This window comes from Lissotriton vulgaris, chromosome 2_1 (assembly GCF_964263255.1).
Source record: "Lissotriton vulgaris chromosome 2_1, aLisVul1.2, whole genome shotgun sequence".
Classification (NCBI taxonomy): Eukaryota; Metazoa; Chordata; class Amphibia; order Caudata; family Salamandridae; genus Lissotriton; species Lissotriton vulgaris.
In genome coordinates, this window is record NC_141687.1 from 200,372,576 (window position 1) to 200,444,664 (window position 72,089).

Below are 72,089 nucleotides of genomic sequence, written 5' to 3' on the forward strand. Positions count from 1 at the left end.
CAGCCTACCACCATGAAGGAACATTATCTGATTTCTCTTTCACCCCAACTCAGAGAAAGGCGAAAGGAGTTTTGGAACAACTCCTTAGTGCAACTGCTGCACCAACACAATCTTGCCACCAATGCCACCAACTGCTGGATCTGTGGGTTGCTACCCCACGCCACTGGACATTCGATACCCTTCATCCCTTCACCCTTCTCAATTCACGGCTCCTGCCTTGCTTGGCTGATCCTCTTGCAAGAAAGCTATAGGGATAATGCCACCTCCAGCAAAACTATTATTTTTTTTTTTTATATCTTTATTTGGTTTTTTACAACAAACATGCATTTTGTCTCCCCCCTCCCCCCTCCGGGACAGGCAATATTGATATGAATTTAGAAGATGATAAGAAAAACAATATTTTTGTAAAAGGAGGAAATAAATGGAAGCTAGTAATTCATAAGAGAAACAAAGAGGAAAAAAAAACATTGAGAGATTGTGCTCTTCAATTAAAGTATAGCACGTTATTTAAACATGATTTAGATATACAGATACTTCGATTTTCTGATATATAAGCTGTAGTGTAGCTAAGTGCTATTTTGGCGTTGAGACCATTCCCTTAGAGGAAGCCAAATTTGGAACCCTTTTATCCGTCGCTTCCTGCCTTTTGTCTTGTAAATGGCCATCTCTAAATTATATATGGCTAGCAGTCTTGAAAACCATTGTTGGAATGATGGGGCGATGGGGTCAAGCCAGGCAGAGGCTATGCAGATTCTTAAAACAGCCATTGCTATAAAAATTAATTTGTGCCCAATTATTGGATTAGTCAGATTCGTTATACCCAACATAACTGTTTCATCGGGGAGGGTGATTGCTGCATTTAAAACCGATGATAAAAAGCGTTCAATACTTAATTTCAAAGATGTTAAGCAGTCACACGCAGAGAATATATGTAAACAATCAGCACTTGGTAAATTGCATCTAAAACAACATGTACCTCTCCCACTCCCCCATTTGGCTATTTTGTCCGGGGTATAGTACATAAAAAAGCATATTTTGTAAAATTGAGTCTGTAATTTTGTTGACATTAGAACAGATTGTGAGTGATCATATGCAAGTTTAAATTCTTCTGATGTGATATTAAGTTTGTTCTGCCATTTTTGTGTAATTTTCTGTAAATCATCCGGAAAGTGAGACAGTAAAAGAGCATACATCCCCCCAATCCTGATTTTTTTCCTGGGGGTACTTAATATATTAGCAATATCAATCTCACAAGATAGTTTATTTTCTCTATTATGTTGCAATATAAAGTCTCTTATTTGGAGATACTTGAAAAAGTCTCTCCATTCCAGGTGATATTTTTCTCGTAAATCCGCAAAGGAGTATAACCCTCCTGAGGAGATCATACATCCTATGTGGGTAATTCCCGCAGCCTTCCATCTGTTCATGCATACCCCGCTAAATATTTCAGGTAGAACAGCGTTATTTTGAAGAGGGGAGTAGAAAGATATACGTCCTATACCAAGTAGTTTTCTCACAGCTTTCCATACTTTGAAAGATCCTAGGAGTGTTTTTAACCTGACTTTTTTGTGGTAGCTGTCAAAAAGGTGTCTCCATAGATAGCCCGTACTTTTGTGACCCAGGATTAGTTGATAAATAGTCGGGCAGCTGTTGCCCAGTGGTGTTTCTATCCCATCGAGATGAAAAAGCTCATGGCTATATAACAAGACTGTTGCCCAATAGTATACCTTTAAGTTCGTGAGGGCGAGTCCTCCTTTTTCTTTTGGGAGCGTCAAAGATTTATAAGCACGTCGAGGTCGGGTGTAAGACCAAAGAAAGCTTGAGAAAGCACGCTCCATTGTTTTAAACAAGTGATCTGAAATTTCCAGATTTATAGCTCTAAACATGTACAGGATTTTTGGGAAGTAGACCATTTTGAGTGCGTTTACCCGACCGATCAGCGATAGATGTAAATTATTAATACGGCGGAGGTCTTTTTGCATTGTATTTACTAAAGGCTTTAGATTTAAGTCCACTAGGTTTTCCAGTTTGGATGTGATAGTTATCCCTAGATAAGTAGCTTTATCTGTTACTCGGGAGTCTCTCAGGTCACACTTGTTATTTAATATGATTTGTGTCTTTCCTTGGATCAAGGCATAGCCTGGGAGTTTCCCAAAAGTTTTTGCCTCTGTTTCAATTATAGACATGGCCGAATTTGGATCAGCAGTCACTATGGCGATGTCATCGGCATAAGCTAATGTTTTTGTTAAATAACCTTGTGTTGAGATGGGAGCTATGCCCCCGTTGCATTCCAATCGTCGGATAAAAGGATCTATGTAGATTGCGAATAGCAACGGGGAACAGGGGCATCCCTGCCTAGTGCCTCTTGTAATTGTCAGTTCTTTGGTGAGGTTGCCATTAACCATGACCGAGGCACGGGGGTTGATATACAATTTCTGGACAGCCCCTATAAATCCTTTTTTAAATCCCACCCGGGACATTGCCTGCCACAGGAATGGCCAGGAGACCCTATCAAATGCTTTCTCGGCATCGAGAAGTATTAGTGCCATTGGGTCTCCTGCCACCTCAGTTTTGTCTAACAAGCTGATCACTCGTCGAGTGTGATTTGTGGTTTCCCTCCCGGGGACAAAGCCGTGCTGGGATTCAGATATGATTTTATGGATAATAGGTGAGATACGGTTAGCTAATATTTTAGAGTAAATCTTTGAATCAACATTTATTAGGGTGATAGGACGATATGATCCCATTAAGTCAGTGGGTTTTTGTTTTTTGGGAAAGATGTTAATTTTTGCACTGGACCACAAAATGGGAGGTTGCCCTCCTCTAAATATGTGTGTACATAGATCTAATAATATATTTTTAAGTTGGTCCATGAATACGGTATAGAATTCCAGAGGGATAGCGTCTAACCTGGCTGCTTTCCCCCGGGGAAGATCCTTCACAGTTTTTATGACTTCTTCTAAGTTAGGGGCTACCTCCAAGTTTCCTTGATCAGCTGCATTAAGTTTGTTAAAATTATCAATTTCAAGGTATTCATTAATCTTTCCAAGTTCTACTTCAAGCTCTTCCTTATATAAAGTGCTATAAAAGCGCCAAAATGCTTCTCTGATCTTTTCAGGGTCGGATATCCTGCCCTCTACTGTTCCTGTATCTCCCTTCTGATGTTCTGAGATGTCTGCTGTCTCATCCGTATAGCCAACTGATGGCCGACTAGCTCATTAATCTCATATACTTTTTCACGGTGGGCAGTAGCTTTTTGCACCGCTTTGGTAGTATAAATGCTTGTAATTGCCGCTTTGGCGATTGCCACCTGGTTTTGAACATTAGTTATTTCTTCTATAGTAGAAGGATCTCTTGTTATAATTATCAGGTTTTCCTCAGCCCCCCTTAGTGCTTCTTGTAGTGCATTTAGTGATTCTCTTGCTTTCTTATTAGATCTTAGAGAATATTGGATTGTTTCTCCCCTAATTCCTGCTTTCAAGGCATCCCACACATAGTCTACTGTTGTGCTCCCTTTGTTATCTTTCAAAAAATTGGTAATCCAGATTCTCATGTGTTTACAATATTCAGTTTCAAGTAGCAAGGATATCTCGAAGGTCCAAATTCTTTGTTCCTGGTGTGTAAGGGCTAAATCTACTGAATATAACAGAGGATTATGGTCTGAGAGTACCCGGGGTAATTTTTTTAAAACTGACGTGGATCTTAATGAATTGGAGATTAAAAAGTAATCTAGCCTTGCGTGTGTATGGTGAGGGTTTGAGAAAAATGTGTACCCTGGATCATTGGGGTTGTATGATTGCCACCCCTCCACGAGTCCGTGTGTCAGACATAGCTGCTTAAAACCCCTAAATACTTTTGGTTTTCGACCACGGTACTGCCAGTCATTCCCAGTTGACCAATCGTGAGAAAGATTTATGTTGAAATCCCCACAGATTATTAGTGGTAGGGGCCAGTGAGTAAGTTCGTTTGATGCACCAAAACCGACTTCCATTCATGACGTCCCGGACGTCCTAATGTCTGATTACTTGTATAAATTGACTGAAACTCTGTCTGTCATTCACCAACAGGTGCTGCATGCCATCCCTGACGCTTCCAGGGGTCCCGGACATAACCTGCAACCCGGGGACCACGTCTTGATAAGAAACTTCCAGCGTGCCAAGAGTCTGGAACCCCGGTGGATGGGCCCCTGGCAAATCCTCCTCACCACCCGAACAGCTCTTCGAGTGGAAGGAAAACGGACCTGGGTACATGCGCACCACTGCAAACGGATCCCCCCGACTCTGACGACGACGGAAGACGTGACCACCCAGGAAGAGCTCCTGAACAAAGACCGACCATCACTGAACTGCTATCCAGACACGGAGACACTCGAACTAGCAAAGATTCCTGACCCCACAGTGCCATCCAGAGAGGGGTATAACCTGCGACGAAAGGAGGGAGTTTCGGCTAAGTAGACCATTGACTAAGTCATAATTCTCAGATCGGTGGCCTAACACTACAAAGGCTGTCAGGAGAGAAAGCCAGACGAGGTTTTTGGTTCTGCCCACTACCGAAGTCCCTTGAAGATGATGGAAGCGCCCGATAAGAAGATGATGGAAGCAACCGGACACCCGAAGATTCACTACAGAAACCCGAAGACTGACAAAATCCACAGTTCAAAGACAATTGCACTCTTTATTACGATCCTCTTTTGCCTCCTCCTCATGACCACCCTCTGGATTGTGGAAGAAAGCGCACCCGCTCATGAGACATTCCTGACCACTGCACAGCCTACCACCATGAAGGAACATTATCTGATTTCTCTTTCACCCCAACTCAGAGAAAGGCGAAAGGAGTTTTGGAACAACTCCTTCGTGCAACTGCTGCACCAACACAATCTTGCCACCAATGCCACCAACTGCTGGATCTGTGGGTTGCTACCCCACGCCACTGGACATTCGATACCCTTCATCCCTTCACCCTTCTCAATTCACGGCTCCTGCCTTGCTTGGCTGATCCTCTTGCAAGAAAGCTATAGGGATAATGCCACCTCCAGCAAAACTATGACGCATTTCTTTCATGAGGTCTGGCGAAACAAAACAAAGACACACTTCTGCCCGCAGACCTCCAATGACTCCATCCACATGGACATCCCTGTCAAAGAACGAATCGAAATGCAGGTGACAATTCGACCAGACCCACCTTCTCCTACCTCCGGAAACGAACAGCCGCCACACTGACTGTGGCCCTATCCGTTATCAACATCACAGGCCTTATGTGCATGGAAGGGCTTGGGACACAGCTGGTGGGCCGCAGTGCCTGCCGCATCACCAGAAATTTGGACTCCACCGATCCACCTTCCTTTGTATCCTCTACAAACATGTACTTTGTTTGCAGCACAAAAGCCCACACCTGGCTCCCCAAAGGCTGGGGGTGCACCTGTTATATCTCCTTCATCCTTCCTCCGACCTATGTGGCTCCAGCGAATCACCATAGACAAAAACGAGCCAAGGACATTGAACAAGCCGACTCCACAGGAGCACAGTTCCTCGATGCAATAAAGGGACTTGTTCCACTCTGGGGCCCGATGGCGAACAGCCGTGCCATCCGACATTTGACTCAGGCAGTCGAGACAACAATGAACATCACAGCTGGCATCCTTGCAAACAATACAGCCAAGCTTCAAGCGGTCCGCCTAGTGGCTCTCAATAAACCGCCTTGTTCTAGATGTGGTTCTAGCGGATCGTGGGGGAGCATGCCGCATTATTGGGTCCAGCTGCTGTACATATATACCGGACAATTCACCCTCGGTGTACAAAGCTATCAAACATCTCCACAGACTCTCCTCAGAAGTTCACCAGGAGCAAGAAGAATGGTCGCTTGGTGGATGGTTTTGGAGTACTGTTAAGAACTGGGGCTGGAGACTGTTTACTATTATCCTGATTCCTGTGGTTGTAATATGTGGGATCTGCTTAGGAATTCAATGCCTGCCGCCTCTGTGTTCACTATGTGCGAATTGTATCTGCCCTAAGACTGTGGACTTTGAAAAAGAACGCATGAGAGCACTGTATTATGTCGAGGTTAGGAATCTGATGCAGATAGACATCGATTAGACAAGCTGGCTAGATATGTTGAAAAGGGAGGACTGTTAAAATCTAGTCTGCAGTGTCAACATTATCGGCGCCATCTCCCCCCCCCCTTTTTGAGTCCATTCGTGCGTGCAAGCGGCAGCCATTTTAAATACCATGGCCTCTCTGCCCATCGCCAACAGCCAGCGCGTCTCTCTCTCTCTCTCTTCTGACCTCGCAGGCATCCCCCGCGCGCTGACAGCCCCCGCTCTCACATGCTTGGGCCATAAACCCATCTTCAGCGCAACCCTGCCTCGGAACCCCATCCTTTTCCCAGCTCAACACCTCCCTCCATTCCTTTCATGATCCCGGGTCCTTTGATAGAACCCCCTTTCCTCTGTGCCCGATTGTCCTGCTCGTTCCCAGGCGCCACCTGGCCCTGCGGATGCTGTTTATTGCCCCCCCCCATACAGTAGGAAGCTTCTCCCATCAAAGAATCCACGAGTTGATCAAAGCCCCCACCCCATGAGATCCGATCGACCACATACATTCCGGGAATCGGCGGAATGTCCAGCTGCGCGACAATCGTCACCTGCTGTGACCAGGGTGGGGACTCCTACTGTAAATGTTTGTGGGAACGGGCTTGAAGCGGGGATTCCGAGGATGCCTTTCCGTACTTCAAAGTATTTACAACAATGTGCCACATACAATAAACCGTAATAAAGATCATAAACCTGTGTATAAGAGGCCAGGCCTCAGAGATGCGGGGAGAGCACCTCGTGAAGATACCCTGTTGTCTGAATTGATGTGTTCTGCTCCGTCGGAATAAAAACTTCTGTTTCCTGCCTTCCAGTCTCCAGCGCCTGCCTCTTTGTTTGGTAACTTGAGTTGTATTAGAGGCGGTTAACGCCGGGCAACCCTGAAAAAGGTCATCGGCCTGTACCTTTTTTCCACAACACCCTCCTCGCCTAGAGTGAAAATTACAAAACAAAGATGCTGGATAGAATGCTGAACAGTGTCAAACATTCATCCCAGTCCAGTCTGGGACAAAATCCATAGTTTTTTGCTCACCACATCATTCCAGTTTGGGGTGGCATGGTGAGCAAAAAAACAATGAATTGGGATGCTGCCCTGAGTGACTCCCAGTGGCTGAGATTAATTCAAGCATTCCATCGATCACCTTGTTGTTTTTGCATTTGCTGCCCTGAATACACCGGGTATGCCCAGATGTGGGTCCCAGGCTCACAGTGTCACTAGATTCAAGCTAGCCCGGCTGATGAGGGGTGGTACCCTGAAACCAGTCCCAGGATGCTTGTTTTCATTCCAAGAAAGACCTGGCATTGCAGTTTGGGCAGGACTGTTCCCATGGGGAGAAGGGTCAATACTTATTTGCACATGGGTAAATCCAAACTGAAGTGGCCTGATAGGCAAAAAAACAATGGATTGGGAAGCGGCCCGAGCAATTGCCAGTCGCTGAGATGAATTCAAGCATTTCATCCATTACCTTGTTGTTTTTGCATTTTCAGCCCTAAGTGCACCAAGTATGCCAAGATGTGGGTCCCGGACTCACTGTGCCACTGGATTTAAGCTAGTCTGCCTGATGAGGGGTGATACCACAAAGCCAGTCCCAGGATGCTTGTTTCCGGTCCACGGAGGACCTTGCCTGGCAGTTCGGGCTGGACTGATCCCATGGGGAGCAGGGTCAAGGCTGATCTGCATATGGCTGGATCCAAACTGGGATGGCATGGTAGGCAAATAAATGATGGAATGGAATCTGGCCCTGAGCGATTGTCAGTGGATTAGGTTAATTCAAGAATTCCATCTATCGCCTTATTATTTTTTTTAATGGTTTATTTTGCCAGGTTGACATGGCATAACAAAAAAGCCCATACAGGCAGCTGTGGGGGACCTGACACATGTTTAATGGGCAACTTACGTGGGTGGCGCAATCAGTGCTGCAGACCCACTAGTAGCATTTAATTTACAGACCCTGGGCACATGGAGTATCACTTTACTAGGAATTTACAAATAAATTAAATATGCCAATTGGGTGTGAACCCATTTAACCATGTTTAGAGAGAGCACAAGCACTTTAGCACTGGTTAGCAGGGGTAAAGTACAGAGTCCTAAGGCCACAAAAACAAAGTCAGCAAAACAAGAGGGTTGAAGGCTAAATGATAGGGAGACCACACCAAGGATGCTGGGCCTAACAACACCTTTCATATCTAGCATCTAAGATGGGGGCATACACATCTGAAGTTGGGTTACACAAGATACACGGCCACCTGCAGACATTACCAGACCGGCAATATAGGGCATCAGGCGTTTCCATGGGAGGTTGTGAGGCCGGGGGCCAGTTTCATTACTTGGAGCTGATTTTTTTACTGGGGGCCGGTTTTGCAACATTGTTGCAAAATCTGCCCCTGAACCAAAATCAGCAGGCAAGTCACATTCCAGCCAATGAAAAGGGCGCTGGTTTGCGTGACGTCGTCAGGGAACTGCAGGCTTTACGGCAGTGAGTTTGAGACAGACCGACTGAAGTCTCTTTGACATCCATGTTGTTAATCATTATGGAAATAAAAGATGGAAAACGGCCTCTATGCTCACATGGTGGCAGATGGTGATAAGGGCAGCTGTTGAGAATGGAATGCCATTGACTTCGAAGAGTTGAGCATGTTGCAACCTGGCAATGTGAAGGTGAAACATTTCCTTTGTGTATTTTATAATGGGGAAAGAGATAGGACACTGGTCGATAAGTGAAGGATTACGGACAACACATTTTACATTTCGTAATTGCAGGTCTTATTGCCTCTCTTCGAATGCCTATCAGAAAATGTTCCTCTTGGCAGCAAGTTTGAAATTAGTGATGCATGTCACCACAGTCATTTGCCAACTGTTCTTTTACTTTCTCCCGACTCATTAAATTGTCACTGACCAATTGCTAGATGAAGCCAATCCATAGTGTCACTTGAGAAAAATTCTAGTTGCTCCTTCGTATGGTAGCAGTTATAGGTGGGTGCTAGCAAATTAGCAGGCTGTGCCGAGCCAAGAGTCTGACTTGGTCCTAAGAGCTCGGGCACAAGTCAAGCCCTGGCAAATGTTTCCATGTAAATAATGCAACAAACCTCACTTAAAATATTATAAAGTCTCTTCAGAATTTGAAAAAAGTGTATTTCTTTTACATCTTTAACATTATTGCATTACATTATATCACTGCACTGAGAAGGTACTTATTAAAAGTGATATTTTGAAAACATGAGTTTAGAACCATTCCTTCCCCGACTCTTTCGACAATGCCATTAGGGAACTAAAAGGCAAGTCAGCTATGTGCACACTGTATGTCGAACCAGATTTTTATAGCTAGTGCACATTTGTTGCCTATTACATTAAACACATTCTTTTTGTACAGTTGGTATTCTTTAGTCATGTGTTTGAAGAGATGTTCATATGTGGTAATGAAGAAAAAGAAGGATCAGGGAAATTAAATATTTGCCTAAGTTCACACAATGTGATTAAGTGGGGCAGCTGGGATTTAGCCCATGTTTTCTGGTTTCACTTCTTACAAATCAGCCAATAAATTAGTGTTTGTTTCTCCCTTTTACCTAAAAAAATATGCTTTGTTATCAATTACTTGTGTAAAAGGGTAGAGCAAAAGTTGAAATGGTTGTGCTGCGCTGAGTTTTAGGGTTGAACCTGCTAGAGTATGCACTAGCAAATGCGTCTTGCGTGCAAGACACAGTTGTATGCTTAAAAGGGCTTGAAGCCTGCCCATTGCTTCCCAATTGTTGGCTTGCATGGCACTCTCCTTTACAGCCATTGTCATATGGCTTGTACTTTCTCAGTAAAAACCTTGCGTTTGTTGGACAACATAAACGTCAGGATTGTGCGAGACTGATTCCATGCGCACCTTCAGGATATGTCGGCCTGTAGTTTGGCTAGCTCACAGTGCACCATCTGTACTCTAAAGATGCCCATGTAACAGATGGAATGTGCAACCTCAGAACATGACAACCCTGACTCCACAAGAAAATCATGGTAATAAATCTAGAACCCTTTTGTTTGGTTACTCATGCATACCCAAAGAGATACACAAGAAATACTCAGCAAGGTGTTTTAATATTTTTTGAAGCATTGTGATTCTGGTATAGAACACATGCGCTGCAGTATTCAATAGAAGGAAACACAATAATGTGATCAGCAATACGAGAATGGTGAAGAAAATAAACAGTTCAACATTATTCCAATTCATGTATTTCTGTTGGAGTAAATTTGTAATGTAATGAATTGTGATTAATTTTATACACTGTACATTGACACATTTATTCTTTCAATAAAACTATTTCTGAACTTTAAAGCATTGTGCTGTAACAGAGAAAACTTGCTTGCATATAAGTATTGTAGTATATTGCACTCCTACTTAGCGCTCCATAACCTAGTGTCTATGGTGGGTGAATCTGCCAAATCCCTGTAGGGTGATCTGACTCCTCATTGCCTGTGGATAAGTGTCATCAGGATGCCCGTCTTGGTGAAGGGCAGGGCAACATTCCTTGCAGACATAAGGAGGAATCAGCTGGGCTGAAATTCTGGCATGGGCGAGACCTCTGAGTCCCAGAAAAAATGCTCCTCTAATTAAACAAGCATTTGCAATGCAATCGGTCTCGCCTTTGGGACCTTATAAGTATAGGTATAGTATAGTAAGATAATATTTATGTGACTTAAGGGTTTACAGGGGTGTGATGATTCAATGGCCTTGCCAGCTGATTGAGTTGACCAGTCAGGTAGTTTGAGTTTCTAATTCATATTTTGGATATCAACAGAACACAGAGTCTCGAATTGACAATATGCAAACCAGAGCGGGTTCATGTTAGAACTGGCTATTTCTGGTAGGCTAAGGCTGACGCCAAAGCCAGGCAGAAACCACCATTCTAGTCAGGGCAAGGAAGTCACACGCCAAGATAACCTCTGCTCACCCCCTTGGTAGCTTGGCTCAAGCAGTAAGGCTAAACTCGGAGGCAATGTGTAAAGCATTTGCGCCAGCGCACAACAGCAACAACATACTAGGCACACCACAGAAGAGACTCCACACAAGGTTATTATAAAAATAACTTTTGTATTGTAAAAACACATCAGATAAAATCACACATATACATGGTGCCAACTGGCACGGGCAATATTCACAGGGATTATGTACACAAGACAGGGCCACAAGGGCCACTGTCATATTCAGATATAGCACTTCTAGATAAAATGTAGAATATAAAATCACTTTTAGAATAAAGAATAAATGTAACATAAAATAATAATCAAAGATAACAACCAGTAACCACTGGTAACAGGAACCAGGACCTTACTAGGACCACCTGTACTAAGAAAGAAGAACCACCTAAGTATCACACAGCATTAGGGGTCTAAGAAAGAATACATTACTCATGATGCAATAAACCTACATTCAGAGGAGTAGAAAAGACAACCACCTAAGAATAACCACATTTAGGGGCATAAACCAGAACACCTTACCCATGATGCATGAACACATTCAGAGGAGTAATAAGGAGAAACACATGATGACTAAACATTCAGAGGTGTTAAGAATAGAGCACATGATGCAATAAAATCACATTCAGGGGTGCAGCGCAAGAAGACACATGATGACTAAACATTCAGAGGTGCAGCGCATGGAAAGGAAGACACATAATGCATAAACATTCAGAGGTGCCATAACATAAGTCAATAGCGCAAAAACACACAGTAGGCAATTACTATTTAAAAGCATAGAAATCACATTGCGCCTACACTACATAAGCCACTACCTGTGGCAGTCCCTAGGCCAACTGGCCTTGTTGGGGCAAGGATGCCCTGGGTCCAAAGTCAGGGCGCGCTGCCATGCAGCGCCAGTCCAAAGTACAAAAGCCTAAACGTGGCAGTTGCCCACAAAGTGCTGGGCAACTGTGTACATCACAGAAAGACCTAAACGTGGCAGGTGCCCACAAAGTGCTGGGCACCTGAAGAATCAACAAAACGGCGCCAGCTAAGCCACACAGGCTCTGAAGCCAACACTGCGCACGTTGGAGCCACACAGGCTCTGGCCAACACTGGTCAAACGTTGGAGCCACACAGGCTCTTAAAAACATATATGGCCCCTCTGAGCCACACAGGCTCTCTCAGCGTTGGGGCGACCCACTGCCAAACGGGGCCGCCCTGACTCTCCATTTACTTCACCAAATGTCCCCCAGAGCCTCTCAGGGCTCTAAATACGATAAAATGGGGCGAGGGAGCCTCTCCGGGCTCTGTGCACGTTGGGGCGACCCACTGCCAACCGGGGCCGCCCATGAAGCCTTCATGGCTTCCTTCTCGCACTCTGTGTAACGTTGGGGCGGCCCACTGCCATCTGGGGCCGCCCTTGAAGCCTTCGTGGCTTCTCTCTCTTGAGCGCGAGCTCGCGCTACTGCGGGGGAGGGGCGGACACCGACAACGTGTCCCGGCGCCCCTCCCCTGCTCTGCCCCACTCCAGCCCGGCCCCAGCCCAGACTCACCGGGCCTCGGGGCGGCTCCTCCGGACTGCGGCTCTTCTTCTGGCCAGCGCGGGGCTCCTCTTCCACCACGGAGCCCCGCCGGCCCGCTCCGCCGTTCTCGGCCGCTTCTCCTCTCGCCGGCCTCCTCTTCAGATGCCGCCGGGCTCCCTCAGCTCACGGGAGCCCGGCCGACCCGCCGCAGTACGTCCTCTTCTCTCCCCCGGGCAGCTTCTCTCCTCTCGGGCTGCGGGGGCGGGACTTCCGGCCGGCCGCGCTGGGATTGGCCGGCCGGCCATCCACTTCCGGGTCGCTGCGGGCAGCGCAGCGGCCCTTCTCCTTTAGGCAGGCAGGCGGGGAGGCATTTTAAAATATCGGCAATACCGGCGTGGGCAGCCGAAGTTGGATAAAAAGTCAAGAATAAGCGAGGTGGGCACTCGCCAAGGCGGGCAAAGCGCTCCTCAGCGCCATAATCAAAATAAAGCGCTCTAAAGCGCTATGGGGCAATAAAGCGCTCCCAAAGCGCTAGACACAAAGTACCAAGGTCCTTCCAGGAGTGCAGCTCCACCATGCTGCACAAAGGTCCCAGAGAGTCTCAGGGGCAAAGCAAAGTCCCCCCCATCAGCCCAGCAAGGCAGAGGGGTCCCCCAGGAGTCCAGGAAAGTCCATCAGGTGCCCAGGGGCTGGGCAGAGCCAGGGATTCCCCTTAGCTCAAGCAGCAGCAGCCCCTGGCAGATTCAAGTTGAAAACAAGAACCTTTTGGAAGGGGATACAACCCCTTTTTATACAGTGCAAAACCTTTGAAGTTCTTTGAAGTCCTTTGAAGCAGGCAGTGTGAGAACCAGCTGGACTGGTTTAGAGGGAAGTCCCCTTCAGTATCAGGGACAGAGGTGTCAGTCGCCCAGCGGGAGGTGGAGCCAGCTTTGTAGTTACACAGGAACAGCCCTTCACTATCAGGTGCCATCTCCTCCCACTTCCCTGGCAGCAGATGCTGCCTTTCATCCATGGGCTGACTCAGACAACCTCCTGGGCTCTCCAGCCCCTGTCATCCTCAAACCAGACAGTCAATCCACAAGCAGGCCCATGCACTCTGGGCCAGGCTCACCAGCCAATCACACGCTAGCACCAACTTACACAAATATGCCAACTTCCAAAAGTAGGACTTCTAGACTAGACACAGCCATGCTGCATACATCATTTTGCAGCATTCATTCTCACGAGTTGATACATACCAAACTCGCCCCTGCACTCCCCACGCATCATGAACTACCATGGGCATACATACTCCCCATTCATTCCTATGGGAGGGCAGGTCACTCACCACACATACAGAGAGCTCATGCACTTTACACTGTACCACAGTGAGAAAGTGCGCAGAGGCCTAAAATCACCAACACCAGGTTCCATAAATAGGCTAGGAAAACGCAAAAAGTCTAGGGGTGAACCTGCCTAATGGGCCGGGTCCAACACAACCCCCTTCCAGCCAAAACGCAGGGTAGACCAATCACACCACTGATGGGCTTCACTGCTTTGGGTGACAAAACCACGGACACGGCCTCGCACAGCAGGGACACCGTCCAGTTTTGCGCCACTCTGAACCTACATGGTTTCCTCCAAATAATAACTCTCTGACTCAACTAGGGTACCCCACTGGTACACACTAGTCATCCACAGCCAAGACCAGGCCATAGGCCATCCAAATCACAGGTCCTAACTAATCCACAGAGTGGGGGGTAGTAACCCCTGGCACACAATAGCCATTCTCCACTCTCTCTCTCAGTGTAGCTACAACTACCACTGATCCACCAACCTAGGGACCATACCCTCAAGCTGACCAGAGGTCACCGGCAAGAATGCCCCACCCTACCTCTACTTCTGGGTTTCCGCACCCTCACAGAAAAGCACTTCACCAGAACACAATTCTCCTACCAGATCAGGACCTCACTCCATCACTGGTCTACCACCTGGAAACTATTTCACTTCTGAGGTACAAAGCACACAGCACAGTCCCTCTTCAAGCAGGTGGGGGGACACAGCACACAGCAAAGTCCCCTTTCCTCTACCTTAGTGAAAACAACAAACTGCAGGTGAGCCCCAGAACACACAGCAAGGGCAGCCCCCTCAGTCTCTTCAGCTGATCCACTTTGGTAGAGATTCCTCTTGACCTAGAAGTTTCCTAATCTCCCAACCTAAGATCTAAACCCTCAGGTTACACCGGGGTCAGAAGTAAGGACACCGTCCCTCTGCACCCCCTTCCAGTTCCAGTATGTCTCAGGCTAGACAGAGCACACGCCAGCGGCGTATCAGCGACACACTCTCCTCCAGTACTCCTCACAGGTTAGGCCACACCCCAACCTGGCTTTCCCCCCTCCTCGGGGAACGACCTCCAGAGGCCCCACAAATGGTCAAGCACTCTAGACGGTCAAATGCTCAGCGAGCCAGGACTTCTGCACCCTCCACTTAGGAGCGGTACTGCCCAACACTAGGACCGCCGGAGTTCTGGTTACAGACACTCCCCGTCCTCTAGACACAGGAAGATCCTCCTCAAATGACCTATGTACAGCTTAGGCCCCTGACCTGGCGCTCCCTTAAGGAACCCTCCAGGCCCTGAGATAGGGTTTCAGGCCAACGTGGGACACACCGTCCCACACTCACTCCGCCTCCACTGAGACAGGGCGTGAGCCCCTACACCCCTACCATACTACTGGGACCTAACTGGGTTACACAGTAACCTCTTCCCCTTCACAGGATCATCAGATACACAAACCACTCCTTTTGGAACCACTCCCTAATGCCTCTGCAAGACATCTAGCACACCGCCAGACATCCACCTTCTTGTCCAGTGCCTCTGCAGGACCTCCTGCACACCACCAGAGGTACACCTCTCATGCAAGCTCTTTAACAAAAAGAAAACTCACACCAACTCCTCCAGTTCAGCACATCACTCATTCGCACACTCCCCCCCCTCGGACTGGTAAGGCAGTTACTACCACCCCTGATCACTCAACCTGACCACACGTGACACAGGTACCAAACTCTGGGAGCGGGGAATGGGAATTAACACACTGGACACATTAAAGCTGCCACCACTGGATCCTACCACACTGGGGAATCCAGACACACACACTACACTCAGGGAACAACCACCCTCCTGAGCTAGTCATTTCTCCTCCCACTCCCTCTCTTCCATCTACCCACACAGGGACAGGATTTGGGATTGGACACGGGACCCAGCAAGGGATTCCTAATCTATGGGAACCTCCCCCCTCTAATGGCGTCCCGCCCTGTCACTTTCTCTCATCTGCCACTAAACATAAAGTGCAGAAACACATTTGAAAATGACACTCTTGAGGAAAAAAAATCAAAAACAATAATCCCAAACATGTGACTATCTGAAAAAACAATTGTAGAGTTTTGTAATGTAGCCAGTTGTTGCTATGACACTGCGCAAACACAAGTCCAAAATCCGCACCGCTGACCAACAATGTTAGAACTGGCTATTTCTGGTAGGCTAAGGCTGACGCCAAAGCCAGGCAGAAACCACCATTCTAGTCAGGGCAAGGAAGTCACACGCCAAGATAACCTCTGCTCACCCCCTTGGTAGCTTGGCTCAAGCAGTAAGGCTAAACTCGGAGGCAATGTGTAAAGCATTTGCGCCAGCGCACAACAGCAACAACATACTAGGCACACCACAGAAGAGACTCCACACAAGGTTATTATAAAAATAACTTTTGTATTGTAAAAACACATCAGATAAAATCACACATATACATGGTGCCAACTGGCACGGGCAATATTCACAGGGATTATGTACACAAGACAGGGCCACAAGGGCCACTGTCATATTCAGATATAGCACTTCTAGATAAAATGTAGAATATAAAATCACTTTTAGAATAAAGAATAAATGTAACATAAAATAATAATCAAAGATAACAACCAGTAACCACTGGTAACAGGAACCAGGACCTTACTAGGACCACCTGTACTAAGAAAGAAGAACCACCTAAGTATCACACAGCATTAGGGGTCTAAGAAAGAATACATTACTCATGATGCAATAAACCTACATTCAGAGGAGTAGAAAAGACAACCACCTAAGAATAACCACATTTAGGGGCATAAACCAGAACACCTTACCCATGATGCATGAACACATTCAGAGGAGTAATAAGGAGAAACACATGATGACTAAACATTCAGAGGTGTTAAGAATAGAGCACATGATGCAATAAAATCACATTCAGGGGTGCAGCGCAAGAAGACACATGATGACTAAACATTCAGAGGTGCAGCGCATGGAAAGGAAGACACATAATGCATAAACATTCAGAGGTGCCATAACATAAGTCAATAGCGCAAAAACACACAGTAGGCAATTACTATTTAAAAGCATAGAAATCACATTGCGCCTACACTACATAAGCCACTACCTGTGGCAGTCCCTAGGCCAACTGGCCTTGTTGGGGCAAGGATGCCCTGGGTCCAAAGTCAGGGCGCGCTGCCATGCAGCGCCAGTCCAAAGTACAAAAGCCTAAACGTGGCAGTTGCCCACAAAGTGCTGGGCAACTGTGTACATCACAGAAAGACCTAAACGTGGCAGGTGCCCACAAAGTGCTGGGCACCTGAAGAATCAACAAAACGGCGCCAGCTAAGCCACACAGCCTCTGAAGCCAACACTGCGCACGTTGGAGCCACACAGGCTCTGGCCAACACTGGTCAAACGTTGGAGCCACACAGGCTCTTAAAAACATATATGGCCCCTCTGAGCCACACAGGCTCTCTCAGCGTTGGGGCGACCCACTGCCAAACGGGGCCGCCCTGACTCTCCATTTACTTCACCAAATGTCCCCCAGAGCCTCTCAGGGCTCTAAATACGATAAAATGGGGCGAGGGAGCCTCTCCGGGCTCTGTGCACGTTGGGGCGACCCACTGCCAACCGGGGCCGCCCATGAAGCCTTCATGGCTTCCTTCTCGCACTCTGTGTAACGTTGGGGCGGCCCACTGCCATCTGGGGCCGCCCTTGAAGCCTTCGTGGCTTCTCTCTCTTGAGCGCGAGCTCGCGCTACTGCGGGGGAGGGGCGGACACCGACAACGTGTCCCGGCGCCCCTCCCCTGCTCTGCCCCACTCCAGCCCGGCCCCAGCCCAGACTCACCGGGCCTCGGGGCGGCTCCTCCGGACTGCGGCTCTTCTTCTGGCCAGCGCGGGGCTCCTCTTCCACCACGGAGCCCCGCCGGCACGCTCCAACGTTCTGGGCCGCTTCTCCTCTCGCCGGCCTCCTCTTCAGATGCCGCCGGGCTCCCTCAGCTCACGAGAGCCCGGCCGACCCGCCGCAGTACGTCCTCTTCTCTCCCCCGGGCAGCTTCTCTCCTCTCGGGCTGCGGGGGCGGGACTTCCGGCCGGCCGCGCTGGGATTGGCCGGCCGGCCATCCACTTCCGGGTCGCTGCGGGCAGCGCAGCGGCCCTTCTCCTTTAGGCAGGCAGGCGGGGAGGCATTTTAAAATATCGGCAATACCGGCGTGGGCAGCCGAAGTTGGATAAAAAGTCAAGAATAAGCGAGGTGGGCACTCGCCAAGGCGGGCAAAGCGCTCCTCAGCGCCATAATCAAAATAAAGCGCTCTAAAGCGCTATGGGGCAATAAAGCGCTCCCAAAGCGCTAGACACAAAGTACCAAGGTCCTTCCAGGAGTGCAGCTCCACCATGCTGCACAAAGGTCCCAGAGAGTCTCAGGGGCAAAGCAAAGTCCCCCCCATCAGCCCAGCAAGGCAGAGGGGTCCCCCAGGAGTCCAGGAAAGTCCATCAGGTGCCCAGGGGCTGGGCAGAGCCAGGGATTCCCCTTAGCTCAAGCAGCAGCAGCCCCTGGCAGATTCAAGTTGAAAACAAGAACCTTTTGGAAGGGGATACAACCCCTTTTTATACAGTGCAAAACCTTTGAAGTTCTTTGAAGTCCTTTGAAGCAGGCAGTGTGAGAACCAGCTGGACTGGTTTAGAGGGAAGTCCCCTTCAGTATCAGGGACAGAGGTGTCAGTCGCCCAGCGGGAGGTGGAGCCAGCTTTGTAGTTACACAGGAACAGCCCTTCACTATCAGGTGCCATCTCCTCCCACTTCCCTGGCAGCAGATGCTGCCTTTCATCCATGGGCTGACTCAGACAACCTCCTGGGCTCTCCAGCCCCTGTCATCCTCAAACCAGACAGTCAATCCACAAGCAGGCCCATGCACTCTGGGCCAGGCTCACCAGCCAATCACACGCTAGCACCAACTTACACAAATATGCCAACTTCCAAAAGTAGGACTTCTAGACTAGACACAGCCATGCTGCATACATCATTTTGCAGCATTCATTCTCACGAGTTGATACATACCAAACTCGCCCCTGCACTCCCCACGCATCATGAACTACCATGGGCATACATACTCCCCATTCATTCCTATGGGAGGGCAGGTCACTCACCACACATACAGAGAGCTCATGCACTTTACACTGTACCACAGTGAGAAAGTGCGCAGAGGCCTAAAATCACCAACACCAGGTTCCATAAATAGGCTAGGAAAACGCAAAAAGTCTAGGGGTGAACCTGCCTAATGGGCCGGGTCCAACAGTTCATATTTTGTACATAGGACTTCTGTCACAAGGAGGCAATTTAGAGATAGTGTACATAAGGAGATGGTTGGGGTCACACTGAGCTTCTGTAGGGAAGGATACTCCCAAGAGTCAGGAGCGGGTGTAGTAGCTGCCCCAACATTACTAAAGGGGTGTTCCTAAGTCCATTGGAGTTTTCCGGATGAATTGAGGACAGCGGGCACCCTGTGCAGAAAAGTGGGAAAAACAACTTGAAGGTCATCTGAGCAGGTGCTGCTGCCGTCCTTCTCGCCCCAGAAGTCCAAAAGAGACTTCTGCCAGATGGTCACTCTCTGATTAGAACGTCTGCTAAGACAGGCTACTGAACAGTAACCATGCAGGCAGGTTGTAGGGACAGGCTGCCAGGTGCTCCCTCTGTTCAGTGACAGAGTGCAAAGACGTGGTACAGAACAGTGATCACAGAGCAGGCTGTAGAGACAGACTGCTAGATGGTTACTCTCTGAAGAGACAGACTGCTGAGATTGGGCTGTAGAGGAAACTGCTGAAGTCGGTTCCAGAAGAGGGGCCACTGGGAAAAGCCATAGAGACAGACTGTACGGTACAGACCAGAGACAGAGACTGAAGAGAACAAACCAGGGAGACAGGCGAGAGAGCCAGACTGTAGAGAACAGATTGAAGAGAGAAAACCAGATAGACTGAAGGAAGAGATCACAGCGACAGACTGAAGAGAACAGACCAGAGAGACAACCTGAAGAGGATAGACCACAGAGACAGGTTTCACACAATTGGCTGTAGAAACAGGCCACAAAACGTTCTTGAGTGACAAGCTGAAAAAGAGACTGCAGAGGGCAGGCACTAGGGTTAGGCTTCAGAGACAGGCACAGTTAGAGAGAAATTGCAGAGGACAAATTAGAGACAGGTGTAAAAGATCAATCATAGTTTCAAACAAAATACACAGACTGCAGAGGACAGACCAGAGAGACACGTTTCATAGGACATGCTGCAGAGATTTTTGGAGTAAGGCACACAGCAGCCGCAGTCGGCAGTAGGAGTTCCTGCAGGGTGGTGACGTAGGGAGGGGGAGGGGCATGATGGGGGTAGTAATGTATGGATTACGGAGTTTAACAGGTAAGTAAACATATAAATATATAAAACGAATTTTGTTGCACACACAGCATCGCATTTGGTGATGCAGTACACGCAATAAAAATCGTTTTTTAAATTTATATGTTTGCTTACCTGTTAAACTCTGTAATCCATACATTACTACCCCCCACCTTGCCCCTCCCCACATCATCGCCCTACAGGAACTACTACTGCCGATCACGGCTGGCACACAGTCTTCTTTTTGTGGTTATGCGCAACAACTGTTTTTGTCAAACAATTTGAATATGTAAACTAGCCATACCCAGGCAAAAGGGTTCTGTTTTTGTATTATTTTTTGTTTCTTGGCAATAATGTATATTATCACAAAACACGATTCTGCAGGCTTGCAGTCAAGACCCTAGTTTACCAATGCGCCGTACTGCGTTACACAGGTCACTGCACATGTGCGAAAGAAAACCATAAGGTTAGGTTTTTCTTTTATCATAACGATTTCTGTTTTATAAAAAAAATAATTTGGATTATAACGTTAAAATATAAAAGGAGTTTATGGAGCGCGTCAAATTATTTAACAACTCTAACTACAAGCCAGTACATTATGACAATGTAACATCGCTTCTCTGCTGCATTCACCACCCCACCTATCATGCAGTTGATTCTCCATGGAATTTCCATTCTCCCATCCACCTGGTTTAATCTCACAGGGAGTCCCAGCAGATGGTTGGGTCGCATCCGCCTGCAGCATCACTGCTTCCCCGTGGGATGCCGTGGTGAGCCCTGGGTCTGTCCAGCCCTATGCCCTGGGTCTGTAGCACCCCACAATGAAGCCAGCCCTGGGTCTGTCACGCCCAGCGCCGGGGGTCTGTTACACCCCATGTGAGACCAGCCCTGGTCTGTCCCGCCCTGCGCCGTGGCGAGCTCTGTGTCTGTCCCACCCTGGCCACCCAAGCCATTGTGAGCCCGGAGTCTCTTCCACCCCACGCTGTGGTGGGCACATCGCCCTAGAGGCTTGTTCGGAGCCCTGTAACCCTGAGTTTCCAAACACTGTTCTGTATTCTGTGTTGCATTTAAGAGGCTGTTAAACTGCCTTAAATGTTGTAGCGCTTAGAATCAAGTTGTTTCGCAGCTGGCGCTTTTCAAGGCTCCTAACGGAAACAGTTCTTTTTTTAGTGTAATTAGTATGAATGATGGTATGCCCAATAACATCACTGCAATAATTAAAATAATTATGTAAATATTAAAAAACTTACAGCGCTGCATAGCTGAATATTTCAGCCCGTACTGTAAAACCGCATGTTTCAAGGAGCAGAGGTTTAAGAAAAGAAGCTGCGAGGGGGGAGAGGAGTTGTGGAAGGCACGGGTAGAAAATAGTGCTAGTGCTCACAATTTAAACAAGCATTTGCAATGCAATACAGCTCACATTTACACGAGACAAATCACATTACAAATGGGAGTGTGGGCATTTAAGACGGCAAGAACGGGAGTGGAGGGGTAATTGGAGTGAGAAGTGACGAACTGCGGGAGGGGAGTGTTGAGTAAAGGGGCCAATAGTGTCAGATGTGTACAAATTACACTATGGACGTTAGGAGGCAGGACTAACAATGGAAAAACCAATCAGAAGGCATCATTTTGGATGGAAGCCTAACAAAAAGATGGGTGGAGAGTGGGTGGAGCTTACACGAAGCTTCCCTGCTAAAGTATATACCATATGCCTCGCTAAGCGAGCCGCCCATGCGCTGCAACGCCAGGCGAGACCTAAAAAGGAAGTGATGCGGTTTATATAATAATAAAAAAATATATATAAACATCACCATTGCTGCCCCGGTCAGGCTGCTATTGTTTATTCTGTTGTGATATTGCTGTCGTCGGGCAGACAAAACAAGTGACAACAGTTTGTGTAGTGAACCTAGCCTTTGTAGAGACTGTTCAAAGTAGTGTGATAATATGCCTTTGAAGTGGTGATGTAAGCAAAGCCATTTCAGAGAATATTATCAAGTACAGGCATGAAATGAAATGTGTCAAATGTCAATGTACAGTTGGTGATGCTCTGTGATCACATGACACTTAGTAATTCATCAAGGCAGACCTACTATCATTTCCATTCCTCTCTGTGGAGCAGGGACGAAGCACTGAATGATTCAACCTAACCAGTCCACGTCCACTGCTCCCAATGTGATAGAGGTAATATTTTGTTCTGATTAACTTTGAGGGGTATATTTACAAGCACCTTTCGCCACGGGAAAGTCACTTTTAAAGACGTTCTTGTGGCGATACAGGTTTTGTCTTATTTACAAGGCATTATTCATCATCATCACTAAGCTGTATTACGATCGTTCAAGTCATAAAAGCTGCACAGAACTTACATGGTAAAAGACAGTTAAAAAAATAAAAGAAGAAGAATTCAAACAAGGCAGCCCACAATAGCCTTACAAAGACTTAAGTCCGAAAATTGTGAATTGACAGCAAAGTGCCTGCATGGCTAAAACATGTTAGACTTCATAAAATCTTTCATACATTTAAAAAAAATCAATCATTAAACACAAAGATAAAATATAAAACTAGTGAAAGGTGGTGAAAGCATCTAGCAGAGGATGTCATGGGGTTGACAAGGCATTATTTTCCAAATTTATGTTTCTTTCTTTTGCCAAGACTTCTTTTCTTACTTTGCATTCACTTTTTTTTTGTTTTTGCTCGTGGGCGCTGTTCTCAAAAGATTGGGATTATCTTATTGCAAAGCAACATTGTTTCTTTCTTGTATGTAATAACACATATTCGTGCAGTACACCCAAATGCACCACACTCCAAGCTGCACCAATCCAGGCCAATCCACCCCACCTCACCCCACACCAATCCGTCCCACTCAATCCGGTCCACCCCAGATCAATCCATTCCACCCCACTCATGTTCAAACCAGTCACCCCAATCCAGTCCACTCTAATCCACCAAACTCCAATCCTCCCAAACCACCCCACTTCAATCTGGCCCACTCCAATGTGAGTAAGTAACGAGTTTGTAAAGCGCTTGAATGACGAGGCGTCTTGGAGCTGGGAAGTGCATAGGAATGCAGCGAAACCAGGAGGATGTTCGATCACTCCAGTGGAGGGAAGAGACAAGTCTTCACCGAGCTCCTAAATTGTGATCTATTGACTGATGCCTAATATTAAGTAGTAGCCTATTTCAGAGCTTGGATGCTAGATAAGAGAGACATCTGGCTCCCCATCTTGCCTTGTTAATTTTAGGAACATGGACCAGTGCTTTCCTAGCCAATCATGGCATGCGTTGGCGGGTGTACTATTGGAATAGTTTGTGATAGTCTGTTGGCCCTCCTCCATATAGGGCTTTGTGAACCAGACATAATGCCTTAAAACTCAGTCTGTCTCACTTCAATTTGCTCCACTCCAGTCCAAAACAATCTATCTCCATTCGAAAACAATCTGCCCCACTCCCACCCAAAACAATCTGCCCCACTCCAATCCAAAACAGTCTGCTCCACTCCAATCCAAAACAATCTGCCCACTCCAATCCAAAACAATCTTCCCCTCTCAATCCAAAACTATCTGTCCCACTCCAATCTGTCTCACTCCAATCTGCCCCACTCCAATTAGCCCCACTCCAATCAGCCCCACTCCAATTCGCCCCACTCCACTCCAATCCACCATAGTCAGGATAGGCCTGGGAAGAGACACCACCATTTACATATTCACTTTGCTTAGGTTGCCTTCTTTTTTACACACAATGACTTTTGACATACATTTGTAATGGCGACAATGCAGGATAACATTCTCTGAATCGGCATTGATTACATTTTCACTTTGTAGGCACACTATCACAACACCCCAACATATAGTACAAAGGATAAAGTTTACTGTACGAATGTCATTGACGTCTTGTCCGGGAGGCGACGATGCTATCAAACTAGAATAAACAAATGCAGATGACTGGGGTTTTGACATGACCACATGGGTGCTGTATATACAGAACCACATCCTTGTTTAGATCAGAGCAGCAACAAGCTGACAGTGTGAGGTCCCTGCATGCTGGAATTCCAGCTCAGCTGATTACGATTTACCGATACAAGGGATGTCCAGCTCTACACTAAGACGGGGAGCTTGATGACACTTGCCGCAGGTAATGGGGAGGTTAGACCACGCAGAAGGATTTTGGCAGATCAGCCATCTTAGACAAAAGTAGGTTAGGGAGCGCTAGGTAGGAATACACTATACAGAGTATTTATATAACAGCATATATTCACTACTTTAGCACAATGGTGGAATAGTTCATCTTTTTGACTTTTTTCGTAATGCTAATTATACTACTTTTTTTCATTCTATTGATCACCGCAGAACATATATTTTATACAAGAATCACAATGCTTCAATAAATATAGAATTGCCTTGCTAAGTACTTCTTGTGTATTTCCTTGCATGAGAGTTCAAATGAAAGGGTTCTATATCTGTTACCATGATTTCCTTGAGGGATCAGAGTTGTCATGTTCTGAGGTTGCACACATATATGTTATCCTGCAAGGTTAGGGGTGCAGGTGGTTCACTGTGGGCTAGCAAGAAAACAGGCCAACATATCCCGAGGGTGTGCATGGAATCAGCCTGTCACAATCCTGGTGTTTATGTTGTCCAACAAATGCACAGTTTTACCAGAGAGATACAAGCCATACAACACACACACTCCATCCCAATTCACTCTATACCAATCTGTCACAATCCACCCCACTCCAATCCAATTCTCTCTAGACCAATCCAATCCACCCCAATCCAGTCCAGTCCAATCCAATCCAATCTATGCCACTCAAATCCAATCCACCTCACCCCAATCCAATCTACCCACCACATTCCCCAATCCACATCTTCCTATACAATCTACCCCACTCCTTAACCAATCCATCACACTCCCATCCAATCCAATCCAAAACAATCTGCCCCACTCTGTTCTGCCTCACTCCAATCCACCACACTTTGATCTTCCCAACCCACCCCACTCCAATTCGCCCCACTCCAATCCAAAACAATCTACTCCACTCCAGTCTTCTGCACTCCAATCTGCCCCTTTCCAATCTAAAACAATCAGCCCCATTGCAATCTAAAACAAACTGTTCCATTCCAATCTGCCCCACTCAATCCAAAACAATCTGCCCCAATCCTGTCTGCCTACTCCAATCCAAAACAATTTTCCATGGTCCAATCTGTCACACTCCATCCCATACCAATCTGTCCCACTAAATCCAAAACAATCTGTCCCACTTCAATCTTCCCCACTCCAATCAAAATCAATCTGCCCACTCCAATCCGCCGCCCCAATTAGTGCCACTCCAATCAGTGCCACTCCATTCCACTTCACACCAATCTGCCACTATCCACCCCATCCCACCACACTCCAATCCAATACACCCACATCTATCCAATCCACCCTAATCCAGCCCAATCAAATCTACCCCACTCCAATACAATGCCCCTCACTCCAATCCAAAACAATCTGCCCACAACCATATGGCCCACTCCAATCCAAAACAATCTGCCCCACAACATTCCGCCCCACTCCAATCCAAAACAATCTCTCATTCCAATGCAGAACAATCTACCTCACTCTAATCCAAAACAATATGCCCACTCCAATCTGCAACACTCCAATCCAAAACCAATCTGCCACACTCCAATCCAAACCACCTCACCCAGTCCAATACACCTCACCCCAAACCAATCCTCCCCACTTCAATTCAATCCACCCGCCCCATCCAAACCACCCAATCCGGCCATCTCCTATCTACCTCACTCCAATTCAACCAGCCCCAGTCCAATACACTCACCCAGTCCAATCTGCCTCAATACAATCCACCTCACTCCAATGCAATCCACCTCAATCAAATCCACTCCACCGCAAGTCAATCCATGCCACTCAATCCAATCCACCACTCTCAAATCCAATCCACCCCACTTCAATCCAATCTAGTCTACTCCAATCCACCCCACACCTATCCAATTCAGCCCCCTCCATTCCATCCCATTCAATTCCACCCTACTCCATCCTATCCACCCCACTCCATTCCACCACACTCCAATCAACCCCACTCTGGTCTACCCCACTTCACTCAAATCCATCTCACTCCACCCATACCAATCCATTCCACCACACCCCATTTCAATCCACCTCACTCTAATCAAATCAACTCCAATCCACCCCACTCTACTCCAATCCACCCACTACACCCCAATCCATCCCACCCCAGCTCAGTCCACCACACTCAATCAAATCCATCCAGCCTATCCACTCCAATGCACCCCACTCTAGTCCAATCCACCACCTCCAGTCTAACCCGCCCCTCAACTCCACTCTAATTCACCCCACTCAACCCACCCTACTCTATTCCTATCCACCCTAATCCAGTCATTCTCAAACAAATCTAATCCCCCTCACTTCAATCCACCATAATCCAATCCACCTCACCCCATTTTTATCCACCCCACTCCAGTCCAATTCACCCCATCCAGTCCACCCACTCCAATCCACCCCACTTCACTCGATCCAACCCACTTTACCCCAATCCACCCAAATGATTCTAATACAATCCACCCCACTACCACAATCCAGTCCAACCCACTCCACTCTATTCCACCCCACTGAACTCTACGCACTCTATGCCACTCCACTCGACAACACTGCACACTCTGACTGCACTCTACATCTCTCTCTGCCACAGAACCACTGAACCATAATCCCCTCTACTCATATCTTTGACACTCTACTCAAACACAGCCAGTCAACAACACTCTACTCCCTCCATTCCACTCTAAGACACTCTACACCACTAATGTGTACCCATGCTGAACAGCAGCCACACTGGTGTAAAACATGCCAAAAATACATTACCAAAGCCAATACCTCTTGTATAGGTGAGACCTATTGGCTTTGCCAATGCTTGCTTTGTGTTGTGATGATCATCACCTCAGCCGTCACTGATTGAGCACTTGCTTCAGAGATTCTTCCACACCAAGCATTGGAATAGCTGTCGCGAACCTTCATTGATTGTGACTAAGACATCTGGCAGCCTTTTGACTCCTAACGTCTGCACATGACTGCTAAGCTTAGGTCTATATTGATCCAACCTTCTCTCATAGCTCTCAGCAGATTTCTACTTTCTCTCTTTCAGATATTTGATCCCTGTTTCTTGTGTCTGACACAAACATCTTCTGCATTGGTGCAGGACTTCTGCTTGCTTCTCACCCCTAAGCATCCCACCGGCTGCTCACTCCTCTCCACTGGCACCCAAGAAGGGGCCAGTCCCCAGGGGCGTAGCTTGGTCAGCAACATTGGAAGGGTGGTGTGGGGGGAGGGATGAAGTTCGGATTTCCCAACAAGCACACTGGCATATACTATTGAAATACATAATAGGACCATCAGGGGGCATGAGAGAGGCTAAAGGGAAAGTTTAAAAGGGGACGAATGACGATTGGTAAAGGTACGAAATGAGAGAGACCAATATTTTGTAAAATATCATATATTTTTGAAGACTTTTAGAACAGAGAGGGAGAGAGTGTTTGTACGTTTTTATCTGCGTGTATGGAACAATTCCTGGGAAATCTGACAGACACTGCAGCATACCTGACTGGAAGCACCTGGACCCAACTATTTACCAGAAACTATATTTACATAGGGGGGTGTAAGGCCCCAAACACCTCCTCCCCCTTTAACCTACGCCCCTGCCAGTCCCAGGATGCAACTACAAACAGGAAGAACATTGTAAGAGAGATAAGATGGCGCGCGCAATACAGAAGCGCCACCAAACCAGGGTAGGATTTGAGGTTCATCTCTCTAATTTTGCCACGAGAGTGATTTTGATTATAACAGCAGCCACTTGGATGTATCATGTTTGACACGTTTTGGCAGAACTCAGTATGCCTTTTAATCTGCCTCACTTTGCACTGAAAAGCCTTTCGGAAAACTAAGAATCTAATGCCCACATGCATCAAAGTCAATTGCATTCGCAAACGGTGCGTATCGCAATTTGAAATTCGCAAAATGTGAATGCCTTCCCATTCATTCCTATGGGCCTTTTGGCCCATAGGAATCAATGGGAAGGGTTTTCCTTAATTGCGATTCGCAAATTGTGAATCGCAATTAAGGAAAAATACCTTAATTTTCGCAATTTAGGAATCGCAAACGGGTGCAATGATGCATGTGGCCGAAAGTCCCCGAATGCAATGTGATGCTGATTCAAGGGCAAGAAGTGACCGCCGTTATTAAGGCCCTTGTAAACACTCTTGATGTGTTTGTTCAAATTACGTTTTGATGTATTCTTGACTGGGATACTGGACAATAAAAGGACGCGATTGACTAGCACTTCAAGGCACTATACAATTTGTGAAAATCATATTGATCTGAGGAAGAAACCAGAACTTATGTTTCCCTCAGGCATCCATTGAACCAACGGACATTTGTCAATAGGAAGAAGAGGATGTGACCAGTGGCCTGAGCTGCTGATTTTAAAACTGTGGAGCCAGGTTTGATGCTCTGCGTAGCCTCAACATTCTATGATATCGGGCAAAATCTCCTAATCTCCCTCTGCCTAAAATAACGAAAATTAATGTGTCTTTGTGTAGTGTAACTTGTGCTCATGTAATGGGCTTCAATACCATCCAGTCAGGTTTGTGCTATACAAAATGCAAAAAAAGACAAAAGAAATAGCCTAACAGTACTGTTTTAAAGATATGTGAACTGAAAGCATAGAATTGTGATTCCTATGTGCACATGAACATCTTTTCTTAAATACATGCTTGCACTCATTTCCATTCTCATAAACAAAATTCAATACAGCAAAATTGTTCCCACAAAAACGCAAGTTATTTGAATAAGTAATTCCTTTGCAATGTTGTTTGATGTTAAGTAAGTTTTAAATGACCTGTTTATAGTATTTTATATTAAGAATAGACAGGTTTAATTTCAATTCATGTTTCATGATTGACATCTTATTTGTTTTTGTTCTCTTTAAGACCGTATGAGTGGGTATCCTGATACAACAAATGGTCATAATTTATTATGCTTTAAAAGTAAATACAATTGAATATATAATGAAAAATGTATTGTAAATGCACAATTCTTTCGAATTTTCTCGGAGGGGGGGCGTAGGACCCCTTGCTGGGGGTCTAGCTTACTCGCTCCACTGGCTACAGACCATATGGGGACTGATCTATCCTATTTTTTGTGCCCTTTGTTCTCTATTCATTTTTGTAATTTTTTTTGCGTTCTCTGTAAGAATGACTGTATGGTTATTATTTACTATGCTTTAAAAGTTAATACATTTGAATATGTATTGAAAACTGTATTGTAGAATGCACCATTGTGCCATGTTTTCCAAATGTTCTTAATGTGATTAGTCTCACTTGCTGCGCTCATTTGCTATGCACCGTAAGGGGGCTGGTCTGACACAATTTGCCAGAGCTACTTTGGCTTCCCAGTTCAGCCCTGCTTGCAGAATTTCCGGAGGAGAAATTGAAATTCAGGCCTATTCTTGTTATGCGATACCAAAGGGGATGATGGACGGAGCGCTTGAGCAAATCAAACACTCACCCCTAGTCAACTTATCTTGGTTTAATCCATCATCATTCTTTAGCTCACTCCACCACCCCAGTTCAGACATGGCCATATGGAAATCAGTCTGACCCTGTGCCTCATGGGAACAGTCCAGCCCGAACTGCCAAGCCATGTCTTCCATGGACCGGAAACAAGCATCCTGGGAGCAGTTTCAGGTTCATAACCCTCATCAGCCAGGCTATCTTGAATCCAGTGGCAAAGTGAGCAAGGGACGCATGTCTGGGCATACCCTGCCAACTGAGTGCAAACAAAGTAATACCAAAGGGGATGATGGACGGAGCGCTTTAGCAAATTAAACACTCACCCCCAGTCAACTGATCTGGGTTTAATCCATCATCATTCTTTAGCTCACTCCACCACCCCAGTTCAGACATGGCCATATGGAAATCAGTCTGACCCTGTGCCTCCCAGGAGGCTTGTTTCCGGCATGGCTTGGCAGTTCGGGCAGGACTGTTCCCATGAGGCACAGGGTCATACTGATTTGCATATGGCAAGTATTTACCTACCCTAGTAGTTACTGAAACTATGGTGACCAGTAACCAGGATCGGGAAAATGTTGCCCATTATGAGTTCAGCCCTGGGGGCTCACTAAGAGTTTGACCAAGAAGGACAGCTAAGAAATGTAGGGGCATCTTGCTTTCTGGAGTGTGGACAGTAGCAGCTCTAATAAATAAACAATGGTGGACACTGAATTTGTGCCAATTACCATAAAATCGGCTGCAGCACTCTTAGCTTTCCACGAACAAGAAGGAAATGGAAGGATGTCCTTACTGCTTGTGGAATGCATGTCCAACCAATGTTGGAGCTGCTCTCGTGCTGTGAAAACTGCTCCAGGATTGGTGAGAGCAGGCTCTCCCAGCACTCATTTTGAGACTGGGGTCATATGCCAGCAATTCCCAGGCTGTTGCACAGCCTTTGGATTTCTGGGTCTACACTGCATGTGTCGGGCCGGCCAATCCATCATAAGCACTGTACACCAGTGCTGTAACCCTGCACATGCAGATTTCAGCCCCCCTCCCACCCTTGCGCAGCACACAGAGCAAGCTGGGGGGGTAGCAAATAAATAAAATGGCATTGACGTGCCATTCTTTTTTATTTGTGTTTGCCTCCTACACTCACAGCAGTCGGGGCTGACGCTCCTCCGTTGTCAAGGAAGAGCCACCCTTGAGTGTGAAAAAGTTGTGGCAAACCCTGCCCGCACAGTCTGGAGGTCCGCTACTGCAACACCACGGTGTGGGTCAGGCAGGGCTTCTGGCTTAGGGACAGTGCCCTAAGAGCGCCCTGACCTGATAACAGTACCAGCAACAAGAGGGAAAGTGTGTGATTGTTCCTTGGAGGAATCATAGTGGACCCACAGATGCTGGTGCTGCCAACACAACAGACACTTACGTCCTCAAATATGGCAGCAAATACTTTGCAGTGGGCTCCAACATTGGAACATCTCACCGCCATCCCAGAGTACCCTAACAGGGCATCAACCTATACACTGCTGGAGAAAATTCTGTACTGTAATTGCAAGTGCATACACAGTCATTGAGCGTTTTGATCTTTCCTGGGGTGGATCCCACCACACTGGTAGTAATGCAATCAGTGTAATACTGGACTACGCAGCACCTCCAGCATTTCTCCATTGAGGGTCGTAGGTGCTATGGAGTTTGTGCTGCTGCAGTTGCCTGGACTGGGCGTTGTCACAGTATCACAATGCCAAAACTCAGCAATGTATGCTAAACCTATTGGTTTATGTCTCAGTTGCCATTTTTTGTCCGACCCTCATGTCTTCTGACCAATCAGAGCACCACCTGCTAGCCTCAGAGGCACTTTCCGGAAGCTATGAGGCCCTAAACCAACACAAAATGAAGATGACTGGTACCACTGTAGACTCAACAGTCCAATACATGTCATCCAAGGTGAAGTAAAACTGTACTGACTTTGCATCCTTCCATAACTTGCTTTATATGGTAGACCAGAAATGACAACACCCTATTTGGTGGCGTGATCTGATACCTGGATCTTATAGTCTGCGTCATGCAGACAATGTATACCTCTGCACATCTCCCAGAAAGGCAGAAGGCAAAGACATGATTGTGTTCCTTGTTAACATAATTCCAAAAGGACTTGATGCCTACTTCCCAGAACAGTTGGAATTCCATACAGCGCATGGGATCAGAGCTCGGACTAAGCCAACAAAAGTCCTTGCTCCATTCTACAACGCCAGCACACATGATTTATACTTCAAACAGAAAGAAAAAAAATGACTCCTTCATGGTGAGTGATAAGGACCAAATAAATTTCTTAACAGACTACTCAAATTAAACGGGTGACAAGAGGAGGAAATGGGATAGTGTCCCAAACTGTGATGGCGGGACCTCTAGTATGGACTTCTTAACCCTACTATAATGATTGTGAGCATAGGTGGCAAGTGTACTGAGTAATCTGAACCAGACAACCGCGAGAATATTAGAGTGGAGGTGGACAACTTGGCCACTAAGGCTACTATCGCTGCTGTCATATGTCACCAGAAGATTCAAGGGCCCAGCACATTCAACAGCAACTGAGCCATGATGCATCAGCAAGAGAAGACATGCACACCTTGAGACAGGGCCGGACTAAACCAGATGATGGAGACACTTACAAAGGATAGAGATAGGTCCTGATCACCATTAAAGGAAGGCTCTTGGAATCAATTTCAAAGTAGCTAATTGCCTTAATAATTTCTCCCCAGCTTTCACCCCTGGAAAACCGCAGTGTGTTGCTCCCTGCCTGCCCTCTCACTAGTAGTTTCCACTACATTTTGTGCAAATGTTGGGGCACTGTGGTGCTTTGTAAATAAACACCTTATCACTGGGTAGGCTATGAAACCCTTAGAGATCCATCATGGTACTCGCCATATGCTGTGTAAGCCATCCTTTTTGGGTCTTGTCATGTTATTTGGCAACCTATTTGTAATGAGACTAGAAGTGTTTATGTTCTTATATATGATCAACCTGGCTACCTTGCATGGTGATACCCCAGGATAGACTATCAGGCAGCACGCTCCTGTAAAACACAATGTATGATGTCCCAATGCCACCTCCCTACTCTCCCCTCTGCCCCTTTTCCAGTGTCAATTGGCTTTTCACACACGCATGACCTGTACTGCTATTTTGCTTTCCCCCTTTTAGGGAGATGCTGTGCTTATGTACCTGACAGTCTATCCTAACTAATATTGTTAACATTCTTGTACCGTCTGCTCATGTACCCTTGGTGTCCACTGCAAGTGCTATCCCAACTTCGGCTTTTGTCACCTATTAAGGAAGATGCCAAACCACACTTCGTGTAGGAAAGTCATTATTTTCGCCCTGATCACCCCCATTTTTATTAGACTATGCTGGTGATTACTGAGTATGAAAGTCTGCTTGGCTCTGATAACCAGGGCTAAGTCTCGTGCTCCGTCCTTTTAAGGTATATGGTAATTGGTGTGATTGACAAAGCAACCTATCGGTACGTCTCTATGATATGCAAGGGCATGTAGGTTAAGAGACCCCAATGGCATTAATGCACTTAAATGTGCACTGCAGTGTCTGGTGTCAATTTAAAATCAAACAATTTCCAAATTCGACATTGGGATTAAAAGTACTTCCAAAGTCCAAAACTACCTTTTCATGACTTATAACTCAGCTCTAAGGTATACCCTAGATTTCCCAAGAGTAGGGTGCCTAGTTATAATAAGCAGGGACTATATAAACGATGTTTTATATGCCTTGGTAAGGAAAAACAGCCAACATATGTTTTCCTATTGTAGTGCGGCTAGCCTCATAGTCTAACATGGGGAAGGCTTTTTTAATTGTAATAAAGGCTATATTTGCATTGTAGCTAGCTAACAGTCCCATACATAGTATTAAAATAATGGTTACAATAAATACAAAACTTGCCAAGGTCAGATTTAATATACCTATTACAGGAAATTAGTTTTAGAACTTACTCTCTTGAAGTTAGTTAAAGCAGCCCTATAACAACGTCTTCTGATTAGTTAGCCTTTGACAGCCTGAGCCGAGCTGCTCCCTGAGTAGGTGTGAAGAGGCCTGGGCTGCAACAACACAGCCATTTAGTGGCAGGAGATTTGCTTCCTGGAGAAGCTAGGGGTAGGTAGGGAGCTGGGAGATAAGCTGGACTACAAAGGCAGGAGTAAAGTTGTCTCAGGACCCAAATCCCCTTGATCTCTAACCAAATTGGAGCCCCCTCTATTAGATTAGAAGAGGGGCTGGAGGGGGAAGTCAGTTTTTAGCCATACCTTTGGGTTGGGTTACACAAACACAGACACCAAGTAAATAATTTCTCCATTTTAATTTTTGGGAGAATAGTGCACTCTGGGTCAAAAATGTGCCGCACTGCAGGAAGTGAGAGTCAATCTGCCGTCATTGACTCGCGAATCGGCCTGACCACTTTGGTTTGTCCTGCTGAAAGCTCCAGAGCTCCTTGCTGTCGATGTCGAGGACAAAGACTTCCAGAGGGTCATTGAGGTATTGCGCTGCAGCAGGCTGCTGTCATCGAATCGAACTCCAGATCCAAGGAACCAGAGGACTCACTGTCTACAGAAAAAGACTAAAGCCCTCATTTATGGGGACTTGGCATAGGGTAGGACAGCAAGTCATCTTACTGCGCAGCCCTACATCAAAGTGAAATGGAAAGAATGCTCAATATTTATGTAATATTGTGCATTTATGTCCGTTTCCCCTGCACTGGCACCATTTCGGCAACCTAGCGCCAATGCAGGCACCCTTGCACCATGGTGTAATGGAGCTTGTGTTTTCAGCAGGACTGTCTTTGTGAGGAATGGAAATCTTACTGTCCAGAAACAATTCTAGGAGGCATTTTCCTCTTTCTATGTGTGTTGCAATATGCAACACACATAGAAATCGGAAATAACAAGGAGGAATAAATGTATTTCTCCTCTTTATGCCTCACGTAGAGAGGCTTAGGAATCTCACGCTTACCCAGGTTTACATACTCTTGTAAATCTGAGGCAGCTTCAAAATCCATGCGTGTTGCGTGGGAAAACCCACCACTACGCCGATGAAATGCTCCAGCTTGCAGAGTAAGGAAATGCAGTCATTTGCGCTGCCTTGCTTTACTCTATATCTATGAGGCCATTCAAAGCCAATAATAGAGACTCTGCATGGCGTTCATATTATTATTATTATTATTATTATTATTATTATTATTATTATTAATAAATGAAATTTGTAGAGCCCGTTTACACCATGGGTTTCCTGGCGCTATAGAACAGAGGTGATACACAGGTTGGGGGTTGCAGGGTTAGCAGGGTGGGGGAAAGAGGAAGGTTTTGAGCTGCTTCCTAAAATGAAGGAGGGAGCTGCTTGATTTGATGATCAGGGGAAGAGAATTCTAAAACTTCGGGGCCAAGAGGGCAAACCTTCGTCCACCGAATTTGTTAGCTCTGGTTTTGGGTACAACAAGCGAGTGATGATGAGCAGAGCGTAGATTGCGATTTGGGCGGTAGGTGTTAATGAGTGAGGTCAGGAAGGCGGGGCTGGTGCCGTGGAGAGCTTTGGACGTGAGGCAGCCCAGCTTGAAGGCCACTCTCTGTTCTATAGGCAGCCAGTGCAATTTGTGCAGCAGGGGTTTGGCCGATTGCCATTTGGGGGATCTGAAAATGAGGCGGGCTGCCTGGTTCTGGACTACCTGAAGGCAGTGGAGAAGTGATTTAGGAAGTCCGTGATAGAGAGAGTTGGAAAAGTCCAAGCGGGAGAGCACAAGGGAAATGATTACTTGGATCAGTGCAGTTGGGGGAAGCAAGAGGCTGACCTTCCAAATCTTTCGGAGTTGGAAAGAGCAGGATGATATCACGGCGCCGACTTGAGGTCGGAGGGAGAGTTCGGCGTCGATGGTCACGCCAAGGCTCTTTACAGAATTCGCGGGGGTCGGTGGAAGGCCGAGTTCAGTGGGCCAGAACTGGGTTCCCCAAAAAGAGGGGCTGGAACGCGGGAGGAGGAGCTCGGTTTTCGCAGGGTTCAATTTCAGTTGATTGGAGTTCATCCAATCCTGGATGTGAAGCATAACGGAGTGGAAATTGTCTACCGCATTGGGGGAGTTGAGTGGAAAGATGATCTGCAGATCATCAGCATAGTTATAAACTGTGATGTCCCAGTTACGGAGTGAGTGGAGTAGGGGACGGAGGTAAAGGTTGAACAGTAAAGGTGACAGGGAGGAGCCCTGGGGAACTCCGCACGTCGTGGGGGTTTTGGGTGCTGTGTAGGGGCCCAGCCGGACGGCTTGAGTTCTACCAGACAAGAAAGACTGAATCCAGCTGAGGGCGGAGTCCTGGATGCCAGCCTGTTCGACACGGTGAAGCAAGATGTTGTGGTCAACCGTGTCAAACGCGGCCGATAGATCCAGGAGTACGAGGGCCTGGGGGGTCCTCGAGTCAGCATTCCTCCTCAGCGTGTCGAGAACAGCTAGGATGACAGCCTCAGTGGAGAAGGAAGGCCTGAAGCAAGCCTGATTAGGCTCCTGGTAGTAAGAGGTCTCAATAATGTTGGAGAGCCATCTACTGGCATGCGCTTCGAGTAGTTTGGAGAGATAGGGCAGAAGCGAAATGGGGCGGTAGTTGGGCAGTTCAGCTGGGTCCGCGCCAGGTTTCTTCAGTAGCGGGACTAGGATAGCCTCTTTGAAGGAGCTGGGGACAGTACCTGTGCTGAGCGAGCCGTTCAGTAGAGGTAAGATGCATTCGGGTAGAGAGTGACAGACACTCCGTAGGACCGGGGGAGGGCAGCCATCATTCGGGGAGCCCCATTTTATCCGGGACGCGAGCTGTGCCAAGGAGGCAGGGTTGAGGGAGGGGAAATCGGTGAAGATGGATGAGTTATTGAGGGGAGTATCAGGAGTGGTGGTCTGAGGGAAGGTGGGGATCGAGGCTTTGATTTTATTAATTTTTTCAATGAAGAAAAGGTTGAGGGCGTCACAAGTTTCTTGGGTGGGGGGTTTGACCTGGAAGAGTTCTGTCATCATATATGTGAATTTGTAATTTGGGCCTCCGAAGTGTTATAAAAGTGATGCTCAGGTGTTGCGCAGGGCTCGTAAATATGCCCCTAAGTCCAAAGATAAACATTTGACCGGGGCCTAGCCATCAGCCTATCAGACCTATGCTGCATCACAGTTGGCCTAAACCATTCACTTTGTCCTGGACCAGTGTGACCAGATAGCCACGAGTGGTGCTTTACACTTTTTGGTGCTAGAATGCACAATTTTTTAATTGATCTTTAAAAATTCATTTCTCAGCTTGCCTACATTGGATTTTTGTCTTTTGGGTGCAATGTTTAAGACAAGAACATTCTTTATTTTTATAAATTCATGATGGATTTTTATTTGGTTGTGTCTTTTACGTGTTTACTCTTTCGGTAATATTAGATGCCTCACAGATGCCTATCTCATACATTAAGCCTGACTGCACGTTTGCCAAGCCACCAAAGGTTGAGAAAGGATCAACTTACTGAGACTTAACGGGGCACATTTGATTTTTGTGGTATTATTACTAGTTGAGGGTGAATCCCCCCACCTATTAATAATCCACAGTTCACATTAGAGACTACACCATCTGCTGTGACTCTCTAAGTAACCTGCAGACAGCTCATTGAAAGCACTGCTCATCCATTCTTTGAATGTTTGTACCATTTTGGCAAACGTAAAAGAGTGCTGCAGTACTTTTCAGGGCAAAATTTGTTTTGCTTTGGACAGTACCCTACAAGTAACGTGAAGCATTGCTTTGTGTTATGTAGCGCCAAGGGGGCATTACATATGTGGTACACAGATGTTCCCATTCAACCACCCATGTCTTTTGACACAAAACCCTATCTACAAACAGTTGTAGATAGGGTTTAGCGCCAAAAGTTAACACCATCTGAAAGGAGTGTAGTGTAGTTCCTATATTCCCAATAGGCTGTGCGCATTGGAATAATACATCCTGTAGATTTGACGTAGGACTTAGGTCGACTTGGTCTCCATTGAATATATTAGACTTAATTGTGAGTGCCAGCTAGCTCAGAGGTCACTAGAACCTTTCTCTACTTCACAAGAAGGGATTAGTTTCTGACAACTGCATAAACATGACAAATTTGTTTCCCAAAGAATAAATGTATCTTCAGAGTCGTGGAAACAATAGATAGATATTTTACTAGTCAATCGTGCATGCTTCGTTTCATCAGAGGTGTAGAGAAATAGAGAGACAGGCATTTTCAATAAAAATATTTATTGAACAGTCTTCTTTCTCATGCAAATGAAATGAACTGCTACAATCGTAATGCTGGCTGTAAAGTATAATGCGTACAGCAAGAAGAGTACTGTAAAATAATACCGTAAAAGCATGGTATGGTTTCTAAGCCATAAAATACATACATAAGCAACAAAGCTAAAAGTACTCAACTGGTGCTTCTAAAATATGCCTACCCCAATGTACCTAACCTAAGTCTAGTGGGAGGGAAGGAGTAAGTATAGTGTAGCATAGGTTTAGTTTTCTTTGCCAAGAATCTATCCAAGATTTCTCTTAGGTTTTTAATCAGCTCCGTACCTTGGTTTTAGAATGTCAGAGGTCTGGTATCTCTGGCTCGGACTTGATTTCCCAACACCCCGCAAGGGGAGCTTGGAAACACTGGAGTTGGATTCTCAGCAAAAGAAAGGCAGCCTCTCTGTCAGTGCTTCAGCTCAAGGGTCGGCTTTCTTCGGCATTTGCTGTAGCGAGCTGCGTCTGGCAAGTAGATAGTCGAACTGCTCCTGAAACTTCGTGTGTTTGCTAGGGCAAGTGAAGACATATTTATACCTTGAAGGTGCCTAGTTTGACGTAAAGTTGGGCATAATAACATCATCAAAGAACCCCAAGGGAATGGTCGTTCATTGAAAACGCCATAATTTCTAGGACAAATCAATATTGAAGAAAGGGGATGTCCCTGACTGCTGAAGCCGAGTTTTCCAAGAAATCGTTGTGGCTTTTTGAAACTAGTGGAAGTAGCCATGCCTGTATTTGCACTGGATGGGTTATGTCTAAACATGGGCATGATTTCTATGCCTATATAAGGACATGAAACGGTAATTTCGCTCGGATTCTTAAATGATACACAACACCCACTCCACTTTATTATGTTTGACATTACTAACTTCTAAGCATATGTAAACATATCTAATGCATGATATGTAAAGATCCTACCAAAAATACTTAAAATGCATTTGAAATGGTCGTACACGAAATTTAGCATTAGTGCTGTACACATTTTTAAAAGCAATATTTTCATTCAAAGCCTATAGTTTGACATTGGAAATGCTATCAGAATGAGTCATGAAATAATCATTTATGAAATGGCTCTCAAATACAGAAAAAAGGTCGAGACCATTCCATGACAGAATATATATACTGTTTTTGGTTGTGGACAAGATCAAATATTGTTTTTTGGAAGTGTGTCAAAGAATTCTTGTTCTCTAAGAATAGTTCTACTTTAAGCAGATTACTCTGTGCCCAAAAAAAAATCGAATTTTGGAAAAAAGTCTACTTGTAGAAAAATAGAGTTCTGAAGTTGAAAGTTTTTCTTTTGAAAAATGAAGGCCGAATACAGAGTCCCGTAGAACGCTGTGTGCTTACTTCAAAAGTCATTCTCGTTGTTAGGAGAAAACATCAAATCTTCTAAGCTGGAAAAGAAATCGTCTGCCACAGTAGGTGAAAGTTGGACTACTTCATTAAGTAAATCGATTGCACAAAAATGTGAAGCATCGCTGTCAGCGTCAGCCGCGTTAGCAATGTTGGCAGCAGATGGTGATGGTACCTGTGTGCCTGTTGATCCACGTATCTCACCGTCAGCTGATTGCGTCTGTGAGACCTCAATGAATGCCGTCATCAGGATTGGTAGCCGCTGGGGACAACACAATGCATGAGCCGTTACCGAACCTAGCAAAGTATCAACATCCGTTGGCAGTGCTGATGGAAGTATTAGACATATGTCCAACACTTATTCTTCTCCACATAGCAGGCATCGTAGAACAGGTAAGATGCAATCTTGCCAGATTGGTCTGAACGATAGGAACCATGTGGTATTCAGATCTCTTAAACGAGCCGAGCCCAAGATCTGTATAATGCGCTCACGACACTTCATTGCCAGGAGAGTGTTCTCTATGGTAATCTGGGCATCGATGCTGCTGACCGGACTTGCCATATCGGAACAGGAGAAATAAGAATAGTAGTCCTGCTATGAGTCCCAAAATGAGAGGCAGGCCGCCCAACACAGAGTGCACGAAGTTTGGAAAGATGCTTAGGACTGCTTCAAAGGCTGCTAACAGTCCCAAATAAAATGTCTTAAATACATGTGTAATACCACTGGTATCAGACATCTTAATATACGACCTAACATTCCACGAAATGTATTGGACTGTTTGTGGATAAAAGGGCATGTATCTCTAGAGAGAACCTTGCGACTTGCAGATCATACGTCTCTTTGGACGAGGTCAGAGGCACAGTTTTTTGTAAAAGAATGGCTTTCATTCTGCCTAAAGTATCAATTCGAATTGAAGAGATGTTCAGTGAAGGCCATAATGGCGACTACCCGTCTGTCTTAGCTTTAGGAAACAATACTTGCATACAACAAGTCACCCTGGCTGACACAGTTATGAGATAGGCTATACCTGGCATCATTCCACAACAGCTGTGACATTCAACATTATGTAGCTCCCATTGGAAAGCTGCCTAAAAATTGTATCTATCACTGCTGCCGGAGAACCTTGCAGGTGGCAGGATAAGTTGGTCGAAGAACCATCACAGGCTCCGTGTAAATTAATACCCTGACATAAAAGTATACCGCTTAGTGCGCTTTTGCAGTTTATACCACTAAGAAAGACCTCTTTTACCCTACTCCAACATTTGTGTGTGTATGGTAATTCCCAGGTTGAATTTATGTATTCCTTACCCAACCTTTCATACACGCCCGCTGGTATATGTTTCAAACAATATTGAAAGACGAAAATTGTGACAGGCAGAGTGATTGTCCCACGTATTATCCATTCTGTTGCTGGCTACTCAGAAACACTTAATGGTAATCTTTCCAGTTTTTCAATGCTCAGCACCGTATAGTCTGCTCCTCTTTGTGCCAGAGTGATTTGTTTATCTGTAAGGTTAAATACAGAAAACAACGACGTGGTGTTGATTAGATGCCATGGCACATATCCAGAACGAAAAGTTTGCAACGTCCAGCCTAAAAGCATTATAGAACGTAATTGTGACTGTCCATGCGGTAGCATGAGCAAGTCCTGTTCCATTATGTCTATGGCAGAGGATATAATGCTGTCCAAAGAATACATTCTGGATGACAGCGTCGTTAACGCATTGTCAACTACAGAGAGAGATTTCTCTAAATTGATACGATCAATTTCTCGTATTCTTTCTGCAGTCTCTGCTTGTGTCGCTTTCCAAGCTTCATTATAAATAGCATATATACCTGCGTATATGAAACGTTTATGGTGTCTTTTTGCAGGACCTTGTAGGAAGTCCCTTAAATCAACGCCATCTTTAAGTAAAGTTAAGTGTTGTTTAACCTCTGTAAATGAAGATTTTCGTAGCCACTCAAGGCACAGTTTTCCTACACTGTATGTTGTTACTATCCCTGGATGTTGTCTCTGGACATATCTTGGGTCTGGCCTAGTTACTGTAAACCCTTCTGGTTTATTCAGGAATCTATCTTGGCAGTTATTAGTGTCTGTGGGCCAGATTAACCATTTTTTCCAATCAGGATTAGTTCTGTTTTTGAGTAAAAGTGATTTTACGTCGACCTCTTCCTCTGACGTGTTCTTACTGGTGTAGGAGTAGGTATGGATGGTTTATTTAAATCTTTTATCTTGGCCAGGTGAAGACAGGATGTCTGTTCAATAGTGTCATTCAAAAACATTATTTGTTCGGGGATCATGCAGGCTCTAAATAAAGCTTCTATTCCCTGCACTTGCCAGTCTTTTGTGCCCCAGACAGTTTTTGTTTCAATGTTGTCACTCCAAAAGTCAAAACCTAATGAGGATAATTGGAGATAAAAGGCTGCAGGATAAATTTGCTTTGTATTTGTTAACATACTTTTCATTCCTGTCTTATTAACATTTTTAAAGTACACTGTTTCCGTATTTGTGGTATTGAAACCTGAGCAGTATGGAAATTTTTCATAAAATGTTTTTGAGCTACCTTTTGGTGGTGTTGGACACTGTTCCCATTGATTCTAAGTATAAACATTTCTAGGGTTTGCATATTTGTGCAAATAATGATGACCATAATGATGACCATAATGATTATAACAGTACATTTGTTCATAGTCTGATGAACCTTGTAAATACTCATGTTTTGAAAATTTGCAGACATCTCTAAATCTCACATCATATTATTAACAGTCTCAAAGTCCCAATCATCAGAAAATGTGCTGGGTAAAACAAAGTCACTCAAAGAAACCTTGAATTGATGTGGAATCCTCAACAGCTCTGCAGGGCCATAAATGTTGTAATCAGTTCGGTCCCATGCTATACCACCAGGTATAGGAACGGCTGTTATGTTCACTAATGTCAAGTCTCTTTGTTCACGATGAGATGATTTGTGTGGCTTCAGAAGTAAGTCGATGTTCTTACTTGCTGTGTCCATTTTACTATATTTTCCATTTATCAGCATTCCCAAACTTAATACAAGGATTAGCCAAAGAAGGAGAAAAAGTATGCCTAGCTCAATCCAAAATTCAACCCATGGTGAAACCAGATACGTTTTTTCAAGTTGCTGAAAAAGTTCTGTTACTTGTTCTTTAAAAGATGTATTTACTGGCATTGTTTCAGGCTCACTGGGATCCTCAGAAAACGTATCAAAGTTAATGAAATAGCCGGAGGCAGTTCTGTTAATTATTGGTATTGCATCAGGATTATTTGAAATCGCTGGAGCTACCTGATCACTTGTCATATCAGTATAGTCAGATGCTATTTCATTGTAGACAGGCGTGTCTTGACGAACTGTTATTTGGGTCTCAAGAGGCACAAGTTCCATTGCTTTGTTGCATAGTCCTTCTTTTCGCACTGCAGATTCTTCAAAGGTGATGAGTCTCTCAGTTTGAACCTCTTGAATGGAATTGGTCTTCTGCTACATATTTGGAGTCCACTGGTCCTACTACTTATTATCGGCCACATGATGTGGTTTTACCAGATCGATGGACACAAATGGATTCTCCTTTCTTCCAGCAAGGGGCGGTATTAACACTGTTCTTGATCCGTGGATTGCTAACACAGGTACTGGTTTCCTTCTTATCCACGATTTTTTCTCTGACTAGATCCCCAATCTTTGGAATCCAGACAGGTCTTGCTGGTTCCCCTTCAGTGGTCGTTAGCTTCTGCAATGTGTTGCTTAGACTTCTTCTTGTTTCATTTAAGTCCTGCAAAACAGCCAAACGGTCTTTAATATCAAAGGGATTTTGTTCTACCACTGAAGTGTGATGATCGAGGTCCTCGATAAGCATTCTAGTACCAAAAAGGGTTTCATATGGAGTGATTCCACCCACAGAATTTCTTGGCAGATTGTTTAAACTACGTTGGACATTTATTAGATGTTTGACCCACCCATCACCCAAGCCTAATACCCTAGCTGTTATAGATTGCTTTATGTCCCGGTTTTTTCTTACCACTACAGAATTTCCCTCAGGATAGAATGGACTCGAATACCGCAATGCAACGCCCAAATTGGCCATGGCATCCTTGTAAGCTCGAGAGTTAAACGCGGGACCCTGGTCAGAATGTAGTGTGCCGATTGCGTATGTGCCGATAAAGACGCTCAAGTCTTTTATAACAGTTTGAGCGTCAGCCGAGCGCTGAGGCCACATCCAAATGAATCTGTCCTAATAGTTATGGGACCGCATTTGCCCATAGGGACGTCTGCGTGTAATGCTATCTAACAATGGTGTCTGTACTGGGCTGGCTATACTGTTGTCAGGTATCTGGTGGTGTTCTCTGCTGCGATCTCTGTAGCAGTCAGGGCAGTCAATTGAAAATTCGTGATTGTGGGCATTCATCCCTGGCCACCAGTATGTTTCTTTTAATTCTAGTATAGATTTAGAGATCCCTTAATGTATCAGACTCTCTCCCATATATGCTTCTTGTATCAAAGCACCTATCCATCTCCTGTTTGGAATTACTCTATCCCCCACTCCAGGAATTCGAGCAAAAGGAACGGAGTTGGCGTCAATTATGTATTAATATTTGAGTGGATATTTCAGAGGTAACGTTGCACGCTGCCTTTGGTTTGTGGCATTGACAGCTAGCATTGTTTTGCCGTCTATTTTAGTTTTAGAACAAGTGATTGCAGCTACGTAAGCCGTTTGCACAGCTGACTTCGTGGCTTCATCAGCCAATGAATTCCCTGCAACGTGAACGCCATCATGCTGATGACTTAGTGTATGAATCACGTGAGTCTTTTGTAGTTCTTTTTGTAATAGAACTACTTGTTCCCAAAGCAACTTACGCTTGATTGTGCCACCTTTTGTGTCTTTGAAACCGTTTTGAACCCAGTTCTGCAAGTATTCATTGTAATATTGAAAGCAGAAATACGAATCAAACAATATGAATGTGGGGAATTTGCGATCGATATTTTCAAGCGCCATCTTGAATGCCTGTAGTTCAGCTCGCTGAGCTGTACAGTCTTCTAGAGATTGTGTTTTTGTGACCATAGGGCGGAATTTACCATCGCCCCAGCGACCTTTAACAATCGTGCACACAGCACTATAAGCGTGTTTGCCCCCAATTGCAGGCTGTTCTGATCCGCCTGTATAAATTATACATTCGTATTGTTCTAGAGGCAGAATGTCAGTGGGCAGAGGACATTCATGTTCGTAATGTAGAAATTCTTGTATTTTCAAATAGGGGTCAAAAACATATTCAACGTCTTTTGCAACAAGAGAGTTGACCCATTGTATCCATCTGGGATATAAAGCCTTTGCATTCGGAATGCTCGCTTTGTCACTGCCTCTAAGGCAGGTACAGGAGTAACAACCATTATGCGTTTACCCTGTGTGAGAGCTCTCTCTTTTGCTACTGCAGTTTGAACCGCTGTCAGAATGTTTTCTGTTGAAGTGAATTTCATTTCAGCTTGTGTGTGGAAGTGTGATTTGTAAGCAAGTGGTACTTTTTCCCCTTCATTAAAGGTCAAGTTCCTGAATCTGCATCTTCCTGGAATGATTTGGATTACAAGATTGCATACGTTTACGCGTGTCTGTAAATGTGATGTTGCTAACATGTCTGTTTGCACTGAACGCAAAATTTCTATGTGTTTTTGAGTCCAATTAGTTGGTTTGAAATCAGGTTTGATTAATTTGTAGAGAGGTTTAACCCTTTCTGCGTAATTTAGAATGTAAGTTCTTCCAAAATTTAGGAAACCTAGAATTGACGGTAAGTTTTTCAGCGTTTTTGGAGGTTGGAGCAGCGCACACTTCTCTAAAAAGTTCGCTGCCAGGCTTTTGCCTTCACTTGATAATTTGTATCCTAAAAAAAGGACGTTGAGGTGGCCAATTCTCGATTTTTAAAAATTTAATTTGTACCCTTCAGAGGCTAAAACAAGTATTATGGTGTTCACTCTGTTCAAGTGCCTGTCCAAGTCATCGTCTGTTAGATAGATGTCATTGACATAAGATAAAGCCTCATCATCATACGTTATTATGTTACTGTGGCTGAAAATAACCCCGGACTATTCATGAATCCCTGGGGGAGACGACAGAAGTGGCGCTGTGTCCCCATAATTGAGAAAGCGGTTAAGTACCTGCTTTCGGGTGCAATATTTTGACAGAAGAAACCGTTCGAAAAATCTAATGTTGTTTTATATTTTTTTACGCACAATAATATTCATTAGTGCTGCTCTGTGTGCATTTTATACTGCAAATGTTTTGCAACAAGAGTTTAAATGCTGTAGTCCAATACTAGACGATATGTATTGTCTGGTTTGAAGACAAGAAACAAAGGATTGTTCTTGGATGAGGTGCATATTTCAATCACCCCTTGGTATTCAAGTTGATCTAAGATCTCCCTGACCTGTTTTTTTAGCTTCTTGCTTAACTGGATACTGCCTCTGAGCAGTTGGTTGATTTTGTAACTGGATCTTATGGTGAGGAGAATCCTCATCCCATCCCAAATGATTTTTATATAATGCTGGAGCCTGGGCTACAGCCCATCTTCTGGCATAGGTGTATTTTAAGCGTACTGGAATATGATTGGAGAAGGCTGGCATAATGATGTCTTGGCCTTGTGGGCACTCCCTGACAAATTTTGGTGGCCAGTCTTTTTCAGCTAGAATAATGTCATAACCCTTAGAGAGCTTCTCCCAAAAGAGTGCTCTTATTTTCCTAGTTATGTCCCCCTCCATCCAGAGCAGTATTTCATATAACTTATGGGGTACACTAACCCTGGTATTGGCAGTTTCAACTTGAATGTACTCATTCAAGTCCACTGTCTCCAGATGATCCTTCAGGATCTTGCGAGCTATGGTGACTTCTGCTGCGCTGTCCAGCATTGTCTGGGCCCACTCCCTGTTCTTGAGTTGTGTCCTCAAGATCCTTGGCATCTCTGATTTTTAGACCTGCTACCTTCTTTTTGGTGCATTGGGTTTTCTTCCTTGTGTTCTGACAGTCCTCTTCTTTCGGTTTTCTATGAGGAAGTCTGAAAGGTACGAGAGGGACGTGTATCAATATCTTGATATCTATCAGGTTTTCCCAAATTATCCCTATTCCTATGGTGATACCTCTTTTCAGAGGGCTCCTTTTGAGGAGACCTACCTCGGGATCGAGAACGCTTCTCTTTAGAAGTTTCTTTAGTATTTTCCCACTTCTTTTTAGGAATAGTGAGAGTGTTTTTAATAAAGACCTTTTCAGGACTCTCTGTTAGTTGGGGTTTAACTAGTTTCCCAGCCAAACTATCTCTACCTAGTTCTTCATAGGATTTTTCTATTATTCTGGCCAGTTCATATGGTTGCTCAGTTACATCTATTTCTCTTATTTTTTGGCGGATCGCCACCGATGCTGCTTCACCTTTAATATTGGCTAATATTATATTTGAGACCTGTTTGAAATCTTTCAGTAATTTCATACCCAGATTTAAAGCAGGCTCTGCACTGTATTCATTTTGAATCTGTTTCAGGACGTCTGGTATCACCGCCATAGATGCAAAACCATGTGTTTTTGTGTAGATTGCAGCAAAGACTGTACCCCAAGTGTCGCAGTCCTCCAGGTGTGGTGCGATCCCCATTGGTAAATAGATTGTTAGAATCCTGTGTTGCTCATGAGGGGTAGTATCGGGAAATACTGCCTCAATTTGAGTAATTGTTTAACCTATCCAGAATGGAATGTGTTCCCTTTTTGCGGGCAATTGACCAATGACTGATTGTATAGTCTGTGGTGTGATTTTATTTGTGTTACCCTGGGGATGGGGTTTGTTGTGGGATCCTTATAGGAGGATGGACTGTTAGAGTCCACATGACATATTGAACCGATTGTTTATCTATTTTGATTAGTTGTTTTAATTGAACTAATAGTTCTGAACCTGTCATTCCTTCAATGGCAGGATGTGGTGTATAGCTGGCTAGTACTGGCCATGTTGCTCCTGGTCTACCTAGTGGACCGAGCCTGGTAATGTGATTTTGATGTTGTAGGGCACCTTCAAACGAGAGCGCATGCTCTTGGTTTGTTAGTGGAATTTCAATATCCTCGAAAGGAGCTTATTCCGCTGGAGGTTCCTCTACTTTGTAGAAGTGGAACACATGTGTTACTGGGTTTGCTTCAGAGAAGACAATCCATGAATAGAATACCTCTGTCTGCTGATATTCATGTGCCTCTATGACAAAAATTACCCTACCACCTCTTAATGATAGGCCATTTGTTATAAGCGTTATATTGATGGTTTTCGTTCAATTTTCCGGGATGATTATAGCATCCAGGTCGGTTTCTTGTAAACCTGTAACGTCTAAGCTTGGTTGGGCTGCAGTTGCTGCAGCTCCACAGAGTGCATTTTTGTCTCTTGTAGGTCTACCAGTCTCAGTATCGCTATCCGTCATTTTGTTGACTGAAAGTTTGCAGAGCAAGTTTCAAGAAAACAAAGATAAGGTGCACAATATTTTGGAACACTGTATCCTTCAACGTTGAACAAACCAAAAACTAATACATAGGATCTTTTTCCTACTCAGTTTTGGCGGATATTTAATATTATAGCTGAGACCTGTTTGAAATCTTTCAGTAATTTCATACCCAGATGATAAGCAGGTTCTGCCCTGTATTCATTTTGAATCTGTTTCAGGACGTCTGGTATCACCGCCATAGACGGAACACCATGTGTTTTTGTGTAGATTGCAGCAAAGACTGTACCCCAAGTGTTGCAGTCCTCCAGGTGTGGTGCGATCCCCATTGGTAAATAGATTGTTAGAATCCTGTGTTTCTCATGAGGGGTAGTATCAAGAAATACTACCTTGATTTGACTAATTTTTTGAGCTATCCAGACTGGAATTTGTTCCCTTTTTGCCGGGCAATGGACCAATGACTGATTGTATAGTCTGTGGTGTGATTTTATTTGTGTTTCCCTGGTGAGGGGTTTGTTGTGGAATCCTTATAGGAGGTTGGACTGTTAGAGTCTGCATGACATATTGAACCAATTGTCTATCTATTTTGATTAGTTGTTTTAATTGAACGAATAGTTCTGGACCTGTCATTCCTTCAATGGCAGGATCTGGTGTATATCTGGCTAGTACTGGCCATGTTGCTCCTGGTCTACCTGGTGGACCGAGCCTGGTAATGTGATTTTGTTGTTGTAGGGCACCTTTAAACTAGAGCACATGCTCTTGGAATGTTAGTGGAATTTCAATATCCTCGAAAGGAGTGTATTCCGCTGGAGGTTCCTCTACTTTGTAGAAGTGGAACACATGTGTTACTGGGTTTGCTTCTGGAAAGACAATCCATGAATAGAATACCTCTGTCTGCTGATATTCATGTGCCTCTATGAAAAAAATTACCCTATCACCTCTTGATGATAGGCCATTTGTTATAAGCTTTATAGTGATGGTTTTCCTTAAAGTTTCGGGGATGATTATAGCATCCGGGTCGGTTTCTTGTAAACCTGTAACGTCTAAGCTTGGTCGGGCTGCAGTTACTGCAGCTCCACCGAGTGCGTTGTTGTCTCTTGTAGGTCTTCCAGTCTCAGTATCGCTATCCGGCATTTGGTTGACTTAAAGTTTGCAGAACAAGTTTCAAGAAAACAAAGATAAGGTGCACAATGTTTTGGAACACTGTATCCTTCAAAGTTGAACAAACCACAAACGAATACATACAATTTTCGTCCTATTCAGTTTTGGTGGATATTTAATATTATAGCTGAGACCTGTTTAAAATCTTTCAGTAATATCATACCCATATTTAAAGCAGGCTCTGCCCTGTATTCATTTTGAATCTGTTTCAGGACGTCTGGTATCACCACCATAGTGTTTTTGTGTAGATTGCAGCAAAGACTGTACCCCAAGTGTCGCAGTCCTCCAGGTGTGGTGCGATCGCCATTGGTAAACAGATTGTTAGAATCGTAGTATCGGGAAATACTGCCTCGATTTGAGTAATTTAATTAGCTATCCAGAATGGAATTTGTTCGCTTTTTTGCGGGCAATTGACCAATGCCTGATTGTATAGTGTGTGTGTGATTTTATTTGTGTTCCCCTGGTGAGGGGTTTGTTGTGGAATCCTTATAGGAGGTTGGACTGTTAGAGTCTGCATGACATATTGAACTAATGTCTATCTATTTTGATTAGTTGTTTTAATTGAACTAATAGTTCTAGACCTGTCATTCCTTCAATGACAGGATGTGGTGTATAGCTGGCTAGTACTGGCCATGTTGCTCCTAGTCTACCTAGTGGATCGAGCCTGGTAATGTGATTTTGATGTTGTGGGGCACCTTTAAACCAGAGTGCATTCAGTTGGCATGTTAGTGGATTTTCAATATCCTCGAAAGGAGTGGGTATAGAGACAAAATATCGACTTTTAATTATCGACTAGACATAATATCGAGTACAAAATATAGAATAGACAAAATATCGACTAGACATAATATAGACTACCAAAATATCGACTAGAAAATGTTAATATCGAATAGAATGGACATAATATTGAATCAAAAATATAGAATGGACATAATATCGACTAGACATAATATAGACAACAAAAATATCGAAATTAAGGTAAGTTAATATTAATTTTAAATTTTTGTGTAATATAATTCTGTAGCCGGTTGTGGGTTTATAGGGGAATAGGGTGGGAAGTAATTTAATTATAATTAATTAAATATGTTATTTTATTTTATTGGTATTTATTTAGAATTAGTTGTTAATTAATTATTAATTGGTAATTAATTAAAATATATTTGGTAAATAATTTTAATTGATTAATTGATAAATATGTTACTTTTTGTATTTTATTTTCTGTAGCGGGTTGTGGGTTTATAGGGGAATAGGGTGGGAAGTAATTTAATTATAATTAATTAAATATGTTAATTTATTTATTGATATTTATTTAGAATTAATTTTTAATTAATTATTAATTGTTAATTAATTAAAATATAATTGTAATTAATTTTAATTGATTAATTTATAAATCTGTTAATTTTAGTAATTTTTTTCTGTAGCGGGTTGTGGGTTTATAGGGGAATAGGGTGGGAAGTAATTTAATTATAATTATTTAAATGTGTTAATTTATTTATTGGTATTTATTTAGAATTAATTGTTAATGAATTATTAATTGGTAATTAATTAAAATATAATTGGTAATTTATTGTAATTGATTAATTGATAAATATGTTACTTTTATTACATTATTTTCTGTAGTGGGTTGTGTGTTTATAGGGGAATAGCTTGGGAAGTAATTTAATTGTAAGTAATTACATTTTTTAAATATTTTTTTGTCTCTAATTTTTATTTATTTCTATATTGTAGCATTAATTTATTGGTGATTGGTAAATAATTAGTATTAGTAGGTAATTTTTATTATTATTTTTATTTTTATTTATAATTTTAATTGATTCATTAATATGTTTTATAAAATTGTAACATCTTTTAATTATTTTGTAATTGGTATTAATATTTAAGTTATTTATATTTTTATATGAAGAATTTACTTTCCCTACTATTGCACTCACTGGAGTGGGAATAGTAATTTTTGCCCCTACGCTATCCAACGCTTTCCCTACTGTTGCACTCTATGGAGTTGGAATAGTAATTTTTACCCCTATGCTATCCAACGCTTTCCCTACTGTTGCACTCTCTGGAGTAGGAATAGTAATTTTTACCCCTACGCTATCTAACGCTTTCCCTACTGTTGCACTCACTGAAGTGGAAATAGTAATTTTTACCCATACACTATCCAACGCTTTCCCTACTGTTGCACTCCCTGGAGTGGGAATAGTAATTTTTACTCCTACGCTATCGAACGCTTTCCCTACTGTTGCACTCACTGGAGTGGGAATAGTTATTTTTACCCCTACGCTATCCAATGCTTTCCCTACTGTTGCGCTCTCTGGAGTGGGAATAGTAATTTTTACCCTTACGCTATCCAACACTTTTCCTACTGTTGCACTCTCTGGAGTGTGAATAATAAATTTAACCCTCTCGCTATCCTACGGAAAAAATATGGTATATGTTTTGTTAATAATATGTATATATATATATATTTTTTAAAATATATATATTTTTTTCAAAGTTGCATTAAATATTTATTAATTTTAAGTGTATTTAAGTATTTAGAGTATGTTTAAATTAATTTAATTTATTATTATATTACTTTTAAATTACTTTTAAGATATTTAAAAAATTCGATATTTTGGCTGTCCATATTTTTTCCTATCGATATTTTGGAGTCGATATTTTTGTACTTACCTGTTTGTAGATAGGAAGCGATATGCTGGCAATCTTTTACCTCAATATTTTTGGCAGTCGATGTTTTGACTGTCGATATTATAGCAGTGATCGAAGGAGTGTATTCCGCTGGAGGTTCCTCTACTTTATAGAAGTGGAACACATGTGTTGCTGGGTTTGCTTCAGGGAAGACAATCCATGAATAGAATACCTCTGTCTGCTGATATTCATGTGCCTCAATGACAAAAATTACCCTACCACCTCTTGATGATAGGCCATTTGTTATAAGCTTTATAGTGATGGTTTTCCTTAAATTTTCCGGGATGATTATAGCATCCGGGTCGGTTTCTTGTAAACCTGTAATGTCTAAGCTTGGTCGGGTTGCAGTTACTGCAGCTCCACTGAGTGCGTTGTTGTCTCTTGTAGGTCTACCAGTCTCAGTATCGCTATCCGGTATTTTGTTGACTGAAAGTTTGCAGAGCAAGTTTCAAGAAAACAAAGATAAGGTGTACAATATTTGGAACACTGTATCCTTCAACGTTGAACAAACCAAAAACTTCTACATAGGATTTTCGTCCTACTCAGTTTTGGCGGATATTTAATATTATAGCTGAGACCTGTTTGAAATCTTTCAGTAATTTCATACCCAGATTTAAAGCAGGCTCTGCCCTGTATTCATTTTGAATCTATTTCAGGACATCTGGTATCACCGCCATAGACGGAATACCATGTGTTTTTGTGTAGATTGCAGCAAAGACTGTACCCCAAGTGTTGCAGTCCTCCAGGTGTGCTGCTGATATCCCCATTGGTAAACAGATTGTTAGAATCCTGTGTTTTTCATGAGGGGTAATATCAAGAAATACTACCTCGATTTGAGTAATTTTTTGAGCTATCCAGATTGGAATTTGTTCCCTTTTTGCGGGCAATTGACCAATGACTGATTGTATAGTCTGTGGTGTGATTTTATTTGTGTTCCCCTGGTGAGGGGTTGTTGTGGAATCCTTATAGGAGGTTGGACTGTTAGAGTCTGCATGACATATTGAACCAATTGTCTATCTATTTTGATTAGTTGTTTTAATTGAACTAATAGTTCTGGACCTGTCATTCCTTCAACGGCAGGATGTGGTGTTTATCTGGCTAGTACTGGCCATGTTGCTCCTGGTCTACCTGGTGGACCGAGCCTGGCAATGTGATTTTGATGTTGTAGGGCACCTTTAAACTAGAGCACCTGCTCTTGGTATGTTAGTGGAATTTCAATATCCTCGAAAGGAGTGTATTCTGCTGGAGGTTCCTCTACTTTGTAGAAGTGGAACACATGTGTTACTGGGTTTGTTTCAGGAAAGACAATACATGAATAGAATACCTCTGTCTGCTGATATTCATGTGCCTCTATGACAAAAATTACCCTACCACCTCTTGATGATAGGCCATTTGTTATAAGCTTTATAGTGATGGTTTTCCTTAAATTTTCCGGGATGATTATAGCATCCGGGTCGGTTTCTTGTAAACCTGTAACGTCTAAGCTTGGTCGGGCTGCAGTTACTGCAGCTGCACCGAGTGCGTTGTTGTCTCTTGTAGGTCTACCAGTCTCAGTATCGCTATCCGGCATTTTGTTGACTGAAAGTTTGCAGAACAAGTTTCAAGAAAACAAAGATAAGGTGCAAAATGTTTTGGAACACTGTATCCTTCAAAGTTGAACAAACCAAAAATGAATGCATAGGATTTTCGTCCTACTCAGTTTTGGCGGATATTTTATCCTTTTACACACGCCAGATGTATATTGGAGTATTTTATGGGAAAAAGGGGTCTCTGTGAGAAGCACGACAGAGTTACTCTAGTATCTAGCGTTAAATTAGTGCCTTACCAAGCGTTGGGTGCCATGCAGTGTTGTTCCTATATTCCCAATAGGCTCTGCGCATTGGAATAATACATCCTATAGATTTGACGTAGGACTTACGTCGACTAGTTCTCTATTGAATATATTAGTCTTAATTGTGAGTGCCAGCTAGCTCAGAGGTCGCTAGTAACTTTCTCGAATTCACAAGAAGGGATTAGTTTCTGACAACCGCATAAACTTTGTTTCCCCAAGAATAAACGTATCTTCAGAGTTGTGGAAACAATAGATAGATATTTTACCTAGTCAATCATGCATGTTTCGTTTCATCAGATGTGCAGGGAAATAGAGAGACAGGCGTTTTCAATAAAAGTATTTATTGAACAGTCTTCTTTCTCTTGCAAAAGGAATAAACTGCTACAATCGTAATACTGGCTGTAAAGTATAATGCGTACGGCAAGAAGAGTATTATAAAATAATACTGTAAAAGCATGGTATGGTTTCTAAGCCATAAAATACATACATAAATAACAAAGCTAAAAGTACTCAACTGGTGCTTCTAAAATACACGTACCCCAATGTACCTAACCTAAGTCTAGTACAAGGGAAGAAGTAAGTATGGAGTAGCATAGGTTTAGTTTTCTTTGCCAAGAATCTATCCAAGATTTTTCCTAGAGTTTTAATCAGCTCCGTACCTTAGTTTTAGAATGTCGAAGGTCTGGTATCGCTGTCTCGGACTCGATTTCCCAACACCCGGCAAGGGAAGCTTGGAAACACTGGAGTTGGATTCTCAGCAAGAGAAAGGAAGCCTCTCTGTCAGTGCGTCAGCTGGAGGGTCGGCTTCCTTCGGCACTTGCTGTAGTGAGCTGCGTCGGGCAAGTAGATAGTCAAACTGCTCCGGAACCACAGTGTGCTTGCCAGGGCAAGTGAACACATATTTATACCTTGAAGGTGCCTAGTTTCACGTAAAGTTGGTAACGTCATCAAAGAACCCCAAGGGAATGGTCGTTCTTTGAAAACGCCATGATTTCTATGACAAATCAATATTCAAGTAAGTGGATGACTGCTGAAGCCGAGTTTTCCAAGAAATCATTGTGGCTTTTTGGAACTAGTGGAATTAGCCATGCCTGTATTTGGACTGGATGGGTTATGCCTAAATATGGGCATGATTTCTATGCTTTATATAGGAGCATGAATCAGTAATTTTGCTCGGAATCTAAAATGCTACACAACAGGAGGTGTTAAAAAGAGAAATTTTTTCATTACTCCTTTCTCTAACTACTTTTCATGGGTGCTGCGCTGCACACCACACAAACAGAATGGGAAAAGTGTTTGAACTTGTCTAGGCATAGTATTTTGTACAGAAAGGAAACCCTTCTTGTACAAAACATATGCTAGACTCAGGCAAGCTTCTTAGTGCTATGCCGCTAAGGTTTGTACCTGAGGCATGGCAGCTAAAATCAGCGTCAGTACTAGGGAGAGGCAAGAAGAGAGCCATATCTCTGTAGATATGGAGCTCTCCTGCTCCCTCCGTGCCAAGCAACACACGTTCTGGGAAGGACATGGCTTTTGTAGTTCGGACTGGACTGTTCCCATGTGGCACAGGGTCAGAGCTGATTTGCATGTCGCCATTGTCTAACCCAGGGTGGTGTGGAGTGCAAAAAAAAAAAAAATTATGGATTTGGGCCCAGATCTTTGGACTGGGGTGAGTGTGTGACATTGATCCACATTCGGTCCATCACCTGTTGTGTTTGCATATTCCGCCCTAAGTGCGCTGGGGATGCCCAGACGTGGGTCCCAGGCACTCCACACCACTGGAGTCAAGCTAGCCGGGCTGATGAGAGGTGTTACCTCGAAACCGGTCCGGTCCTCGGATGCTTGAGTCCGTTCTGGGAAGGACATGGCTTTTGTAGTTCGGACTGGACTGTTCCCGTGGGGCACAGGGTCAGAGCTGATTTGCATGTCACCATTGTCTAACCCAGGGTGGTGTGGAGTGCAAAAAAAAAAAAAAATTATGGATTTGGGCCCAGATCTTTGGACTGGGGTGAGTGTGTGACATTGATCCACATTCGGTCCATCACCTGTTGTGTTTGCATATTCCGCCCTAAGTGCGCTGGGGATGCCCAGACGTGGGTCCCAGGCACTCCACACCACTGGAGTCAAGCTAGCCGGGCTGATGAGAGGTGTTACCTCGAAACCGGTCCGGTCCTCGGATGCTTGAGTCCGTTCTGGGAAGGACATGGCTTTTGTAGTTCGGACTGGACTGTTCCCATGGGGCACAGGGTCAGAGCTGATTTGCATGTCACCATTGTCTAACCCAGGGTGGTGTGGAGTGCAAAAAAATGATGGATTTGGGCCCAGATCTTTGGACTGGGGTGAGTGTGTGACATTGATCCACATTCGGTCCATCACCTGTTGTGTTTGCAAGCAACACAGTGCAGCATTTTTTGCTGCTCCACTGCATTGTGTGACTACTTTGATAATATATCCCCAAGTGTACTGAGATAGCCCACATCTGTCTGGGGGAATGTATGACGTTACAACACATACACTTACAACGCATGCCTTTAGAACGCAGTTTTTACATCGGAACATCCTTTACATCCTTTACAACGCACTCCATTACATTACATGAAACTAAATCCATTTTCAGAAACTTCCTTTACAACGCATTCCATTACATCGCATTATACCTTTACAACGCATACCATTACATTGCATTTAAGGTAAGTATTTCATAGTATAGGGGTAAAAATTACTATTCTAACTCCAGGGGGTGCAACAGTAGTGTAAGTGTTGGATAGTGTAGGGGTAAAAATTACTATTCTAACTCCAGGGCGTGCAACAGTAGGGTAAGTGTTGGGGTAAAAATTACTATTCTAACTCCAGGGGGTTCAACAGTAGGATGGGTTTTGGATAGTGTAGGGGTACTACGCGTTGTAATGGTATGCGTTGTAATGGTATGTGTTGTAATGCCTGCGTTGGAGTGATATGCAATGTAGTGTCATGCGATATAGTGTCATGCGTTGTAATGCCTGCATTGTAGTGACATGCGTTGTAAAGGATGTTGCGATGTAATGACTGCGTTGTAAGTGTAGTGTGATGTAATGTTTGCGTTGTAAAGGATCTTTCCCGTCAGGGGAGGAATCCCAAAAACGAAAAGCAACTGGATGGGCACCATTGTGATCAGTAGCTATAATACAGCCCTGGAGGGAACCCTCTTTGACACTCATAGCATAAACAATTCATTATTAATGCTTGGACCAATCCAGAAAGCAGGTGTGCCTTTGTGATGCTCAGGGCCCTGATCAGAAAACTGGCAGTGGAAACAATGTATGCCTCATTGCTCTATGGGACCACCACTTCCACACTCCATTGAGCGTATTGACTGAGTTTGGTGACACAACAGTAGTGGTTGGGGAAAACTGAAATCTGGTATCTCATACCCATTGAACATGTTTGGATGCTCTGGTGTGTGTAAAGGAAATGACAGAGCAATATTGCATGACCTGCTGGCAGACCATAACCTGACAGATTTATAGAGGGTAATCCTCCCCACTGACAGAGAATACACCTTATTTTCATGCCCCCACAATAGCAACTAGTAAATAGACTACCTCTTGATTCAGGACCCACTCCTCTCCCATGGGTCACATTGCAACACCCTAGATGTAGTGACACCGAATCACACAATATTCCAACTGGAGTTGGAACTGGGGCATTCTACATCACCCCCAGCCGATGACATATGAGAGCTGCTGCCTATAGGGACCCACAAGTTAACAATGCAATCTCATATTTGTACCAATGTGACAGAAAATATGGGTTCAACCTTAAACATTGTGGGTGGCAGACAAAGCGACTTGGGGCAGAATCATGATGAGAGACTTCATCTCACCAAGGGAAAGCAAAGTCCAAACAAATGGTACTGAAGGCAAGGGTCAAGGATCTGACATGACATTATAATGTTAATCCCTTGCCTGGCATCGAACGTTATAATGAAACAGCCAACTTTCACTCAACACCTTTTTCACAAGGCAGAATGGACACTAGTAAAGTCGAAGAAAAAGCACTCCGAACATGGAGAAAAAGTGGTTAGACTAATGGTGGCACAGCTATGTCAGAGTGTCACAGACCTACATTGTTGCTGTTCGGTTGACAGGGAACTAATGATCCACCCATTCTTTAGATGTGGCCAAAGTGTTTCCTTCATATTATGAGGTTCTATATAGTTTGGAAACAGATGACACTTAACCACTTGAAAAACAATTTCTCCATGCTCTATGAATACCCACTTTGTCCCCCAAGGGCGGGCCACTGCTAAAACCATCTCTTATCTCCCTATATGAAAATCTACCATGCAAGATGGCTTCTCAGGCAAATGTTATAAGACAGTCTGGCTCTTATTCACAACTCTATTGTAAGATGTGTTCAAAGAGGCATAATAGACTGGTTCCCTTGACCCCATCTCTAATACTGCCACCATATCCCTCATTCCCACTGAAGACAAGTACCCTCTCGACTATTAAAACTACTCCCAATATCCCTGATCAATTCTAATGTAAAAATATTGGCTAGGAATCTAGGGCCAAATTGATCAAAGTTGTGTGTCGCCCTGGCGGAAAGCAAGGTAACGGTAGTGCAACACAAAACCTAAATGAGATTTACCAAACCACGCAAGTCCACCTTGCGTGATTCCGTGGTGCTTGATAAATCTGGAGTAACGCAAGGCAGCGCAAGTATCTGCCTTGCATTACTCTGCCCCAGGGATGCATTCCATGGGTGGAGAGTGGGTGTTCCCACGCATCCACCCATGGATTTTGGTGCATTCCCAAATTTACCATGAGTGGCAGACCTGGAAATGAGTCAAAATACTAAAGCAACCTGGGGAGGCGTAATGAGGAGAAATATCCTTCTTTCTCCTAGTTTTTCCCTCTTCCTATCAGAGAAAGAGGATATGCCTCAAAAGATTGTTTTTCTGCAGGAAGGTGCCCCTCCCTGCTCAATAACAATGCTGCCCACAACACAGGCACCCAAGCAACATGGTGCAAGTGTGCCAACGTTGGTGCTAGGCAGTGTGCCAGTGCAAGGAGTGGACAAGAATGAGTATTATAATGTTAAATTTGGCACATTCCTGTCCTCTCCTTGTCTCGCAACGCAGCACAACTAGGTGTCTTACTGCGCTTCGTTGCATGAATTTTGATAAATATTTCCCCTAGTGACCAGACTGCACAGGGCTATCCCATCTTTAGTACAATCCTCACAGGTGGTGTTTCATACCAAGCTGCTCATGTCATAACACTAGCTCACCTCTTGTATCAGACTTTGCATGACTCTACCGATATGCTGGCAATGATTTCCTGTTCAGAGTAGTAATGATAGGACCTTGCACCACACATTGGTGTCATCTATCACATCTTCTGTTCCTCTTTGCTGTGGAGTCTTTATCAGCTGTGATTTACCAACTGTGCAAATACATGGAATGCAGGCTGCATCAGAACAGATGAAGGCATTTCCATGTGCTGACAGGATCTTGCTTTATCTGGACCTGAACCATCCCTTCCTACTCCTTCCAAGCTCCAGAAGAGACTCCAGCGGATCCAAAACGCCTCAGCCAGACTCATCCTCGACATCCCACGATCCAGCCACATCTCCGGACATCTCAGAGACCTTCACTGGCTCCCCATCAACAAGAGAATCACCTTCCGCCTCCTCACCCACGCACACAAAGCCCTACACGACCAAGGCCCGAGCTACCTCAACAGCCGAGTCAACTTCTACGCTCCCAAACGCCACCTCCGATCAGCCAACCACGCCCTCGCCGCCGTCCCCCGCATCCGAAGAGCGACTACAGGAGGAAGGTCCTTCTCCTACCTGGCCGCCAAGACCTGGAACTCCCTCCCGTCCGACCTGCGCCTGACCCAAGACCACCTCTCCTTCAGGAAGAAGCTGAAGACCTGGCTGTTCGAGCAGTAGCGGCACCCCCCCCCCCCCCAGCGCCTTGAGACCCTACGGGTATGTAGCGCGCTTTATAAGTGTCACTGATTGATTGATTGATATCTTTAATCCAAGCTTACGCACAGTTTTCCAGACACAGAATGAGCAGGGGGAAGTGAGAGGTACTGCCCTCACCACAGATTACTCTGAGAGCCTGCTTGGATGACGGACCTAGACAGTGGATGTCCATAAGCCTTAAATACCTGGGAATCTATATTGATAGAGATCTGGTATCAATGGTGGAGGACAAAAGAGTCCCTCTTGAGTCCAAAATGAAACACTGATTCCAGACGCTGGTCCCATCTTTATTACCGAGGGCAAAGTTCTAATTCTAAAAATGACGTTTGCGCCAAAGTACAATGACCTACTCGGAATGTTACCACTACTGGTGCAGGAATTACTCTTCAATCAATCAATCAATCAATCAGGAGTTTGTTAAAGCGCAAATACTCACCCGTAAGGGTCTCTAGGCGCTGGGGGTGGGTGGGGGTGGAGGTTCCATTCCATCAAGGAGGGGGTCTGTCGAAGAGCCAGGTTTTGAGGTTTCTTGCGAAGATGGGGAGCGACATTGTCTGTCTGAGGTGGAGCGGAAGGGCGTTCCATGCTTTGGCAGCGAGGAAGGAGAAGGAGCGGCCTCCCGATCTGGTCTTTCTGGTGCGGGGGACCACGGCGTAGGAGAGCAGGGCTGATCGTACGGTCCTTTGGGGTGCGTGGAATTTGAGCCGGCTGTTCAGGTATGCTGGTCCGGTGCCGTGGAGGGCCATGTGTGCGTGGGTGAGCATCTTTAAGGTGATTCTCGCCTCAACGGGGAGCCAGTGGAGTGTGCGCAGGTGCTGGGAGATGTGGCAGTGTTTTGGCAGGTTGAGGACCAGTCTTGCGGCGGCGTTCTGGATGTTCTGTAGCTTGCGGATGAGGTTTTTGTTTATTCCGGCGTAGAGTGCTTTGCCATAGTCGAGTCTGCTGGTGACCAGGGCGTGAGTGACTGTCTTTCGGTGTTCGAGGGGGATCCATTTGAAGGTCCTACGAAGGAGGTGGAGGGTGTGGAAGCAGGAAGATGAGACAGAGTTGATCTGGTGGTCCATTTTGAGCTCAGAGTCCAGGATGATTCCCAGGTTGCGTGCGTGGTCTGTGGGGGTTTGTGGGTTTCCGAGGGCGGTGGGCCACCAGGTGTCGCTCCAGGCGTCGGGGTTTGGGCCCATGATGAGTACTTCTGTTTTGTTGGTGTTTAGTTGTAGGCAGCTGTTTTTCATCCATTTGGGGACGGCTTCCATGCCTTCTCGAAAGTTGCGTCTGGCGGTGTTGGGCTTGTTGGATAGGGAGAGGATGAGCTGGGAGTCATCTGCGTATGACACGATGTTGAGTCTGTAGGTTCTGACTATGGGGGCAAGTGGAGCCATGTAGACGTTGAAGAGCGTCGTGCTGAGGGAGGAGCCGTGGGGGACTCCGCATGTGGTAGGTGTGGGGTCTGAGAGGAAAGGGGGGAGTCTGACCCATTGCGTCCTGCCGTAGAGGAAGGAGCAGATCCAGTCGAGGGCCTTGTCCTGGATTTCTGCATTGTAGAGTCTGCGTATTAGGGTGCGGTGGGAGACTGTGTCGAACGCAGCTGATAGGTCTAGGAGGATGAGGGCTACTGTTTCTCCTTTGTCCAATTGGGTGCGGATGCCGTCTGTTGCGGCAAGGAGGGTGGTTTCCGTACTGTGGTTTTTTCTGAAGCCGGATTGGGAGGAGTCGAGGATGTTGTGTTCTTCAATGAATGTGGCGAGTTGGTTGTTGATGGCTTTCTCGATGACTTTCGCTGGGAAAGGGAGCAGGGAGATGGGTCTGTAGTTTTTGAGGTCGGTGGGGTCCGCTGAGAGTTTGATGGTGTGGCTGAAGGTGATGGAGTTTCCTGTAGTGGAGAGGGGGTCGAGGGTGTGACCTGCTAGTGCGTGGGCTTGGTCACGATCTGGCAGAGTCCAATGTTGTGGAGGTTGTCCAGGAGGCATGTGGTGTTGGGGTCCAGTTGATTGTCTTCATGCAAATTGACTCTGCATAGCAAACACCACATCTAGAGGCCTCCGCCTTCTACACATGATGATATAACCCTTAGAGCATCATCTATCAAACTGGCCTGTTTTTTTTCCTGAAACACAAGAACGACCACAATGGGTGGATAGTGAATGGGATGCCCTTTGCTACCCTTTAGATGTCCTCCTGAAATATACAGTCACATCACTGCTGCCAAATACTGAAAATTCATCCTCTAATACATGTTTGTCATCTGGAAATTGGTGCATAGATGACTTAAGATACCCCCATTGGTACACCATTAGGCACCTGTATGGCATAATACCGATATACAGTTAGGAGATAGAAAGCTTGCTTGGATGAAATTATTCTAGAGAGGGATATTTTCTGTAAATCATCTGCAAGCACAATTCACTCAAGTTGTTCTATGATATGCACACAGAATTTGACGTGCACAAATCCTACCTCTCGAAATAACTTCAACTTTCCAATTTCCAAAGGAGCCATCTTGGATCTCACACAACCGCATTGCAAACATCATCAACATACAATATTTATGTAAGTTAGAAAGACTGTGGGACTAATATTCAACTTATATATATATTGCCCTTATTGCAGAACTATTCTCCAAGCTAGATATAAATGTCTCCTGGTTACTCTAGCAAACAAGGCTGGGTGAAAACTTCTTTCAAGATGTCAAGTCCTCTCCCCTATCAGATAATGATAAGGCAGTAAGTGCATCCAAACTAAAAGTCTTACACTTTAAGAAATTACATGATAGGTACTGGACCTCCATGACACTATTGGGGGAGGGGTCTCTACTAACTCGCTCCAACTGGTGGAGATGTGGCCATCTGGTGTGGGAGGCCTGAAATACAGTTCTACATGTCATTACAATGGGATAAGTTGGGGCAGTTAAGTAAAGAATATTGTCCCCATCTCCACACCTGGCTCTATCACATGATGTGTCTGATGTGGAAGGGATGTCAATCCATAGATCCATCGGTAGCTACCTTGTTTGCAGTGCCAGCAATTTGTACCCTAAGGCACGGGAACCAAACCACCTTCCCTAGGGTCACGGTGTGGCAGCCAAACCAACACCGCATAGCCTCTGGCAAACACATTCTACACAAGATTAGAGCTCAGCAAGGCATTTTTGCCAACATGCAGGACCATTTATTGGGAATCTCCATGATGTTGCCCATTAGTGACCTCTACACATCGCTCCCTAGGTGCACTCCTATGTTAGATGACTCAGTTTCCTACATAGTGGTGTGCCCCTAATTTCTCCCTTTTGCATAACACCTCTTCTGTCATTGACTGGTTTCCTGCCTTAGGACTCCTTTGAGTAGATACCTGCAACCCACTGCCAAAATAACACATGTTGTTTGAATTGTGGGCCGTACACCCTTCCGTGCATGATTCCTAGGTACCCTTCTTCAGTGGAAAAAAGGGCAGAGGGTTGGATTTATCTATTCACATTGCACACATTCCGGCCATCTGCTATGGAGCCTTGGTATGTACTGTTTCAATTACTATGGCGTTGTATCGGGTATCTTCTGCACACCCACTTCTGCAACTGTGGTGACAGTGCTGGCCTCTCTTCACCACACATAGATGAAAATTACTAGCCACATGGCCACGTTATGATCGAAGGCTCCCCCAAGGGGTTTTTGATAACACACTTGTCAGTGGGACAAAAAAATCTACTGACCTGAAGACAAATAAATCTCGGTAACAACAGAAGAGTGAATACGAAGGACAAGAAGGAGATGAACAGCACAAGGAAAAACCACTTTATTTAAAAGAACCCTCACTCACCAACCTAGTTGGTGGCATGCTTCATCATTGGGTTCCCACCAGATAGGCCGTGTGCCCCCCTGGTGTGGTACGATGTCTGAATTACAGCAGAGCTTATTTTATTGTGAGATAGTGACAGTGCAACAGTGTAAGTGGTGCAAGTTAAAAGATGGCTGGTTTTATCCAGAAGTGACTTTAATGGTGGAAAACCAGATATTGTTAAAAACAGGTGCAACAGATGTGAGCTGTCTGGCTAAATTAACCAAGCTCGTACGAATTAAACTAAAAAGTGGTTAATGGTTGACATGTTTCTGCTTTTAAAGTGCGTTTATGCTAAGCATTCTTCAGGACCAGACCTCCGCAGCGGTATATGCTCCGGAGCGCCAGTATGTTTGACACAAGTGCCTGAGTCAGGGGTACGCGTGGCTTTACCTGCAAACGAATCTGGGTATTTCACAGCAAGAGGTCGCCAAACACATCAGACCTCTTGGACGTTTGAAACAAAGATACCACTGAATTCACTTAATTGTCGTATGTGTTTTTATGTTTTTTTTTTTTTTTACAAAGTCCTTTGGCTTTTTGAAATTCCAGAAGACCACGTAGGTAAAACTGTGAGTTTTACCATTCATACATCTCCACAGGTCAGGATACACCTTAGAGAGCATATAGCGCCATGGAGGTCTGGTGCTGAAGAATGCTTAGCATAAGCGCACTTTAAAAGCAGAAATATGTCGACCATTACCCACTTTTTAGTTTAATTTGTACGTGCCTGGTCAATTTAGCCAGACAGCTAACGTCTGTTGCACCTGTTTTTAACGATATCTGGTTTTCCACCATTAAAGTCACTTCTGGATAAAACTATCTGTCTTATAACTTGCACCACTTACACTGTTGCACTATCTGTGTCTCACAAAACAAAACGCTCCACTGTAATTCAGGCGTCGTAGCACACCAGGGGGCACTCGGCCTCTCTGGTGGGAACCCAATGATGAAGCATGTCACCAACTAGGTTGGTGAGTGAGGGTTCTTTTAATTAAATAGGTTTTTCTTCGTGCTGTTCTTCTCCTTCTTGTCCTTCGTATTCTTCTTTTGCTACCGAGTTTACTTGTCAAGGGGGAGTAAGAGTGATTATCCCTCTCTCTCTTGTTGATAAGATAGACAAATACATCTCATCATGGTGAATGTGGGAAGCATTCAAATCTAGGATCGGAGTCAGAACTGACCTATGTACCTATCTGTTTTGATTAATCTATTGGTAGAGCCAAGTCAGGTGTATGTTGTTTATTGAGCAAGGACTATATGGCTGAGGTGCCCTTAAGGGGTGGGGACATGTGGATATTGATGTCCCCTGAGAGTCTGGTTGCAGTCTCGACACTAACTGACTGGGTCACTCTACTTAGTTCTCCTTTTGCTGTTTTTGGTCAATTGGTTGGTTTAAATTTGTTTGCTGGTTGCGATGTTTTACCACAAAATTCCTTACTATTAGTGACTTCCTTTAATTCTATAGTATTCCATGTATGCTTGCTTCATTTGTTTGAGAATCTTTCTTTCTCTGTATAGCTCCTGTATTAAAAAAAATGTAATACCTAAAAGATGCAAAAAAAATTGGTGCTACTTTCATAAGCACACACTCACACACCACCACTGCACGGTCAGCCTCGTTCATGAAAAGCACTTCGTTTTGCGCAAAGCCATTAGAAACATTAATGGAACTAATAATGTGAAACTAATATTCTAAAAGCAGTAGCTGCTGACACCATTATGGTAAGCAAAACTGGGAACAATTATCCGAAGTCTGTGAGTGTGAAGATCTGTGCTTAAAAAATTCAAAATAGGTATGGGCATAATAGATGCGGCCATAATCACTATTTCTGCTGCCTTTTGTATGGCCCCTTCTTGAGAGAAGTGTCAGGGTACATTGACTCTTTAATGCTCTATTAAGAGAAATAAAATCCGGTCGTTGACATATTGCATCATTCACAGGTTTGATGCTCGACTTTTGCAGGACAGTTGAACACAAGGCCACGTGCATAAAACACATATTAAACATTGACAGACGCAGTGTTACAGCCCCTGTCCGCTAATAAAATGCTGTTCTGCTGCCCCATATAGTAGCATACTTTTTTGGGTTCCGTTTTATTGATGGCTGAAGCCCATGCTGTTCTTGCGGCTATTTCCAAGGATTTTCTCACAAACTTCGAGACAAAATAATGCAATAAAGGCTCAATGTACTTTTATTGGTAACTTCATATAACAACGGTGATAACGTTGGGAATCTTCTTGCAATTGTTTCTCCTCTTCTTCACACAGAACTCAGAGTATAAATGAACAGGTGACTATACCGAACTTTACTACAATACTTTTTTGTGTCATCTACTTTCATATTTATCCTTTGTTGTTGGAATTCTGAGCTGTTGTCAAGTTTCTTTCTTTCTGTCTGCTTTTCTCTCTTTCTTTCTTCTTTTGCACCCCTTTTCTTTGCGTTTTATTTCATTTGATCTTTTTTACTTCCATCCATCATTCCTTGTTTCTCAATAAATCTTCTTTCCTTCCTTCACAATGTACGTTCAATTCATTCTTACCTTTTTGTCTTTTTATGTTTGAGGACATCCGTGACCAAAGAACTCACTGCCCGTAACTGATGTTCTCGCTTCCAAGCCGTGAAATAATTACAAAAATTCTAATTGATCTTTCAAATAAAATAACCTAAATGAACTGAATGAAACACCTAAGAGAAACTCACAAAGTAACATTACTTCCAGAGGGTGATAACATATTTGAACGCTCTGGTTTTATAGCTTCCTTTTCTTCCTTAACGCTTTCTAATGCCATTAAGACATTCTGTTTTTGGTCCTCCTATCTCTTCCAGACAGTTTTTCTTACCATGCCTAGTAACAGCTTAGGAGAAATAAAGATGTGGTCCCCAAGTTTTCCCCTGAGAGCTGCTTCGAGTGGGGCCTAAGCAAAGAACTCACCAGCCAGCTGAACTCTAGACTTGTGCTGCCAAGCAATTTTCATAAAATTTCGAAAATGTTGCTTCAATACCAATACTAGGGTTCGTCTATGTTGTAAAATATATATCACGGCATGATCCCAATAACAGAAATCAAAGGGATGATCTTTTACTCAAACTCTACATATCTGTTTCTTAGTAAGCAAAATTAGGTCAAGCAGCAATTTCTTTTTACTGGTTGACATTACTATGTAGTCACTAGAAATGCACAGGATACTCAATGAGTTGCTGAGCTCGATTTCTTGGATTGAAGAACTGAGCACCACCTAAAAATATAGATGTCATTTGCACCTGGATGCTCACACTTAGGACATATAGGTCACATCACTCTCACCTTGTCCATGTTCTGAACTTTTCATGGGGCCAGTACAAACGATGAATGGTAAAAACAGGTGTTTCTGCTTCAATAGTGCAGCTTTTACAATTCCTCTAAGAAAATCACTTGCGAGCTATTCTTGATCTCAGTTCAGACCTTCTAAGGCGATTTCATGTCCAACTCGTTGATATCCCCTACAGCTTGTATCTCTTGGCCACCTCCTTGGTTCAATCGCTTGGAAAAATACTCTTCTTGCATGAACATATATAAAATCTCATTTTATGTTCCATAATTGGGATTTACCTGTACCATGCACTTAGTACCCTTCCAGAAAGCAAGTCTCACCAGAGCATAAAGACAGCTTACATTACAGTTTAAGGTTTCATATACATCTTCCTTAGTGCTAGCATCGGATTGGTCGCTTATCACTGTAACAAGGGATCCCTGTTGTGTGCCTAATATCACTCCATAAGCATCTGCCAGCAAATAGGGTCTTCATTCTGACTTTCTTAAAGAGCTCGGGAGAGGAATATTTAAATAGAAACTCAAACTCTCCTTGAGATGTTAGTAATACTGCCTCCTACTTAGGATGACCTGATGTATGCACAATTCGGGGCTCATTTAAAAGGAGCTTGTGTAGCCATTATGTAATTCTTTTATGCACCAGCGGCGCTTTCTTTGCTCCATATTTACAAGGTGGCGCATCTAGGCAGATGCGTCACCTTTAGTCGGCCTGCATCAGTTTTTACCTTTGTTGTAATGGGCTGCGTCGCGTTAGATTAATTAGGCGTTCCCATGTAAAATCCCTGTAAAACTGATGCAGCGGTATTTATGACTTTTTGGATAAGTGACGCAGCGTCGGGAAGCAGGCCAACACACTAGCAATGTGCCAAAGTTCCTATAGCTCCAAAACCCAGGCGTAGGAATGACACATTGGGCATTGCAGAGGAATTTGACAAGCTAAATTGACTTGAAACGGTGTCATCTGCAGTCAGGTCACATTCCCTCAACAGGCAACTGCACACATAAGGTAGGTAACACAGTAGATCACACATTACACACCATTAATGACTTATGGCACATTTGCATAGGTATAATTGTACACATAGCTACACTATGCCCACTTGTATGTGTGACATCCAGGACCAATGTAATAGAGAGCAAGACATTTGTTCACCTTTTGACACTCTATTACACTGTTCCCCATACAGTAGGCTACTTGCGTTAGTCAAAGCTGACACATCGCCTCTGTTTTTGTCACCATGCTGTAGATCCGGCAGTTTTATGACTAACTACAGCAATGTGTCGCTTTTGGGCCAAATGCCTTGTGGCATCCTTCACACAGATGTCAGAATATCTGAGGCATCCTTGGGGCCTTGCGCCAGGGAGCCTTGTATTATAAATATGGTGCATCCATGGCGTTGTAAGGATTTTTCATGCAGGCTGAAGAAATTTTGACACATTTCTGCCTTGGCGCAGTGATGCATCATTTCTTGTAAATAAGGTCCTTCATCTTTACCAAAGTAAAGGAGAGATCCAAACAGAAAGTTAATTGTGGGGCAGCTCATCATGTGTAGCAGAATAACTCTATTGCATATGGTGAGTGGAAGATAATGTCAACATTTCAGCATTGGCTCTATTTGTTTGGTGACTTTCTTGAGATTAAGACAAGAAGGTGTATTCAGATCCTTTGACAACGGAATGCCAAGAAACCTCCTTTCGTCCATCGCACAGGACGAGTTGTCCTCTTACTTCCACACCATCACCTCAGTTTATTTAGGTTAACTAGATAGACTGATATCTGACTGAATTATGTGGCCATTGCATTAACTTGTTCAGTAGTCTTCGGATGGTTAGAGGTGTAAATATTAAATCGTTTGCAAATAAGGCAAGCTTGCTTTCACTAAGCAGGTAAAATGGACCACATTAAGTCTTATCCTTTCAATCAATCAATCACAGTAATTTGTATAGCGCGCTACTCACCCGTAAGGGTCTCAAGGTGCTGAGGGGGGGGGGGGTCGCTACTGCTCGAACAGCCAGGTCTTGAGTTGTTTCCTGAAGGAGAGGTGATCCATGGTCAGCCGTAGGTAAATGGGGAGGGAGTTCCATGTCTTGGCTGCCAGATAGGAGAAGGATCTTCCTCTGACGGGGGATTTCTGAGTTCGTGGGACGGAGGCGAGGGCGAGGCTGGAGGATCGGAGCTGGCGGGTGGGTGTGTAGAAAGTGAGGCGGCTGTTGAGGTACTTCGGGCCTGTGTTGTGGAGAGCCTTGTGTGTGTGGGTGAGGAGTCTAAACGTGATTCTCTTGTTGACGGGGAGGCAGTGCAGGTCTTTCAGGAGGGCGGAGATGTGGCAGCGACGAGGGATGTCCAGGATGAGTCGTGCTGAGGCGTTCTGAATGCACTGGAGTCTTTTCTGGAGTGTGGCTGTGGTACCAGCGTAGAGGGCGTTCCCATAGTCCAGATGGCTGGTGACGAGGGCCTGGGTCTTCCTGGTTTCTGAGGGGATGCATCGGAAGACCTTCCAGAGCATGCGCAGGGTGTTGAAGCAGGATGATGAGACTGCGTTCACTTGCTTGGTCATCGTGAGGGAGGAGTCCAGGATGAAGCCCAGGTTGCGTGCGTGGTCCTTTGGTTTGGGTGCGCTACCCAGGGTAGGGGGCCACCAGGAGACGCCGTGGGACGCCGCAGATGACTTCGGTGGCCGCGGAACGGGGGGAGGCAGACTCCCTAGGATCTTCCGGCGAGGAAATAAAGATGATCCACTCCAGGGCCGATCCTTGGATACCGGTGTTGCTTAGGCGCTGTATCAGGGTGCGGTGGCATACGGTATCGAAGGCTGCTGAGAGGTCTAGGAGGATGAGGGCAGCAGTTTCCCCGTTGTCGAGCAGGGAGCTGATGTCGTCGGTGGCTGCAATGAGGGCGGTTTCGGTGCTGTGGTTTGCTCAGAAACCGGACTGTGAGGGGTCGAGGGATCCGTTGGTTTTGAGGAAGGTGGAGAGTTGTCTGTTGACGGTCTTCTCGATGACTTTGGGCGGAAAGGGGAGGAGCGAGATGGGGCGGAAGTTCTTCAGGTCTGTGGGGTCCGCGGTGGGTTTCTTGAGGAGGGCGCTCAACTCGGCATGTTTCCTGCTCTCCGGGAAGGTGGAAGACGCGAAGGAGCTGTTGATGATGTTCCGGAGTAGAGGTGCGATGATGGAGTCGGCTTTGTTGAAGATGTGGTGTGGGCAGGGGTCGGTGGGGGAGCCGGAGTGAATTTGGTGCGTGGTCCCGGGGCTCTGTAGATGAGAGTGCCTCTGAGGGTGGTCTTGGGGTCGGTGTGAATCTGGAAGTGAAGGTGTTCGGCAGCAGTTTGAGTTTGAGCAGGAGGTTGCATGTACGAGTCAAAGAGAAAACGTGATAAAGAGGACATTCTCGTTCCTTATCCCTAGCAAGCTACAAAATGTATATGTCAGATTCCCATTAATACATACATTTTCTAATAGTGTATTTGTATTTTTTGTATTGCCTTCATCATTTTAGGTATTTCATTTTTTTTTGCCTTATCTGTTCTCTCTGACTACTCTAGGCTACCACTCCTAAATCAGAGTGTGCCTGTAAGGAGTTGCTTAAGGGTATGTTCCTAAAGAACTTGGAGCCCCTCCCCCCACCCCCCTACCCCCCTACCAGAGGAACTTAGAGGAAAGGCAGAAGTTCTCATTGTCGGTAGGGGGGCTCTAAACGCGAGGAAAATAAGTCTGCGCCTGAGATATTTTTTCTCGCAGTAAAGAGGAGGAAGGAACTGGGGCGTAATCCCAGCCCAGCATGCAGGGCAGACAAAATGAGGGACCGCAAATTGCTGTACTTCTGATCTGCGAGGCAGACAGATCTAACCAGGGAGGTTTATTTCGATTCAGATTTCGCCCGAACAGATCTCCATGGACAAGATACACCTTTGAGTTCTTGCTTATTAGTGAATGGTGTCGCAGCTTGAGGATGAAAGACGCAGCATCCCTGACCTCTGCTGCCTCTGGAACTTTTAGTTCTCATACATTACTCTGTTATCTAGAGCTGATCTATAGGGATAGTTCTTCAACATCTTCAATCACTTAAGAACTGTTTTATCGTTTGCTTTGAGTCCATGAATTTCCTGCTGAATCTGTGTGTGCTGCTGTGAAATACCTGCAAGATTAATTCGAGATACACCAATGACAAACAATGCAAACAAACAAAGCTCATAATTTATAATCAACAGGAGCAAGTATTTCTTGCTTTGTACTGAGTTTTATTGTTTTGTTTGAAATTAATTTTGGTTAAGTTTACTAGATATATAAGGAGGAACTGATTGTCCCTTTTTCCCTGCACCTTTTCCTCTTTTTTTGTTCTTTGTTCTGATCTGTATTGATTTTGCCATTTTCATTACAAAGGACTGAACGTTCAAATGCTTAAATGAAACAGTAAACAGTGCGTTTCTTTCCCCCTGTGAAACCCGGCAGTGAGAAAGCACTGCAGCCTACACTCACAACCTGCCACCCCCGGTCACAAATTCATACCACCGAGCCCTCACAAGAAGGAAAACATTTACTTGAGCCATTCAAACCTTCTAGGATCAGTGACAGAAGGGCAATGAAGACTCCTGTGAGCAGAACCCTGTTCAGGGGTGTCACTGGGCAAACTGATGCTATTGGGCCCAACTGTGGGGGTTATAGCCATTTTCTCCTGACGTCTCGTGCCCCACCTACTATGGATTCTGAGTAAGTGGGCCAAGTACCCCTTCAGCACTTACCTCTCATGGGTAGCATGGGTTGAGCAGTCCAATGCTATTAGGGGGCAGGGAGTAGGTAGATACGAGGGGTGAGCCCAGGATCACAACTCCAAATATGTTCTATAGCAGCAATAAATGAGTGTTCAGTCAATGACTTTATTTTATGACAAAAGTAGTATTTATAAACAAAGTGAAATATGGCATACACAAATAACACACACAGCTCACTGAGGTCATGGCTCTAGTGTTTATTTGCAGTCCCCTGAGTCCCACATCCCTCTCACTGGCAGTAGTGGCTATTCCCCATTCACTGTAGGTAACATCAATGGTAGGCCCTACTAGCACTAAGAGTCTCAGGATTCACACTCAGACTTCATCAGAAAAATCAAAAGTGCTCCAGCACTGAAGCACTATCTGGCAGACAAGGTCCCCTGGGGCCTTCCATGCCTAAGCTTAGACTTACCCAACAGGGATAGTCTGACCAAAGGCTCTGAGAGCCTCTCTCCGGCGAGCATGGCAACTGTAGCAGCTGCCTCAGGTATCACACAAGCGGCTCTGCAGGGGCCACAACTGTGTGTCCTCGGCGCTCCTTTGATTCAACTGTGAGTCTCCTTTGGTCTTTCCCTCAAAGGAGGGAGATTGA